The sequence below is a fragment of the Vigna unguiculata genome, chromosome 9 (assembly GCF_037176805.1).
Source record: "Vigna unguiculata cultivar grain cowpea cultivar isolate G323 ecotype 2 chromosome 9, ASM3717680v1, whole genome shotgun sequence".
Taxonomy (NCBI): domain Eukaryota; kingdom Viridiplantae; phylum Streptophyta; class Magnoliopsida; order Fabales; family Fabaceae; genus Vigna; species Vigna unguiculata.
In genome coordinates this window covers 37,759,893-37,831,981 of record NC_140800.1, presented here as the reverse complement: position 1 = coordinate 37,831,981, position 72,089 = coordinate 37,759,893, and the positions used below count along the sequence as shown (strand labels likewise).

General features: G+C 27.6%; 5 protein-coding genes and 2 non-coding genes across 8 annotated transcripts in view; 2 read left to right on the top strand and 5 right to left on the bottom strand.

Annotated features, from left to right (window-relative positions):
- LOC114164843 (sugar transport protein 5-like) overlaps positions 1-4,525 on the bottom strand; it is a 4,648-nt gene extending 123 nt beyond the window's left edge. The window contains exons 1-4 of one of the 2 annotated variants that reach the window (XM_028049614.2): positions 4,344-4,525; positions 1,426-1,745; positions 620-1,252; positions 1-525 (exon numbers count right to left, since the gene is read on the bottom strand). The exon at positions 1-525 is cut by the window's left edge and continues 123 nt beyond it. In XM_028049614.2, the coding sequence (XP_027905415.1) occupies positions 94-525; positions 620-1,252; positions 1,426-1,745; positions 4,344-4,479 (1,521 nt within the window). In that variant the 5' untranslated portion in view covers positions 4,480-4,525 and the 3' untranslated portion in view covers positions 1-93. The remainder of the gene's footprint in view (positions 526-619; positions 1,253-1,425; positions 1,746-4,343) is intronic. The other variant, XM_085667196.1, reaches the window with a different exon arrangement.
- Positions 4,526-12,662: 8,137 nt separating this feature from the next.
- LOC114163689 (uncharacterized) lies at positions 12,663-15,634 on the bottom strand. Its single transcript, XM_028047983.2, has 5 exons — positions 14,136-15,634; positions 13,832-13,994; positions 13,300-13,463; positions 12,915-13,170; positions 12,663-12,829 (listed from the first exon to the last, which is right to left on the bottom strand). The coding sequence occupies exons 1-5, from the start codon at positions 15,476-15,478 to the stop codon at positions 12,725-12,727; spliced, it is 2,031 nt and encodes a 676-aa protein (XP_027903784.1). The 5' UTR covers positions 15,479-15,634; the 3' UTR covers positions 12,663-12,724.
- Positions 15,635-27,704: 12,070 nt separating this feature from the next.
- Positions 27,705-30,675, bottom strand: LOC114164172 (N-lysine methyltransferase). Its single transcript, XM_028048732.2, has 6 exons — positions 30,533-30,675; positions 30,266-30,401; positions 30,109-30,182; positions 29,045-29,171; positions 28,664-28,936; positions 27,705-28,200 (listed from the first exon to the last, which is right to left on the bottom strand). Exons 2-6 carry the CDS (start codon positions 30,383-30,385, stop codon positions 27,931-27,933), a joined length of 864 nt encoding a protein of 287 aa, XP_027904533.1. The 5' UTR covers positions 30,386-30,401; positions 30,533-30,675; the 3' UTR covers positions 27,705-27,930.
- Positions 30,676-37,764: 7,089 nt separating this feature from the next.
- On the top strand, positions 37,765-37,836 carry TRNAK-UUU (transfer RNA lysine (anticodon UUU)). The gene has a single exon. It is a non-coding gene; the product is annotated as a tRNA-Lys (tRNA).
- Positions 37,837-44,136: 6,300 nt separating this feature from the next.
- Positions 44,137-44,209, bottom strand: TRNAK-CUU (transfer RNA lysine (anticodon CUU)). The gene has a single exon. It is a non-coding gene; the product is annotated as a tRNA-Lys (tRNA).
- A 12-nt stretch (positions 44,210-44,221) lies between these two features.
- LOC114162317 (S-adenosyl-L-methionine-dependent methyltransferases superfamily protein) lies at positions 44,222-48,563 on the top strand. Its single transcript, XM_028046163.2, has 8 exons — positions 44,222-44,530; positions 44,625-44,728; positions 44,827-44,967; positions 45,238-45,322; positions 46,644-46,837; positions 46,967-47,078; positions 47,462-47,569; positions 48,116-48,563. Exons 1-8 carry the CDS (start codon positions 44,357-44,359, stop codon positions 48,254-48,256), a joined length of 1,059 nt encoding a protein of 352 aa, XP_027901964.1. The 5' UTR covers positions 44,222-44,356; the 3' UTR covers positions 48,257-48,563.
- A 10,829-nt stretch (positions 48,564-59,392) lies between these two features.
- LOC114162408 (uncharacterized) lies at positions 59,393-61,322 on the bottom strand. The gene has a single exon (XM_028046278.2). It carries the CDS (start codon positions 60,849-60,851, stop codon positions 59,793-59,795), a length of 1,059 nt encoding a protein of 352 aa, XP_027902079.1. The 5' UTR covers positions 60,852-61,322; the 3' UTR covers positions 59,393-59,792.
- Between the last annotated feature and the right edge of the window lie 10,767 nt (positions 61,323-72,089).

The window sequence follows — 72,089 nt, the reverse complement described above, 5'->3', positions numbered from 1 at the left end:
ACTTAATATAATTTTTTCATCTAAAAAATCACAATTGACTGCGGTCCACATAATTTATGTAAGTTCATACATTACTGCTTCTGCCAACAATTTTTATGCTTGGTCAGCTACTCCTGTAACAAACCTCCTCCAAAACCAGTGTTTGCCCCATATGACGTGCATTGACTCGAGAGGAATTCCTTTGGTCTCAGGCAAGAAAAATGTAATGAAGAGGGTCATCACTGCAATCCAAACGGCATAGAACAAGAAGGCGCCGAACTTGAAGTGACACAGCATTGTCAAAAATGTCTGCGATAACGCAAATAGTGTTATGAACTGCACCCCCACTGCTATGCTTTGCCCAGTGGTTCTGATTTTTAAGGGGAAAATTTCACTTGGAATTAGCCAGGTCAGAGGACCCCATGACCAACCAAAACCTGCAGCATAAATGCACAATAACACCAATACCATCACGGCTTTACCCTTTGATATGTCATTTCTACCATCAACACCCGTCACCACAGCTAGCAAACCGGACACCGCAATCTTCAAAGTACAAGTAAGCGAAATTTTATTTATATACTATTCTAATATCCAATTATGACAAAATAATGCTTGATATATATGTTTATTTACTTACCTGACAGACAAGCATGACTATTCCACCAGTAATGAATAAGAACCTTCTACCAAACTCATCAACAAAAAAAGATGAGACGATGATGGAAACAAGGTTGACAAGTCCAAGGACTACGCTAGAAAGTAAAGCTGCACTGTGTCCCAATCCCACGGACTGAAAAAGGTTAGGTGAGTAGAATGCGACGATGTTGATGCCCGTAAGCTGCTGAAAAAGTGGGATAGCAACCGCCATCACCAAGTGAGGTCGATACTTCCTCTCAAATACAGTCATGAAGGGCTCCTCCTGCTCCACAGAATTCACATTATGTGACCGGTTCATGAGCTCCTCCATCTCCGGTTCAACATCAACGTGGGATCCTCTTACTTTGCGCAAGGCTTTTCTAGCTTCGTCTATCTTCCCACGTTCAACTAAACTGCTCGGGGTGTCAGTTATGAGAAAGGCACCAACTGTCATAACTGCTGCAGGCACCACGGCGAGGCCGAGAGAGACTCGCCACCCCCAAGTGTACTTCGCCGTTCTGTAGTTTATGCTGCCGGCGGCAACTACCCCAATCCCGAGAAAAAATTGAAAGCCTGTGTTGAAAGCGCCTCGCCATTTGGGTGGTGCGATTTCGGAAAGGTACAGTGGCGTAGCCTTTTCCAAACACATACGATAATACCATGCATACATGCATACAGTTTATCAATTTTACTCACAAAATATTATTTCACTTTTCCTATTTTTTGAAGTCAAAAATAAAAGTTAAGACTAAATCTACTATTACGAATTTTGGAATTCTATAGACATAAAAAAATTTAAAAGCTAACCTGATTAGTGAAGCCAACTCCCAGGCCAAGAAGAATACGACCAAAAATGAGCATGGCAATACTTTGTGCGGCTCCGTTAAGAACACCACCAACAAGAAAGATGGCCCCACCCAACATGATGGTGTTTCTTCGACCAAACTTTGTTGTAACCCTACCAGCTGCCAGAGATGACACCAACCCAGCAAGATAAAGAGAAGAGGTGAATAATGTCAACACTTCGCTGTCATACACACAATACATGTTTACTTCGGAACCCGATGCATTTCTTAGTATCGATGGAAAGAACTTTTTAAGAAATGGTACCATTGTCGTTACACCTCCTGAAATTAATGTAACATTTTCGTTAAATTCACATTCAGCTTTATGTAAATTTATAGTCAAACTATGTTTTTATCCTTTAAATTTTTTGAAGTTTGATTTAATCATGTAAAAATTGTTTATTTTTTGTTTCTGTAACTTTTTTAAATTCATAATTTTTTATTTATTTTCTCAAGCTATGTAAATCATTTTTTTTAATAAATTGTTATCTGAACCGATTGAAGAACTAACTGAAAGTCGTACATTTCAAAATTAGAGATAAAAAAATTACAATTTTTTTAAAGTGACATATATATTGTACTTCAAACAATTTGAAACAACGATGAGCATATTTTATCCAAATAACTATTTCTTGTCATACAATCCTCCATCTGAAATTTAAAAATAAAAAGTGTGTTGTAACGATATAACTAAACATTACACTGTAAATAACTTTATATAAAAAATAGGTTTATCTAATTTTTATAGCCAAAATAACTAAAATAATCTTCATCAAATAAGAAACATATTTGATTTCTGCATAAACTAATATGTTAATTGAAATTTTATATATATATATATATATATATATATATATATATATATATATATAAGAGATTTTACGCAAAGACCGTGTTAGATTTTTGTTTAGAATCAGAATTTCATCTTAAGTATTTGCGTAAAAATACTTAAAATTATTTACAAGATAAAACATAAATTTAATTACAAATGATACAAAAGTACATAACACATTGGTTTAATTACTAGGATGATATTCACTTTTATTTGGATGTGTCAATTTAGTATCCGTTTTTAAAGAGGTGTCAATTGAGTCACAATTTTTGACAAAATGTCATAATTAGGTCCCTTTTAAAAAAAAATTATAAATGCAGTTAACGGTATTAATATTTAAAATAACTTAAAAAATTATGTATTGATATTTATACTAAAATTTAATGGTAAAAGTCATAAATAAAATTAACAGCATTAATATTTTTTTTCTAAAATGACCTAATCGAAACAATTTTCAAAAATTAGAACTCAATAGACATCTTTTTAGAATCGGATACTAAATTGACACGTATAAATAAAAGTACCAAGTACGACTAATTAAACCTAAAACATTCAACATAAATTTTATCTTATAAATAAGAAATTAATGAATGGGTTAGGCAGACTATCTAGTTCAACATCAATTATTTTGGTCAAACATTTAGGTTTCGTTCATTGATTAAAAAAAAATAACAAACATAGTTAATCTTTTTATGAACGTGTGGTGGGGTGTCATTGGGCAATACAAATTGGTCAACAATTACGTAACAGAAAAAGTGTGCTTGTGCGACTTTTTGGTACCAAATTTAAAACTGGGTTCATTTTTTCTCTTACACTCATAAATCATTGTTTTATTACAATATTTTATGTATATATATTATTATTATTATCTTATTATTTTATTATGAGAAGTAATTTTTAAATGAATGTGTATCAAAAAGTGAGTCTTAAATTATATTTTTCCATTCAAAAATTGGTATAAAAAGTCAAAAGATGAAGAGAATGATTGAAAGAGAACTAGAAAAAAGATGAAATAAAATTGCCCAAGATATAGAAGTTTTATTGATTGCAATAATACATAAGAAATACGGTAAGAAACTGTAGAAGTTACTCAAGAATACTATTGGATAAAATAACAACTTTATCTAAATCTTTTGAACTAAGCAACTTTATAATCTTTATTTTTCTTCTTATTTTTCTTCGATAAGCAAAGATGTATCCTTATCATGTTAGTATATTATATTTTCTCGTATACCTAATCTCTCTCTTACTTCTTATTTTCCTTACTAATTATATTATGACCAAAAATTTATATATTATTTTTATCTCTGAAAATAGGATATTTTTGAAAATTTTCATAACCTTTTTATAAGACTCTTTGCATTTATTTTATATATTAATTATTTTTATCAAAATAGTATTAATCATTTTAGTTCATAAATGATAAATCGTTATTTATTATGTTTTTTTAATGAAGATTGAAATTTTCAAGTTTTCAAAATTAAAAACACTAGTATCCTTCTTTTTTCTTTATATATTAATTTTTCAAAACTATTTCTAAAATATTACAATTTCATATAAATTTCACGTTAGTAATTAAATTACTTCTTCAATAACCGAATTATAAAAGTCTTACACTTCATAACAAATAAAGACTTTTTGAAATTTCACTATTGATTTGACGATTGATAAGATTATTGTCCATACATGCAATTGTTATAAACCTTAATAATCACTTTTCAGAAGTAGAACTATTTTCTTACGGCAAGAGAAAGAAAGGATATAACTATTATATTATATTTTGATAGTCTAAATTTTTTTTTACACCTATTTAACATTATTTTTCATCGTTTTTTTTCACAACTATAAAACTTCACTTTTTAATAGAATAACACAATAACTTGCTATAATTATTCATTCCTACAATTTGAATATATTTGATTATTAATTGAATTTATATGAATAGTCTTGCTATTCAATAGAATAATAATCTAATCTAATAATAGACGATATAAAAAAGAGTAATTCTTTGAGGAATCACATATATTAATAGGGAAAGAAGAAAAAACCCGAAACTCCGACGTCATATCCAAAAATGAGTCCACTGGATGCAGCAACGACGCAAGTTATAAGAACAGAGAGTGTTATCTTGCCGCTGTGGAAGCCACTGGACGGTGCATTCACCGTGAATCCCCCGCCGGTCATTTTCAGCTTTGTTCGTTGATCACCTTCACAGGTTCCAAGTTGTTAAGGTGATTACTCGAGCGTGCCCCTAATTTATAGACCAAGAAGTTTCACGCACTTATCTTTCACAAATCGTAATTGGTCCCACATGTAAGAAATTTTGTTATTTTTATTTTTATAAAGATTAAATTATTTTTTCATATAATATGATAATATATATATATATATATATATATATATATATATATATATATATATATTTATAGTATTGAAAATAATCTGTGTGAGCCAAAAGTCTCACATTGAATGAAGTAGACAAAATTAAACATTATATAAGAATAAAGGTCCATAATACCATTATCTTAAAATTTTTGGATAAGAGTAATATCAAATATTTTATATGTGTATGACTAATGTCATGTACATAAAATCATAATCTTTCAAATAACTATAACCGTATTATATAAAATATATCCCAACATATAGTGACTTAATTAGGAATTTGATCATCTATGTACACTGTTTTGGTTTTTATTAAGTCTTTTTTACTTAATTATTTTTTTAAAAAAATCAATATAACTTGTGTTAAATAGTTAAAAATATCATATGTTAAAATTTCGATCTATCAGGTACTTAATTATTGTGTAAGTTTTTAATAAGAGTGAGTATAAATATGCATAATTGATTTGGTAGGATAAAGTAACTGATGTTAAAGCTCTTGTTAGTCTATCATTCCACATTTCTCCATATGATTTTTTTCGTTTCACTTCGCTATAATTTTCAATCAACTATATTTCACAGAAGAATAAAAACAAACTAATATATATCATCTCCGACAATTAGTCTTTTTCTTTTTATCACGTAGAATCAACATATAAAGGATTTTCTTATGTAACTACAATAAAAACATTTTTTATGTCTATATATATCTAAGTTAATGATCATTTTCCATCAGAATTAAGTGGTTTATAAATAAAAGAACATTTTAATGCCGAAAAGTATATATACATTTATAATAATGGCTTTGGTACTATTTTTTACATCTATTATTTGGAAGTTTCATACTCTCGGACCTTAGTTTTCGTACTTTCGCTGCACGCAATTCGATTTTAGTGGATCAAAATCGGGATGGACTTAAGTGAGTTGAGTTGACCTCTTTTAAATATAATTTTTTTCTCTTCATTTAAAAATAAAATCAGGGTAACTTTAATTCAGTTTTCAATTTTGAATATTTTTTATTTTAGTTTCATTGATTCTTAAATCTACCGTATTCATCTAATGAAAAAAAAAAGCTATTTAATTAATTAAAATATAAAAAAATAAACATAGACAAAATTGAATATCTAACAAAAGAAGGTTATTTTCTTTTATAATGAGAAAACCAAATACCTATATATAAAATGAAAAATAGAGCAACCAAAGTTATATTCAAAAACAATAAATACGTAATATTGTTGATATATATCTAAATTCACTTGAGGTGTAAAGGTATAAAATTAAATATTGGTTTAAACACTGAAACGAAACTCTCCTAATACAATGAAATGACACTTTAAAAAAAATAGAAAATATTTATTTTTCACATGTACTCATTTTTTTAGGAGATCATAAAATATTAAATGATAATATATTTTTTTAATAGAAATTTAAAGTTTGATTACTGTTTGTAGTGAAGGATTGATTTCTCGGTGTTAGAACAAAATCTCATTCATATGTCATAATCATTAAGCTTGGTTAAATTTATAGTAGTTGTTGACTTAAGCATTCATTTAACTAACCTTGACTGTAATAAATATAGATGTGGCATGAGGCAATTTGTTCCTCGTAAATATCTTGATTTAGTGCAAATGCTTGATTGTTACTGTCATATACGTGTAATCATCACATTTTACTTCCTGATAAATCTTTTCAACTTCTTAACATTACAATTACAGAAATTTAAAAACTAAATTATGGGAGTGAAATATTATTTAAGCGATTAATAATATTTCTTTTGGTTAATTGCAGATTTGGATCAATTAAAAGGAAAAAAAAAATATGTATCTAAGTACAACCAACATTGAAGACAAATAAAAAAAGATTATGCTTTTAGTTACACAAAAAACAGAAAGAATTACTTGTGTTTAGCTAAAAGATAACCCTTCTATTGAAAGAAAACAAGTAAATAAAGACACTGTTCTGATTCAATGTATACCTTACGAACGATTTACGTGATGTTATTTATATTAATTGCAAGTTAAAAAAAATTAACATAAATTCTAAGAGTAGTTTATGCATAATACTAACATTAAACTGTGGATAGAGACACTGGAAAAATATCATTGAACTCAAATTTGAAGTATTAAATCAATTTAAAGAAACTGTTTTATTCCATTTGGTGAACAAATTTGAGTAGTAAGGAAAATTAATTCTCAATTATAAAGTTATTTTCCTTATAAAATTTGGTTTTAGATGCATTGGGTTTAGAATACTCTAATTAAACAGAAATTCAAACATGCTCTGACTGAATTAGTGAAAAGAATTTTACAAATTTGATTTGATTTTTTTTTCCTAGATGAAAGGATAGACCTACATATATACAAGTGGACTCGGAAAAGTATTTGGTCAAAGTAGCAAAATGAAGAGCGCCTGATTTTGTGTGGACACTAATAAATATGGGTACACTAACACATTACATAGTCAAGTCAAATACTTATCATTCAATTCCACCATATATATGGTCTATTACTCAGTGATGAGTTTAAAAGAGAAAAAGGGATGGAAAAAACCAAACAACCAAAATGTAACCGCCTAAGTAAAATCAAGGTGTTATGACAAACATAACCAACCAAGGTGTTACGAAAAATAACAAAAGAAAAATGAAAATAATGCACTAAAAATTAAATACATGACTGTAAAATATAGAATAAATACGTGTATAAATATTGCATTAAAATAAATAGTTATTTTGATTTTATAAATACGTATTTTAATTAATGAATATTAAATATGAAAAAATATATGCAGTCAGACAAATATAAAAAAGAATAAAGTAAACGATGATTATTATATTAAAAAATCGATATTAAATAGAAAAAGAAATAATACACGTAATCGTATTCTTAATTAATTCATGATAGATTTAACATAGTGCTACATTCCTATTGTTAAAAGTGCATATCTTAAAACCTATTGTTAAATAGTGCATATCTTAAAAAGGCTGACCAATTACTGATCTTCAATTTAATAAGCTAATATAAGTTAAATATGTTAAAAAAAATTGAAATTAATTCATATTTGAAACTTTGTATTAATATAGTCCTTCATATTTGAGAAACATGAATTTAGTCTTTTTTTAACCAAATTGTGTTCTTTTATCAGTAATAATTAACATATTAGTAGAACAAAAACTGTTTCATTCAAAAGGTCTGTATACAAAAGATAACAGAAATGAATAACAAAACAAAAACTCTACTTTTCTAATCATTATAGCAGGTTAAGTTAATTTGACATTTCAAATGTATTTCAAATACATTTATCAATCAACTACCATTAAAACAGGAATGTGTTAATCTGAGTAAGCAATTCACATGTTTTTAAAGTTTGAGAACTAAATTGAAATAAAGTGTTAAAAAGAGACTAATTCAATTTTTTAGTAAAATTTAATAGACCAAAAACATATTTAACCCAAGAGCATAGCCTAAAAGAACTAATTACATGCTTACGGTTAAAGGAAATTATATTCATTGATAAAAATTATTTATAACAACTGCAAGCTATTAAATGATTGAGGAAAGCAAGGAAAGAAATGTCAGGTCAGCTATCCTCTTAGACTATGTTTGGATGGAGAGATGAATTTGAGGAAATAGATTTAGAGGTGAATATGAGGTTATTTGAATTAAAAGAAAGATAGTTTAATTTGAATATATTTGAGAGAAAAGTTTGTAAGAATTTGTATATGATATGATGGATAAGTTAGATAAAGAAATGTTATAATTAAAAAATATTTCATAAGTATAAATTAAAATTAAAATTTACTTAAAGAAAAAATATTATAATTTTTTATTAAAAAATAATATTTATAATCACAAACTAAAATATAATCAATAAATATCAAAATTTAAATTATTTTATTATTTTAATTGTATATTTATAATAATATAAAATATACATAAACATTATTCAAGAAGGAAAAAGAAACAAAGTTGAAGAAAGTTTAAGGAAGAAGAAGGAAGTTGAAGTTGCAAATCAAAACGCCATTGATTGCTCGTAGAAGAAAAAAAAAACTGAGTGGTGAAAATTCAAACGTCATGTGAAAGTGAAAATGACTAGGGGTGCACGTATATAGCAGAGGCATATAAGAGTAGTAAATTTGTTTGATAAGCAGTAATTACTGGTTACCTGATAAAATTCTTATTTAAAATATATATTGGTTTGGACATATTCGGTATCACAGAAAAATTTGGAGGTACCGAAGAAATACTTAGAGCTGCATGGAGAAGTTCCTTTAAACATTGAAAACAAATAGGGCCTGTGGAATTTTGGGCCCCAAACCCTAAATCGACCCATCAAACAAGGGTTTCATCTTCCTGCATCCCAATTTTTCTTCCTGCACCTCTAAGTTTGACTGTGAAGACCATTATATTCTTAAAAAAAATAAAAATAAATTATAAATTAAATATTTCTGCAACCCGCACTCCCAAGAATGAAATTCGGTACCCTGTTTCTGAAAGCCGGTAAAAACGATTTCTGAAAGTCGGTAATACTGGTTTTTGAAAGTCAGTAATACCGGTTTCTGAAAGCCGGTAACACCGGTTTTTGAAAGTCGGTAACACCGGTTTCTAAAAGCCGGTAACACTGGTTTCTAAAAGTCGGTAACACCGGTTTCTAAAAGTCGGTAACACCGGTTTTTGAAACCTGGTAACACCAGTTTCTGAAACCCGGTGACACCGGATTCTGAAAGCTGGTAATACCGGTTTCTGAAAATCGGTAACCCCAATTTTTGTTTTTAATTTTTTTATATATATCTTTATGTATTATAAAATTATATTTATATATAATTATATTATTTATATTAAGTTTAAGAAAATTTCTAATAATTCTATTTATATATTTTTTAGTTGTATATCTTTATTGTTTAAAAATAAAAATTAATTTGATGGATGTTGGTTGATAAAAGCGATTAAGGTTCTATCTCTGGTCATAATAAAATTATTTTTCAATAAGTCATCAAGAAATTACTAAAGTAAAAAGGAAAAGTAAGGAGATAAATGATTATCATAAATCATTAATATTTTATTATGATTTATGTATCTTAAATTTATGATTCTCTTATGATGTTTTTTCCAAATTAAGTTTTACTCAAATTAGTATGAACCATAATTATGATTTTAGGAATTCTTTTATCAAATTGGCATGAACCTTAATTATATTTTTACCCAAATTAGTACAACCTTAAATTATAAAATTTAAAGGTTGTTGTGTTTTCTGCTGAAATGGTAAAATTTATGGATATATCTTGGGTTGCATTACAAATTCTGCTACACATAATGAATTAGTTGGATAACCTTGATTTGAAATAGAAATTAGAATACCTCTGTTGTGTGAATTCAATGATTTGGAAATATTAGAAATTGAAAAGTGCATACGTCTATAAAAATGGTTTAAGTAAAGAAAATGAAGAACTTTTTATTTAACTAGAAAATTAATTTATATATAAAAAAATTAAAGTTGGCACCCCTAAAATTTTTATTCATGTTTCGTCACTGTTCGTATCTTGAAAATCGATAAAACCGAATTCTGAAAGCCGATAATACTGGGTTCTGAAAGCCGGTAACTCCGACTTCTGAAAGCCGATAATTCTAACTTTTGTTAGCCGGTAATTTCGGTTTCTGAAAGCCGGTAACTATAAACCAAAAGAGTAACAATGGAATTATAAAAAAGTTGGGGGTGTAGAAAGAAAAATTGGGGGTGCAAGAAGAAAAACCCTTAAACAATGTGATCATACCTACCTTCAAATCGTTGCAGGATGCCATACAAAATTACAGAGTGGTTTATTAAGTATGTATTACTCACTCTTTATAGCTTTGGTTCAATATACTTTTAGACTTAAAAACAAATTGGAAACGGCTCAGCATAATTTTGGATATCAAACAAACACTTGAAACACATGTACATTAGGATCACTACAATATTTTATGTCATGTTTTTTTGAAATGAATTTACCATTCGAAGGTAATTGTGAGCAGTGATTCAATAAATTTATTATGTTCTTTTCTATTGAATGAAGAGCGGTGAAAGACGCTGATTTGTAAGAGCATCTGTTTTGTAGATGAGATTTGAGAGTGATGGTGCTTCTTTTATTAAAATATACTCCTTTTTTTTATTAGAATAAATGAATAGAATAGAAGAAGATGCACTCTCTCGTGCTCGAAGTTTGTCCTCCTTTTCACCATTGTTGTTGGTGGAGGCCATGCATGGCTTGAGACAACACAACTTGGAACTGGATTTGTTTTGGAACCATATCTGTGAGTGAATGGAACTAGTTCCATTTTAATTGGAACCTATTCTATTTTGACGCAATACTCATGGAAACTGTTATGTTGGAGTTGTAACATGTTCCATTTTTATGCATTTTTGTAACATGTTACATTTTCATGGAACTTGTTCCAAATATTAAATTTTTCAAATCAAAAATATTATAATATTAATTTTTTTTCAATTAATAAATATTATTAACAATTTTATTTATGATAAAAAAATATCAAAAATTAAATACAACTAATCTAAATATCATTTTATATTACTTTTTTAACACCAAGGACAATTAGATAATCTTACATTTTTATCTATAAAATTTAATTGTTTTTAGTTACATTAATCAAATCCTTCACAAATTTTCACACAACTTACTCTCAAATCCACTTCATTATCACCTCCAAATCCATAAAAAAACAACAACATACACATCACCTTCTAATCAACCAAAATCAAGACAAACATTATAACCTTAAGATAACTTTTGTATGAATTCTATAAGTGTTATTATAGTTTTGTTTTTCTTAATGGAATGTAAAAGGAAAAGAACTCTCACATAAATTAGTTTTATTGATACTAACATAATAAATTCAACTATGTAGATCCTTTTTTTTCTTTTTTTTGTTAAAGTAAAAATTGGATTTGATTTATCATTTTTTTTTTCGTCTAATCCATCAAAACGTTGAAGTGGGATGCTGACCCGTATATATTTTTCAAAAATAAAAAATTTAATAAAGTAAATTATAATATTTTAAATTTAAAATTAAGTGTCTTATAAAAAATTTAAGTACCTTATATATAATAATTACAAAAAGAAAAATACATATTAATAATTTGTTAGTTACTAGAAATAAATGAAGAAGTATATTATGAAAAAAAATGTTAAAATGATCATAAAATAATAAAATCTATATTTATACTCTAAATATATTATATTATATTAATAAAATAATAAATAAAAATGTTTAATCATATTCAATATAAACATTAATGCAAATTACAAGAATGAATCTAATTTATACTCACTTAAATCTAATTCACACACTAAGTTTTTTAAAAGAATAATTTTTTAACCTTCTTATCAACACACACCACATAACCTTCTTATCTATATTTTTTCGTGCGTAAAACATGAATCAGTATCAAATTATTTAAGATTAAATAAACAAAAACTTATATGTAACGTAGTCATTAAAACTGCAATAATTAATTATTTTCTGTAAAATCTAATGTTAATATCCTTATTCAAATTATCTGCAAATCAATATTATATACAAATAAAAATATATAAAAAAATATCACCTCTTAAAAAATTTTGATAAATCATAATAATGAAGAATATTTATTTTAAAATATGAGAATATAAAAATTAAAATTTTGATTATTTGTGCATACTGTAACCAATGTTGGTAAAATCGAATAAAAAATTGAACTGCATACAAACATTTAAACAAACTATTTAAAAAAATATATATTTCAGCAGCTTTAAAATTAAAAAATAATAATAATTGATTTAGAAATATAACAAAACATAAACATACGAAAATGCAAAACCAATAATTCATCCTTAAAATATTTATTAAACACAGCGTAGAACCTGACCTGAAATTCCAGGAAATGTGCCATAAATCACACAACAACAAGGAAATAATACACGACAATGGCTTTAGTTTGAGGACCGACATACTTAAACAGACTTAGATAAAGAGTAAAAAGACTATTCAAAACAACAACATATGACCGTGAAGCATCACTTCCTCAGCAAATTTCCCGAGAAAATCCTCTTGCAAAAAGGACTGGAGCGCAACATTTTGTAATTGCGAATTGCATCAACCAAAGAAGCATGCAGAAGGCCCTGTCAAACATAATCTTTAAGTACTTAACAAGAATTCTCACAATTATTTGTTTTTATATATGTTGTGCAAGTAATTTTTTCAAACCTTGGTGAAGGTGAGAGCAGATTGAATGACATAATTGGCATAAGGATCTTGCAGAAGTCGTTCAAAATTAGGGGCAGCCAGCAATTCTCGAACTATCCTGGACCTCGTATCTCCAACATTTCTGAGACATTTTTCAACCACATGACTGCTGAATTTCTGAGTAGACAAATGTACATAATTCCCTTTAAACTGACCAAGCATTTTGGCTACGGCAGTTGGAGTATCAGTCTCTATAATATATTGAACAACATAGTTTCTGCAAAAAATAGTTTATGACTGTAACTTAGTGTATCAAAACAATGGACAGATTAGGCAATTTCTAATATATATGAATAATATACTGATGTCCAAATAAAAAATTATCATATCAAATGGATTCAATTACCCAAATGGATCCTGGGCGAGGAGAAGTCCATGCTTGCATATTTCTGAGATCAGCCTATCTCGATTTTTACCCATAGAGTAATAAATACAGCGTTGCAGTACACAGCATCCATGCTGATGAGTAGCTATTTCAACACAAAACTTCACAGAAGCATCAAAGATAAACTGAAAGAGAAAGGCTATGTGTTTAAATATCAAACATTGAGTAATATATACATACTACCACTGTTTTGGGTACTCAACTACCATATCAATAGAAAGAATACTGTCTTCATATATTGTTAAGAATCCACGTTCTGAGTATTTGACATCTTCATATAAAAATAATTCCCATTTCCATTTTAGACAATGCCCAGGATAATATTATGATGATATGACGGTTCTAAGTATACTTTTTTATACTGCATTGTAATATAATTTCATCACAATGTTTAATAAATTCAAAACGTATTCAATTTTTACAAAGAACATGCACAACATGTATGATGTAACAGTTTAGACAGTAGAAGAGTTAAAGTAGGAGGGAGTTATACCTGGTTATCTTGAGAGCTGAAGCATTGCAAGCAGCGTTGAATGACGTGATTTCCATTCAAATCCTTAATAAGATCAAGAAAACCCGGTTGAATGGCAGACTTGACCAATGAAATCTGATCATCGGAATCGAGGGTCTCAATCAACTTCTGCACCACGCGCGTGCTGTTTACAGTGACAGTGTAAGCTCAGTGGCCAAACCACGCAACAAAACAAAACGCATGCTTCTTTTTATTTTATTTTATTTTTTCTACTCATGTATAGAAGAAGAAACTTTTTTTATAAAATAGGGAGAAACAAATATACCCGTGAGTATTCAAAGAGATTCTAACGAGCTGGCCTGGTCGATTAGTCAACATGAGCACAATCTGCAGACGTTGATGATCGGTGCAAACATCGAGCAACTTCTGCACCAGATAATTCCCGAAAGAATCCACCATAAGTTCAACAACACTCCCGATGATTCCCTCAAATACAATACACATATCTTCGAAGCTTCCCTCGTCAACCTTCCGCTGCAGAAAACGACAACCATTCTGATCCTTTGCCAGGTTGTAAATGTAACGCTGAGAGTCCGGCACAGAATAATAATCCAGTGGCATGGGAAGAGAGAATTCCCCAGCGTTTTGACCAGAGGGACCACCAGGTAAAAAGTTCTTGGAAACACCGCCACTCACACAAAACTCGTCACGGGGAGGACCCCTTCTATAAGAAGAGCCATACCCATTCTCAAAGCAGTGCCTTGAATCTCTCCCTTGCAAGATAATGCTATTGTCACACCTAAAAGCCGCAGGGTCTCCCCCCACTCTCCTCGGAGGCAGAAAGTGAGGAGGTTCAGTCTTGATCTCTTTCGCTGCTGCAACATAATAATGCGAAGGGTTATTAACATTGCAATTCATAGCCGCAATAGGAGATAACCTGACGTGGCTGTTGAACCCTCCGGAAGAATGTGGAGCCATATAACGATCACGAAAAGTGGGATAGTTGCCACTACTCGTGGCCTGTAACTGATTCCTCCTCTGCTCCACGGGGTGATGATACACATGGTTAACGTGATCATCTGGGGTGTCAAAAGTGTGACCTTTATCGAACAGCCCGGCGTTGTTAACATGGTGGTGATAGGGGAGGAGGGTTCCGGTTTCAGTGAACAACCCGGCGTTGTTAACATGGTGGTGATAAGGAAGGTTCTCCGTCCCGTTGAACAAACCAGCATTGTTAACATGATAGGGGAGAGTTCCTTGTTCACTGAACAAACGGGCATTTTCGACATGGTGATGGTATGGGAGGTTTCCTGTTTCATTGAAACAAGATTCATAAGGGTTTGGAAGGGTTCCTGTTTGATTAAAATAAGGACAGGGGTCCACATCGGTTTGGGTTTGATCGAGGAGATTCATTTTGGAGAAATCGGAAATGAGTGAGGAATCATGGTCCACCCAGAATTTGGGAGATGGAGGTGGTGCTGAATATGGAGGAACCCTGGTAATGGGGGACCCAACGGCCACGTGGTCAGGGTGAAGGACGCGGAGACAGGGTAGGGGTGTGGGATTGGGTGCATTGGGAATCCCAACAAACCTGGTTTCTCCTCCTTCCTCTGCTGCTGCGGTACGCTTGTTGTCCTCTGACATCTTCAGACTGATGTGTGCGTCCATGATTCAGGTTTTTTTTAGGTGAAGAAGAGTGAAACGGAATTAGAAAGTATAGGTGAGTGCAGCAATGAGTGTGCCTATGAATCCGGTGGATTTGATTCCATAGGGATTTGTGAGTGTGAGAGGGATTTTGATTGCTAATTGCTACACCACTGCCACTGAGTGACTGATACAGGTTTAGCAAAGCACCCACCAGCTCTATTAAGCCTTCTATTACCCTAATCCTACTTATATATCTCCCTCCTCACATCAACCAAAACTTCTCCTATTTTCTCCTATCAATATATTTTTATCTTTCTTATTATTTTCTTTTATTAACACAATCTAATCAAATATATTTGAGTTTTTCAATCTCATTTATTCTGTTAACATTTATCAATAATTCAAATTTTCTTTCTATTATTTAATATAAAAGGCAAATTTAACATCAATTCTGTTATTTGAAGCTAAAACAAGTTTAGTTGGTTATCTGTAAATATTACACGAATCTTAATAACTAGTTTTTAAATATATAATATATTAATGTGTATGTTAAAATTTGACAAAATAAAATAATAATAATAATAAAGAATTTGGATTATTTAAATAATAATAAACACTAAAACTGACAATATCACTGGGAAAACAAACAAAATAATACTAGCTAGTAACATGTTTACTATAATAAGTTTGGTTAAAATTAGGATGGATTAGCTTTGAAAATCATATCGTTGGTAAGTTTGAAAAGATTCAAAGATCATCCTTGCACGTGACTCGTGGAGATATATACTTCATCATATAAAGTTGTTTAATAAGTTTTATGTGATACATAAATTGAAAGAAGATATATAGAAAAGCTTGTAGATTAAATTTATCGTAATAACTTTATGATGATTTTGGATAAGAGAATTATATTTTAATTAATTATTTAACATTATTGTAACTTTTTTTAAGCACAATATTAACCTATTTAAATACCTTAATATGAAATATGCCTTGAATAGACTAATTATTAGTTAAATCTGATTATATAAAAAAAAAAAAAACTAATCATGGCTAAAAAGAACTGTAACAGTAACATCTAGGTCAAAGAAATTATATAAAAGTTATATTGTTTAGTATAATTATTTTATTTAATTAAAAATGGTAAAAAAATTAAGTAAATAATTTAATGATGCAAAAATGATATATATATATATATATATATATATATATATATATAATCCTTCAAATTCTTGAAAATAAATATTATGTTGAAACATATATTTGCTAAAGATTTTGGTAAATTTGATAAGAGAAGTTAAAGCAATAAAACAGGAATAAAAATAGCTATAAATGCGAGAATTCTAATTTCAAATTTTAAATAGTAAATGTAAGCTTGAATCCAGCCATATGGGAAGTGATTTGGTAATGGGTACAATTCATAAAAGTGATAACAATTTTATCTAAATTACTGTTTTACCCAATTTACATTAAATTAGTTAAATATCAAGTATTCCATTATATCCTTGATATAAGATACTATTAATAGAATTTATAAACCAATAAAACTAATTTATTCAGTTTAGTTGACTATTTAAGAAAAGGTTACCGCATTTATTCTTAATTATTTATAATTTTACCTAAAAATATATAATTACTCAAAATATTTAATAGAGATAGGTAAAAGAATTAATATTACACATAAAATGTAAAATACTTTATAACATTCACCATTGATCTCTTATAGAATATGAAGAATAAGCCAAAGAAATATATCATTAAATAGAGTTAAAGAAAAAAATGTTATATATAATGTAGTATCTAATGTTTAAAATTATTTTACAATAATAAATAACCACATCCTAAATTGTTTTTATAATACTTTTATATATACTTATAAGAAAGGACATAAATTGTTACTAAAATTATTTAAAAGTTGTCATTATAACTTTTTCATGTCTTTAAAGGAATTATAATTTTGTTTAGAAAAGTTATATAAGATTTACCTCTTTTATATAAAAAGAAACAAAATTATACGAAACCGTGCACCTTTTGCAAAGAATCACCGCCAACCTTTATAGTCCTCTAATCCTACTTATATTATTTTTCAGTTTAATCGAAACTCACCCAATTTCTACCCATCAATATATCTTCTTTATTATTTTATTTTATTTAACCAAATCTAATAAAATAAATTTGAGTTTTTTATAGTTTTATTTATTCTATTAAGACTGTATGAATAATTCTAATTATTGTTTATTATTTAATATAATGAAAATTTTGACTTCAATTATGTTAATTTAAGCGAAAACAAATTTATTTAGTTCTCTTAAAAAAGAGAGTAAACATTACAGAAATCTAATCTCATTAATATTTTTACATACATAATATAATATATATATATATATATATATATATATATATATATATATATATATATATATATAATATGTAAAAGTTTTTAACAAAAGTAAACTAGTCAAAATTTATCTTACCATAGTTGAAAAAAAGTGGCGATCTATACCAATATTATTTTGATAATAAGAAAAAAATCACATGTGTTTAAAGATTGTAATTCGTTACTTGAGATCTTAAACTTATTAATAATTAAATTAGAACTAAAATTTTTAGTTATTTCTTGTTTTAATGTAAATAATCATATTGTGTGCAACATCTTCCATTTAATTCAGTAATCTTATTTTGATAATCTTTTCATAAATGATTTTTTATTGGAGCTGCAGAAACAAGAATAGTTAAAACAAAATAAATCAAACTATCAATCAAGTAGAATGTTTTTTACTAAAAAATTGATGATAGTCAAATGACAATTAAAATTCCGGTTATAAAAAAATAAACAATACAATATTTTTTCTTCTATATTCATAAAACAAAGAATGTTCTTCTATAAAAGAACATTCTTTTTTACAGTTATTTCTTTTTAATGTAAATAATCATATTGTGTGCAACATCTTCCATTTAATTTCGCAATCTTATTTTGATAATTTTCATCATATTAAATGATTTTTCTATTGTAGCTACAGAATCAAGAAGAGTTAAAATAAAACTAATCAAACTATCAATCAAGTAGAATGTTTTTGACTAAAAAATTGATGATAGTCAAATCACAATTAAAATCCCGATTATAAAAAAAAATAATACAATATTTTTTCTTCTATATTCATAAAATAAAGAATGAATATACAAGAAGCTCACGAGATAAATTATTAAACTAATCTTTCCACTATAAGAAAAATGCATCATTAATAACCAATTTTAGTGACCAAAAGTTATCGGTCACTATAGTGACCAATTTACAAAATAAAAAATTATTAATTACTAAAATAGTCACTATTATGAATAAAAATTTATAATTGGTCGTTAAATTGACCACTAATTAAATAGATTAATTTAGAAACTAATACCTTTAGTAGCGAAAACCTTGGTAGCTAATGTTTAATATAAATTTCCTTTGTAAATCAAACCTTAGTAACTAAAATATATAAACCAATTTAGAGACCAATTAAATTTTTTTTTATAATAGTGACTATTTTAGAAACCAATAAATTTTTATTTTATAAATTGATATCTAAAATAATCTATAATAACTAACAATTTTTTATCACTAAAATTAAATGTCAATGATACATTTCATTGTAGTGTTCACTATCAAGTGAGACGAGAAATAATTATCTTTTTTTTTTCTTTAAAAATGGAAGAGAAGATATAAAAAATTTGAGAAAAATCAATGAAGAAACTCAAAAGAAATGAATGAAAAAATAAAAAATATCTTAATAAATCTTTTATTATATTTGATTTTTTATTTTATTATTTATTAACGTTAAATATTATAATTTATGAATGATATAAAAATATTTAATTTAATTATTGTTAATTTTTATTATATTACATATAAAAATAAATAAAAATTCAAAATTTTTGGAGCCATAGCCACCAGTCCCTTGCAAGCTCGGCCACTGGTTGGAAAAATCTTTTATTGTGAGGTTCAACTTTTGACAAAATAAAATAATAATAAAGAAATATCCCATAGAATAAATTTGTAACAGTAACAACTTTTTAATTATTTAAGATGGTAATAAGCACTAAAACTATATATCATTGGAAAACAAAATAAAGTAATACTAGTAACATGATGATTTTACTAATAAGTTTGATTTAAATCAAAATAGATTAGCTTTGAAAATGATATTGTGATGGTTTAAAAAAAATAAAAAATAATCTGTCATTATTATTCCACATGACACACCATACTACTTTGTTATACAAAGTTGTTTTACAAGTTAGATTTGATATATATATTGAAAGAAGATATTAAAAGAAGATATAGAAACGTTTGTAAATTTATCGCAAAACTAAATTTATGATGATTTTAGGTAAGAAATCTATATTTGAATTTTATCACGATTTTTTTGTGTGATTATTTGAAATATATTGATTTAATATTTTAAAAAATATTAATTTTTTTAAGAACACAGCTAATAAATAATACTAAAAATCTAATAGAAATTATCAACTTGTTAAATTTAGTTTTGGCATGACTATAATTTAAAAATAAAATTAGAAACTTTTATTTTTATTAGTATTTTATAAATATGTTTTAAGTAGTTTCCTATAACAAATTATTTTCTTATTTTAATGGAGGATATAAAAAATTAAAAGTTACCGAGAATATTTGAAGTCTTTTGGCACTTAACATGTTTTAGTTGATATTATTTTTAGATTAGTTGAAGTGTAAGGCTTAAGTGTATTTTAATTTGGTTGTGTTTGTTTATAATTTTCAGTGAGTCTATTTTAATTTGATTGATTGTGTATTTAAAAATGCTCTTTGTGAAAGGAAATAAGTAAGTAGAACCCTTGTTGTACATACTCAAATTGGTCATTATTTTGTACAGAATCAATAATATGTTGCAATCTTATATCTATATTTTGAGCATGAACAAGAGTCTTTATTTGGTTAATGTATCACATGGAAAAATTATGGCTTTTCTTTATTTGTCTAACTCTTTAACATGAATCTCTTATTTTACTTTTAGAAAGAGATGTGAACTTATTTTAATATTTTATTATTTTTATATTTCAATAAACAACTTAATTCTTTAATATTATTGTACCATGTTTAAGTCCAATGGCCAATAATTTTTAGGGGTCAGAATAATACATTCAAAATTTATATATTTAATTATTGTCACTAATACAATATAATAGAAAATTATAAATTAATACATAATTTAGTATAACGGTACATTCTATCTAAAAAAAAATCACACATTGAATATTCCTATGTTTGAACACGTCTTGTCGGATCACGTTCCAAATAATAAATACAAAACTTTTCACTTATAATTATTCTTTAAACCTTATAAAATAATTCATCTAATTGAACAATTAAATTATTAGTATCATGTTTCCTGATATGTAAAATAGTTTGAATTTATTCTTTTAAAAAATAAATTTATTCTTTTATTTTTCATCAAATATATATATATATATATATATATATATATATATATATATATATATATATATATATATTATAGCCACAATTCAAATTTGGTTATGAAAAAACACAACACATTATTTTTTTCATTATATTCATAAAATTTAAATATACAAAGGCTGAAGAGATTTAAATGATAACACTAATTCTTAAACTAGTATTTTATGGTAAAGTGAGACAAAAGAGAGTTTTTTTTTTATTATTCAAGAATATTTAGAATAGTTTGAATTTATTTTTTTAAAAAATAAATTTATTCTTTTATTTTTCATCAAATAAATAAATATATATATATATATATATATATATATATATTATAGTCGCAATTAAAATTTGGTTATAAAAAAATACAACACATTATTTTTTTTCATTATATTCATAAAATTTAAATATACAAAGGCTCATGAGATTTAAATGATAACACTAACTCTTAAATTAGTATTTTATGGTACAAAAGAAAGTTATTTTTTTTATTCAAGAATGAAAGAAAATATATGTAAAAATAAGAATAAAGAAAGTTACTTTGTGTCTAAGTTACTTTTTTCTTCCTAGATAAACAAGAGAACATATGAGAATAGAAGAAGGGTATAATATGTGGTAAATTCAAAAAATAATGAAAAAGAAAATACAAAATATTTTAATTATTTATTATATTATATTTTATGTTTTATTATTTATTAACATTAAATGTTAAATGTTGTGTTATAAAAGGAATAAATATATATTTAATTTAATTTTCATTAATTCTTAATATGTACATTAACATATAATTTGAAATTTTGAAAGAACTTTAAAAGATGTCAAAAAAATTTTGCGAAGTCATGACTTTCTCCGGTCTCTTAAAACATCCATGGCTTCCATCAGTCTTTTAGAACATCCGGTAATGTTTAAGCCCAATATTAACCTATTTAAATACCTTAATATGAAGTATATGCCTTGAATAGATTAGTTATTAGTCAAATCAGATTATAAAAAGAAACAAAAAAAACTAATTCATGGCTAAACAAATATGTAACTAGTGGCGGCCTTTATAGGGACTAAGGATTATGGCTCTCTCAAATTTTTTTTATATATATATATTTTAATGTATAATTTTAAATTTATTTTTTAGAATTATAATTTATATATTTAATATTTTAATGAATTTGTATCCATAGAAAAAGTTTACTTTGGATTATTCACATTTATTTTTCAATTTTATATTTTAAATATTTTTTAAATAAAAATAATTATTTTATTAATATTATGATAAATTAAAATTAATTCAACCAAAATTTTGACACTATAGTATTAACCGATAGTCTGCCAATATATGTAACAGTAACATCCAACATAGGTCAAAGAAATTATAAAAATTAACATGTTTAATATAATTATTTTATTTAACTAAAGATGTAAAAAATAATTAAATAACATGTTTACAAGAATGATATTTTTAGCTATATATCCTTATAAATTCTTGAAAAAGAAAATGATGTCAAAACAAATATTTGCTAAACATGTTGGTAATGTCTGGTAAGAGAAGTTAAAATCATAAAATAGAAATAAAAAGGCTATAAATGCAGAATTCCAAATTCAAATGTTACATATTAAATGTTAGAGTTGAATGCAATTATTTACGAAATGATTTCGTAACTGCTAAAATCCATAAAAATGTTTTACCTCCAACGTGAATTAAATTAGTTAAATATTAACTATTCCATTAACTCCTTGATATAAGATACCATTAAGGAAATGTATAAATGAATAAAACTAATTAATTCAGTTTACTTTGTTGACTATTTAAAAAATGTTACCATTAATGATTTATAACTTTTTCATTGATAAAAAATATTTATACTCAAAATATCTAATAGAGATCAGTAAAAAAGAAAATATTAATACTATACATAATTTGTAAAATACTTTATAAAATTGACCATTGATCTTTGTAACTACAACATTAAATACTGGTAAAGAAAGAAATGGCATACAATTCAATTGGTAACTACTGATTCCGTATGTTTAAATTTATTTTACAATAATATATAACCACTTTTTAGCTACTTTATAGCTGCTCAAGATCAATGAAAGATCAAGGTTAGCGAAGATCTGATATATAGTAATTATCTCAAGCGTCATTCACATACAGTATATAAATGCAAAACAAGTGAGAAAGGCAAAAATAAAGAGGGATTGATTAAAGATACACCTTATATATAACTCAATATATTTAAGTATAAATCTAAAAACAGTGCATATATACACTATAAAAATGGTTCGGAACTTGCAAGTTAACTAAGTCCATCATGGATTAAGATCGGGTTAGGTTGAAAATATTTTACAAATTTAAATTCGAGTTAAATTTTATCCGTTTCATCTAGAACCGGGTTCACCCGAGTCAAACCTATGGTGAGTCAGGTTGGTTTATCAACCTGCAAATAAAAGGTCACATAAGTGTTTTTTGTTAAGTTGAATTTTTCATTTGGGTAATGTTAGATTATTTTTTTTAGCAAACACATAAATAATTTGTATTTTTGTGATTTTAGTTTGTATTTGAATTATATTAAAATTTACTTAGATTTTAATTTAAATTATAATTTAGTTTTGACGGCAAAAAAAATTAAAAAATTGTATGTTTTTTAATTAAGTGATCCCGTGAGCCAAAGCGTTTAATCCATTAACCTGTGATGAGTGAGTCGAATCGGGTTTAAATTTTTTTGACTCGTTAATAAGTGAGTCGAATTGGATTGACTTGATCAACCCGTAGTAGATCGAGCCAAATCGGACCAGGTTACCCGCTTTTATAGCTCTAATATATACACTACATTCTCCATAATATTTATCAAATTTCTTTGGATTAATTCTACATGTGTTATTCAAGATCCGATCCAATTTATGCTGTTGTATTATTTATGCATTTTACTTATTCTATATGACTGCTAATTCCTCTGTCTCAGCCTATTATGCTGCTTAACTTGTTTATATACGTTCTCAGTATATAAATGAATTTTTAGATGGTTAAAATTGTAATCAATGTAGGATAGATAGAGTATAATATTTCTTAAACGTGATAAATTTATTTATTTTTATTAAAATATGTATATTATAATTTGTGATTGATTATGTAAAATTAATTTATAAAATAAGTGATTATTAAGTTCTAAATGTAAGTAGGTAATAAGAATACACCTTACAGAAAAAAAACATAATAAAAAAATTATATAAATTTAATAAGAATGTACTTACATGACTTCCAATTCCATAAAAAATGAACTCTCATATTAAGAAAATTTATTAAAAATAAAGATTCAAACATATTTTAACTCTTTTTGATAAGTTTACCTATGTTTACTGTTCATCATGGGTTTAATAAGACTTTATTAATATTTGGTTTAATATATGGAGCAATTGAATTAGCTTTTATACCTTTCCCTAAAATAAAACTGAAAACTCCATTGTAAATTTGTAATGGTCTAAGTGAAGCAACAATACTTGGAGAGTTTATAACCTTTTAAGGTATGTCATGTTTGTTAATCTAACAAGGATTTTATTCATCTTCCTTCTTACAAGGGTTTATGTTTGAAAGAATTGATTTTGATCTCTAAAATGTATCTAATTTTCTCTAAATTTTTTGTACCAAAAAATTTCATCTTAAAGTTATACGTCGTTATACTCTTTATTTAATTGTTTTTGTAATCTAATGAGATTTGCAATTTTCCTTTTCCCTTTAAGACTTTTAGAATTCCTCTGATTCTAGATGTAGTTTATTAAAACTGAAGAACATTTTTGTTCACAATTGAGAGAGTTTCTCACACCTTAATACTTCTCTTGCTCCAACCAATCCGCACCAGTTCCTCATTGTTGTGAGTGACACAAGCGTTTTAATTCACTATAATTCAGATTCATCCTACATGACCCTATGTCTAAGACTTTATTTCCAAAATCGTAATGAGTTTTCAAAGGAATAACAATGGAGATTTTATATACACTCAATAATTCTTTAGCTTCTTCTTCTACTATGGCTTTAATTGCCGCGCGTATCTTCCATTGAGATTTTTTCATCTTTTTTGAAGTTGTGAATGGTCATATATCATCCAAGGACCAATTAATGAACTTTTCTCCGTCTTCTTTGAAATTCAAATTCACCATTAAATATTCATTATTGATTCAATATGCTCAAACTCTAAAAAGAGTTTTCATAATCCTTTAAAATTTTCGCATATTTTTTCCTTAAAAAATTGCAATTAAACACTTTTTTTAGGGTGCAAAGTCTTTCACCCATCTAACCATTTTAGCTTTTTGATTTATGTTTGCTTTCCTATATCTTTATCTCCAAAAGATTATATAATGTATAATGTCACGTTCCTATATATATATATATATATATATATATATATATATATATATATATATATATATATATATATATATATATATATATATATATATATATATATATATATGTGTGTGTGTCTTCTATATATAATCTATATATCTTTTATATATAAGGAAATTCCTTTTTTGAGTGTCCATATTTGTTTTCCAAATTTACCCTTTTAAATATATTTTTTAATTAAAATAATTATTTTTATCAATTTCTCTATTTCTTTAAAACTAACCTTTTTTATTTTGAAAAAAATAATAATTTAACCATTTTTTAATTCTAAAATTACCAATAAAATAAATAAAAATAATTTACAATAAAATTAAAAAAAATTATTTATATTTAATTTCATAATAATAATAATCTTATTATTTTTCACTATCGTAAAAAGTGTGTGCGCGTAGTATGTATTTTTACTAGTCCATATATAATGTGAATTTCTTCTTGACCTTCGTTTAGATAACAAATTATATTAAAATAATGTTTGTGAAAATATTATTAATATTAGTGTCTATCGACTGGACTATTTTTATGGAATGTTTGATACATAAAAAAATATTTTTTCAATAATTTATGTAAAATTTGTTTGTGAACTGTCATTAACTCTTTTATATACTGTCTATTTGTCTAATTTAAATAAAAAAATACCATCACTTTTAAGAAAAAAAAACTACATGAACATTGAATAAATGTAGAAAGGTAAGTCCATAACCATTTCTTATATTATACAATCTATCATGTCCACCAAAAAATTTCTTAATTAATATTCATTTTATTTTATTATATATATATATATACATGCATATATATATATATATATATATATATATATATATATATATATATATGTATGTATGTGTGTGTAAAAATATTACCATTTTATTATAACTAAATAAAATTTTAAAAATAATCATTTATAATATATTTTAGCCTTTTAAAAATAATTTGCTTTTGAATTATAAAAACGTATTTAATATTTGTTCTCATATCCAGTATGATACTTTGTTCTTAAAATTGTAAAAGCTATATAAAAAAATATTAACTGGATATTGAGTTTCTTATTTTTCAAAAGTAATTTGGTTTAGTGCTAATTGGTCATTCCGTGGTTAACATCAAATATTACGCGTTCTTTGGTTACATAACAAGATGTAACAAAAGCGTATATCGTCCAATTATATATTAAGGATAAACCAAAATGACATAAAAATTGGAAGGCAATTAATTACATTTATATAAGAACATAAAATGTACAATTACAAAAACTATAAGTTCTAAAAGTGATTTAAACTAAAACCATTCTACCTGGATTGGAATTAGATTCATTTCGGTCATCGAGGCTTTTCATTTTAATAATCCGATATTGGTAGCTTGGAAGATTAAAAATATATGGTTTAGTTGTGTACAAATTACAAAAAATATGAACTTCTAAGGCAAGTTGTTGATAAAATTTGCCTTACATGAGACAAAAGAAGGGTCTGGTGGAATTCAATTCCTAATTTTAGTGTGAAAGATTTCTTCCGCAATAGGTTTCAAAAACCCTAATTCTAGATAGATTCTCTGAATGAGGGTCCTGGGCCTCAGTGTTGGACATATGTGTTTTTTGTTTCATGGGTTTGGTTTATGTCTCCTGTGATTTTTATGGCTAAAAGATCTTTGGTATGCTGATGCTTTTGCACACCAATTTCATAGAGAAAAGTTATATATGCGCTAAATGTTTAAACTCTTTTAATTATTTATCGTTTTTTTTGTATAACAATAATATTTCAACGCAAAACATGTTATTGTGGAAAGTCGAATTCTGAAAACTTTATTCTTTTAGTTCGTTACAAAATAAATGAAAACTAACTTTATTTATTTCTAATTTTTTTTATATTGTGTAATAAAACATTATTTTTCAAGAAAAGGAATTACATGAAAAAATACCAACATTGTAAACAAATGTTAATTGCGAATTAAAAAAAAAAACAATGTTAACTAAAATGATCAGAAAATATCACGGAAGATTACATTTCCAAATCATGGCCGAGGATATTCCGGGTTATTTTACTCTAAATCGCATAACTTACTCTAAAACCTATCTAACAATAAAACAACAAAAGAAATTTGAAATTTTATAAACAAGAAAAGTTTGTTATCTGACTGATATTTTTAAATAACGTTAACCTGTCATTAATTAATAGTTACAACAAAATTATTCAATTTCCGAATTAAAAGAGTTAGTGATAAAACAATGTTTGGCAATGGAAAAAATATCACGAGAGATATTATTGCATACTGTACCGTTGGCATATTCAAACCCGTCTAGCAGCCAAAGTGCGTTTTTGCACGCATTCACAGTTCTGAATGCAGACCAATCGGGACTATAAAAAGCGACTTAAGGAATCACAGAATCAATTAAACAGTTCAAATCACTTCAATAAAAGCAAACACAGGGAAGCACAGGATTATGGACATACAACCAATTAGCATATGGTTCTTTTGTTCAAGACATCAAGAAACCTAAAACACCAATTCCCAAAACCCAGAATACAAGGTCAAATAATATAATAACACATCCCCACTAAAAATTAATTAAAACAAAACAAGACAGTATGAAGATAAGTTAGACCTAATAAATTATACCAAGGCAATGCTGCTCTCACCACCGGGTGGCTTCCGTACGCCACCTAGGTAGTCTCTTGCTTCCACCTTTCCATCAGCAAAGATGTTGCTGCCACTCATCTCTCGTAGTTTAGCCCCACTCAATGATTTCTCAGCAGATGAAGGTGGCACATCACCTTTGAATATGTCATTCCCAGAAAGTTCTGCATATTTCTTGTCATAGATCTTCTTTGCTGTTTTCATTGGTTCCCCAGCAGCGTTGGTTTCGCTTTGATCTCCATCGGCCTGTACACCAACATCACATCACAAGCCACTTATTTAAAGATGCCCAATGATAAATGCTAAACAAAAACATCATTCTATGCACTATGCATGAAGAACATCAGCTCCACTTCCTTGTAAGATCATTGCACAAATGACATGTTTGTCTAAAAAATGTTCAATATAAATATTTTTTTGCCCCACCAAGCATAAGACGTAATCTCCTACACTGAAGGCAAACGGTGGTGAGTTCCCCCCACCAAACCAAGTTTTCTTCGCTCACTAGAGATGGATAAGGAACCCAATCTCTAGCTAAGGGGGAAGAGCGCTTGCCCCACTCATGCCAACCAGAGTTGATTAACAGATGCACTCTTTGCACTTATATGTTATTGAAGTATCTAATTTTTAAATTTCTCGGGAGAGTGATAAAAATATGAAAAATATTCATCCAAATAATTTAAGGTTAGCAACTTAGAGTGGTGCATACATGACGTTCTCCAATGCCTATGCTCCCTTTTAACTCAAGTATGCGAGGAGTTATTGGACTGGGTTTGATTTCTGGTGGTGGAGCAAATATGTCATGACCGCTGAGCTCCTTGCACTTCGCATCAGAAAGTTGCTTTTTCAATATAGAGTCTTCACTTTCCAAAGTTCCACTTAGTTCACGCTGCTTTGCCACCTCAGGCAAGGAAGTTGGTTTTTTTGGAGAAATACTCTCTTCATCACCAAAGGAGATATGGCTGATTCCAGCAGTCACTTGCTTTAATTCAACAGTGAACAATAAAGCTCCAAGTTAGCCAAATTTAATAACTGACACAATATGTAAAAGCATCTGTGTTCTTGCATGTAAACACACATATATAAGTACCTGGTACATACGTACTCCAGTCTTATTTGGGTTCGTACTGCCAGCTTCTGAGGGATCGTCTTCTCCATTGGCTACAAATATTCCACTACCAGTTATCTCCTTCATCTTATACTCCGAACAAGGCTTTCTGGAAATTCCACAACTAGATAATTTCAGGCGCAACACAGCAAAGTTGATCTAGGATTCATAATACTGCCTCCCGTCCTTTTAATAAGGACAGGAAGAAATATGATTAAAAATTTAAATTCATATTCATTTCAATGAAGTCTAGAATCATAATAAAGTAGGTACAAGAAAATAAAGAACACATAAATATAAGAAGAGGTAAGCAATGTTCTGTATTATACTTCTCAATTTCCAGGCAATCTCCAAGACTGGAACAAAGAAAGAGAAAGAGGGATAAAAAAAATAGACGAATATTGGAACTTTCAGTGATATGACCCGTTTCCACAAAAAGATTAATAATGGTAGCTCACAAAGTGAGTGAGGGATTAGAACACAGAATATGAATGTGCTGGAGTCGTGGGTTTTCCAGGGATAAGAGTGAAGAGTGAGAATGAACACATCTTGAATTTAATTTCTCGTCACTATTTAAAACCAGCCTGATGTTGTACATGTGACTTCCCCACACTAATGGTAGAAAATATATGAAGCCAAGCTGAACCCCAAACTAGCTCAAATCATCAGTTCATTTTCCAAAACAGAGAACAAGACGTGGTGAAAATCAGGAAGGAGCAAGAAAGCAAGGTTAAAAGATAGATCCGATCATCCAAATCCAACAAAATCAGTCAATCTCATTCGCCCCTTTTTCAAACAGCCGCTTCAATTAAGGGGTCAATAAGTAAAATAAGGAGATACTCCATAGAAAGATTGGGACCAAAAACAGAAACAAATTATTGATCATACATCAATGACAGAAACAAAGGGTAAAAATATACAAATTGTGTATATCTTGGAGAAAAAAGAAACAGCCCCTTTTGAAATTTCAAAACAAGACCAAACGGGTTAAAAAGTTTTAATAATAAAAAAAACTGATGAGAGAGAGAGAATGGACTAGATCTCACCGTTTGTTTAAGCTCTCGACTTCCTCATCGGTGACCTGACCCCCAAATACGACCTTCCTGATCCCATCGGACGGCTGAAATTCCCCGATAGAAGATAAATAAATAAAGAAGTTTTAAAAGAAGCGAAAGAAGAAAGAAAGAAAGAAAGAGAGTATACCTGGTGAGAACGAGAGGCGGAGGAAGGAGGAGGTGGGGAATCAGAAATAGGAGTTTCCGACCAAGTAAGCAGATCTGCTGTTGAAGTGTGTGGCTTCCTCACCGGAGTGCTTCTCTCCATATTGCTGACTAATGCCCTGCTCGACCAATTAATCAAACCTTATTAGCTATCACTCATTCCTCGCTCCCTCCCACTCCGGTCTACAAAATCTCCCAATAAAACAAAACACAAAAAATGACAACATAAAAATGGAAGGGGGGACCGTGCCTGTTCCTGGGTGCCCGAGGTCGTTATGTCAATCTTCAGCCAACAAATGACGACGATGACCTCCCGATCTCCAAGATTCTTTTTGTTTGCTCAATGGTAGAGAGGAACACACCAGAAAGTGAATTTATTTATATATATATATATATATATATATATATATATATATATATATATATATATATATAAGGGCAGGTAATCTTAATGGGTAGAAAAAGAGACTGGTGTGTAGAGTAGTACAAACAAAGTAGAAGCTACTCCTCTTCTGTTTCAAAACAAAGCAAACGCCAACCACGCACACAGACAAACACTTTCTTATATAACCCTTCCGTTATCTTTCTTTCAATTTTTTTTTTTTCAAATTATGTTGTTAATTACTGTTTACTCTCTCTCTCCTTATTTTTGAATCTCAAACAACCCTTGTACATTTGTATTTTGTAACTAGGGACTGTAAGCATGTGCGCCGCATGTACCGCCACATGTCGGTTGTTACAAGGGAGCACAGTAATATTACTTCTTTGCCCTTAACCCAAATGCTACCCCTTTTTTTTCTTTCGTTTCCCTTCTTTAGCAAATCACCCACCCACTTTGTGATGATGATGATGAACTCGATCGATCTTACCTTTTTTTTTTTAATTTCCTACTAAATTTAGTCAAAGATTAACCACATAAGCCAACAGATATGAAAAGCATTGATGTAAAAGGGAAATAATATAACATTTGTGAACTTTGATTTACCAAAAGATCATGTCATAAACATGAACTTTTGCTATAAAAGAAATAGAAGTGAAAATTAATCAACTTTATTCCAAAATGGTAGGTACTGTTTTGAGAATAATAAGAGTTTATGTATGTGGGTGGGTGAATGGTATTCCTCTTTGGCAGGAAACAGAAATGTGGGTGGTCTTAGGGTTGTGGGCAAATTGGCAACTAGTAGGTTCTACAAAGAAGCAATACACATTCCATGGGATCAGATATCTCGTGATGTTCATGTGCAAAAAGTCAAGGCCTGCCAACTAATTTGTGACTTTATAAAATTTTTATTCTTCGGAACAATGGAGGGGGAGCCATTCAATTAAGTGAGCTTTTTCCAGAATTGTGAGATTTAGCTCCAATTCTCTTTTATTATATTTCACTGAATCATAAACCATTCGTGGGACAGAAGCAAAAAACATGAAAAGGTTTCACGTGTGGCAAATGCCCATCTCTCATCAGCGTTGTGATTCATAATGATGGACTCCGTTCTGTCAAAGATCAAAATCCCCTCCTCACATGCTCCCAACACAAGCTTTACCTTTTCAGCTTTTCTCTTCCTTCTGTGGAAAATTTTCAGTACAGAATAAAAGTAATAAATATAGTAAATTACAATGCTGAGGGTATTTTCGTCTCTCGCCATAATTTAGGTGATTGTGGGAATGTAACGGTATCAACTTAACGATAAAGTTATCCGTTAGAAAGCAAACTCGTGCCTCTAGCACTTATTTCCCCCAATATTTCAAATTTTAAAATTCTTTTGCAACTCAATTACACAAATCTCCTTTCCCACGCTTCTCTTTTATGTTTCAAAACGTTATTTAGGATGCGGGTGAAAGTGATGTGTATTTTTTTTTTTCAGTATAATATTAATGACATAAGACTGTTTTTTATAAATTTAAATTAAGTAAAATATTTTTAATTCTCTCTGTGTATCTTGAAATCTGATTTTATCCTATTTAAAATTTTAATATGTCTTGGGAAGTGTTATGTGCACCTCTTTTTACTCTTAAGCTCAGCTATAAAAATAAATGAGGGAAAATTACTATTGTATCCCTTATTCCTTTTTTTCCTTCCAATTCCATATTCTTGCGAGTACCAATAAAATACAATCCGAACCTTTTGTATAATTATTTTATTTTATCTTCTAAATAAATTGAAAACTATGTTTTTTTTTTCAAATTAAAATGTGGTACAAAATTAAAAGTATTTTTATATGAACTACTAGTTTTAAAGTGTATACCAAGAATCATTATCTATTAAATCTAAAGCGTTTTGTATTCTTTACAAGATAAGAAAGATAAATAAAAACTTAAACTATAAAAAAATTATTCATAAAGACTAAAAACGTGCTAATAAATATTTTTTAAATATTACGTTGATTGAAACCGCAACTATTTTTCACATTACAAAATCCGATGAAAATAATTATAAATATAGTATAACACACACACACACACATATATATATATATATATATATATATATATATATATATATATATATATATATATATATATATATATATAACTGTAACACTAACAAATAATAAATTTTAATATGTTTTAGTCATTAACTTTTATTATTATTTTCATTTGTTGTTATCGTTAGGGATGTGGGTGCGGGTAGGGTACAATAATAATTCCTCTCTACCTTACTTACTAAATAAATATATGTCCCGTATTCATATTCATCGTATAGATATCTGTTATGCGAGTATCAATATATTTTTTTAATATTCATGAATATCCACAGGTATTCGTAGATATTAACAAAAAGAAAAATTTAATATTTAACAACAAATTTTAATTATAAGTTTAAATAAAAATACAATGTATAACATTGTTAAATTTTAAATAAAGTGCAAATAACTCATATAAATAATGTTGAATGACAGTTTATAAATAAATAAAGATTTTTTTTTTAAAATCAATTGATAAAAAATAACTCATTCAAAATCAATGTGTTAATATTTTAATATTTTTTAATTTAAATTAAAGTATAGCAGGTACGGGTATCCACGAGTCTGAATACTCGTACCCGTCCTGTTAACATGCGGGTATAAAAATACTCGTACTTGTTATCTGTGGGTATCCATTTTCAATATTCACTTCTTACCTATTGCGGGTTTTATTCGCGGACACTGGCAGACCATAGTGTTGACATAGGGGAGCCATGGCTCCCCAACACTTTTTTTTCTTCTAATTTTTTATATATTTTTAAAGAATATTTTATATATTATTAATTTATTTATATTAATTTAATTTAAAAAAATATTTTTTAAATTTAAAAATTATCTTTTTCTTCTTTATTATAATTTTTTTACTTCTTTATTTGGTTTTTCTTTTTTTCGTGTTTCTATCTCTTTCTCTTCTTTTATTTTTATCTCAATTTTCATCATCAATTTCTTATTATTTTCAAAATCAAATTGCACCAGAAAAAAATTGATGAGTTAAGGAACATTTTGGATTGAACAATTTCTTCTTTTGGATTGAACAATTTCTTCTTTTGAGTAAATTTATTTTTTACTCTTTTTCTTCAAAGCAATATGTGCCTTTTTTTTATGCTCTAGGCATATCTCTATCGGTTAAAGATCATAAAAAATCATCCTCTAATTGTTCATCAAACTCTTCTTTGTGTAGATATAGCTATTTTAGGCTTTTAAGTCGTGTAAGGGAAAAACACGATTAAGAATATATAAGGTAAGGGAATGTAATAATCTAGAAGTTATTATTTTTCTTAGAATATTGAGTCTTGGTTTTAAGATTTAATTTAGAATATTCCTAATTTAATATTTTTCTAGATAGGTGAGAAGTGACAAATTTATATTAGAAAAATTATGGTAAAGAGTAAAATAATTGATTTTTTTTTTCAAGTGGAAGGCTTGTGATGAAGATGAAAAAAGTACATCTATGTCATATAAACTTGAGAAACTTTATGAGAATTCAAATATTGAAGAAAATGAAAAACAACTCTCTAAGGTTCCTAAACTTATATATAATAAATTTTGAAATGCTTTAGAACGTGATCCCGAAAAGGTAACTTTTGCTTTTTTTTAATATATTATTGTTGATGATAAATTTTATACTACTTTTATATATATATATATATATATATATATATATATATATATATATATATATATATATATTATTGTCATATTTTTTGAATTCAATCGTTATGAGTGCTTGTTTTGAATAGAGAAAATGAAACCTTTTTTTAACTAGAAAAAATAATTTATATATAACAAATATAATTTGGTCCCCTTAAAATTTTGGTTGAAGTTCCGCCACTGTCTGCGGATACCCACGAGTACGAATTTTTAATTTTTTTTTACATCCCTGGTTATCATAGTAATTAATATATTTTTGTCCGGTCTCTCTAACATTAATTTGCATAATCTATGAATATTTTATTTTGTGAAATAGTATATTTGTGGTTATAAAGTGATTTAGTAGTAAAATTAAAAAGAAAAATGAGAGATGTTGTGGGTTTAATTTCCCAACTAGCAAAATATTAACAACTAGCATTAATAAAAAAAATAAAAAGCAATATATATATATATATATATATATATATATATATATATATATTCCTCCTTTCTTTTCAATTTTGGTTTGTTCTATATATTAACAAAATTCACACATATATCCTGTGTATTTTACCTCTAATCATAACCTTGATTGTACTTATTTCTTTTTATGTGGTTATGTTCAAATGGTGTATTATCAATTTCAGTTAATAAAATAGATTTTAGGTTTCACATTTCATTATTTTTATTCTCCTTTAATATTTTATCTTGTTTATCTTTTTCACATAAAAAGGTTTGACTCTTAATCTTAAGTGTTCAATCGTATAAATCATTCATTTACTAGATTATATAAAAACTTATCATTCATTTTTTTTTATTTGAAAAACTTTTGTTCTTGTAAAACAATTTTCATTATCTCTCAACGGTTTGACTATTTTTTATATTTGAAAAGTTTTATCAAATTTTCAAGGTATTTTTCATTTTATCATACTTTTAATTATATTTTTTTATTGTGCGATTTTATTCAATGATGTATCAAATCCTTTATCCTTTTCACTTTTTAAATGTTTTAGTTTATTTTTATTATGTAAAATATTGTTTTGATGATTTTTAAATAATTTTTTTATTTTCTAATTCTTTCTTAAAATTTTAACATCACAATTGTATTAACACATTTCATTTATTATAATATAATAAGTTAATGTTAATGTCATAAAAAATATTTTATACCTTTCAACATATATTGAAGTTAAAAAATGAAATATTTATGTCAAAATGTGAATTATTATTAGTTTAATATTTTTCCTCTATATAATTTTGTTCAATATAATATTCATGAGTCTATAGAAAAAGAGATTAGTTAAGAGACATTTGAAACATTTTTAAACTTTAATATTCATTTTACTTTTATAATTTTATAACTTTATCAACTTTGTTTCATTAATGTATACAAAATTTATAGATGCTTTGATTGTGAAATTTTATTTATATCAATTGCGAAATATTTTATATATTTTATATTCTGATTTGAAATTTATATCATTATAATTTTGTTTAAAAATATTTCATTTTTAAGATATAAGAATATATTTTTTTTATATTGAATATTTGATAATATCATATTTTTTTATGTGATTTTTACTTTTCATAAAGATGTAATTTTCAATTTTTTTATAAAAAATAATTAATTAATATTAAAACAAAAAAAAAACAATAATGAGCGAGAATATATAATCATTATCCAATGAAAATAAGGTGGAATAAATATCTTATACCCTACACTCTCCTCTTCAGTTTCAATAATAATAGGATTAGGGATGGCAAAACGGGCCAGTCCAGCCCGCCTGTGGCCCAGCAAAAATGGGTCGGGCGGGGCTGACCCACCACCAATAAACGAGTTGGATATTGTAACCCCTCCCGTCTTAGGGTGGGCTAGCGGGCTAACCCGCCTTTTTTTTAATTTTTAATTTTTTTAACATTTTTTGAATTTTTGTTTATAAATCTATTATATATATAAAAATTTATTTATATAATATAAAAAAAGTATTATTTTTTAATTATTTTTAATTTTAAACATAAAAAAATAAAAAAAAGGTTGGCGGGTCAGGACAGACTGACCCGTTTTGGCCCGCTAAACTGGCGGATTAGGCAGACCGGGTTACGTCGGATTGACGGTTTAGAAATTCTAACCCGACCCACCCTTTTCTTGACGGACTGGCGAACCGATCCGGCCGGTCTGACCCGCTTTGATATCCCTAAATAAGATTTAAACTTTGTGATTATTTCTTACTGAATTTAGCCTCTTTTTCCTTTATACCATTTCTATCCTTATATTTAACGGTTAACCTTTTAAGTTTCCATCATCTAAACATTTATTAATAATAATAATATTAATAATAATAATAATAGTAAAAAAAAAATTTGAGTTTAAACATTTAAACATAATAATAATAATAATAAAGTTTGAGTTTTGTAACATTTGTGTTGTGTATATAATTTTTTAACTTTTTTTTATCCTTATATTTTTTACTAACTTTTAAGTTCTATGATCTAAAAAAAACCCATAAGTATTAAAAGTGTTTATATTACATGGTCATAACAATTAATAAAAACTAAAATATTTTATAACTATTTTTCGACATATTTTGTTATACATTTATTTTTATTTGGATGGAAAATTATAATTACTTTTATTATATATGTTCCTGCAGAGAACAAACAAGAGGTTAGACACAAGCGTCACCTTATCATGTAGCTCGTTATCTCTTCAGTTGGCCTCTTCCCGGTCGATACATGTCAGCTTGGACCTAGGAGGGGTTACCTGCATAAGAATCTCCGAAGCTCAAGTAAGTCAAAGCTCTCAGAGAGTCAAATCAGTGATTAATGAATGCGTACCTTTAAATGATGGGGTCCACGTGTATTTATAGGGCATTAATGACGTTTTGACCATTTCATGGGCTGGGTTTTGTCATGGGCTGTAGTTTGGGCCATGAATGGGCCTGGGCCCCAAACCAGGCCCTTGAGACCTATTGAACGCGGGACATCGATGTTAGTTAAAGTTCATTGGAGTAGTCGGTCTCGACCGGCTACTTGCCTAGATGGCTTGTGTTGGTGATGTCCGGGTACTAGGTGGTTTCGATGTGCACACTGTTTACTTGGTTGAGTTTGGCTAGGTACGGTACAATATACTTATACAATTATAAGACTAATTTTGTCACAACATATTTTAAAGTTATTAACATTTTAAACATTTATTCGAACTATCTAAGACAATTATTATGAAAGTAAACTTTTATTTTAAAGTTACCACTTTTTTATATTGTGATCATATGAAAGTGATGATAGTTGTAACTAAGGTTGGCGAATATGATGTTTTAACATGTATGTGTAAATAGTTTAAAGCCAATTTTAACTAAAAATATAGTAAGTTCAATTTTATCAAATGTGGTATGCCGTCTTAGCTCAGTGGTAGAGCGCATGGCTTTTAACCATGTGGTCGTGGGTTCGATCCCCACAGACGGCGTCAAATGTGAATGGAATGTATACTCTACATATACTATCTTTTTTGATCAAAACCAAGAGGGCGACAAGAGTGTCTTTTGCAGATATGCCAATTCCCACAGATGGCGTTAAAGGTGAATGGAAATATGTGGAGGAATTTATACTCTACATATACTTTTTTTTAATATTTTTATGTCTTTAAGTATAATTTATTATTATTTATCTATATAGGTCTAGGTACCCCATGTTGAGGAGATAGATTCCCTAAAAGAGGAAAATGTTAGACTGAAAGAGGAGGATCAAAACCAAGAGGGCGACGAAGGGGAAGGAGAAAGAAGTTCTTAACCTCGTGAATTGTAGGCATCCCTTCATTGACAGAATCACTTAACCTCCTTCCAAGGCAGTGGAAAGCCCCTATGGTATGCTATGATGGTAGCACGAACCCAGATGAACATGTGTAAGTCAGCCTTTACTCAACACATGACTCTGTCTTGTACAAAACAGAAGTCGTCATAACATGATACAATTTTAGTTCACTTCATTCAAAAATGAAATCTTCAAAGCATGGTACGATTTTAGTTCATTTCATTCATAACTGGAGTCATCTCATGTTGTGATGATTTCACTTTATATATTTTTAACAAAAGTCGTCATTACCTTACATGACTCTAGTTCATCTATAGTGGAATCAATTCAACTTAACACGACTCCTTAGTTATGAAGTCGTGACAACTTGACACAACTTATCCATGTGCGATTTTTTTTTTTTAACTTGCATCATTATGGTTATTTCAACATGAAATTAAACTAGATTGGTGAAAATGATAAAAATTGATATAAGAAAAGTTTAGAAAATACAAAAAGAATAGAAAGATTGTAGAAAAATAGTGAATTTATTTGAATTTAACCTTTTTCTTTTAGATTTAACCATTTTTTTAAATTTAACCCTTTTTAATTATAAAAATATCTTAAAAATGGATAAAGATAATTAAAAAATTTATTGATAAAGATAAAATGGATAGTGATATATTCATTTAAAAAAAGTTACTTAATAGTTATTAAAAACAATATCCTTTATTAATAGTTATAGATAATAATAATAATAATAATAATAATAATAATAATAATAATAATAATAATAATAATAATAATAACGAAATACATAAATAAATAATATTAAACTTTGAGATTTCACTTAAAAAAATATAAGGTCCAATTCCAAGTTCTAATGTCTCATTGAAAAATTATTTTGGAATTGAATATCTGGTAAATAAGAATACCTAAAGCGATGTTGTCAATTTTCCCACTTTTTCAAATTTTTAATAGCTTATATATTCTCTCCTTTAGAAATATATTTAACATTACTATTCTTTAAAACATATAATAATATTTATTTCCTGAATCCGAGCAACCATATATGTGGCCAGAACTTGGGTTATTTCCAACTAATAACACCAAACCGAATGATTATATATCAATCCTTTGACCTCCATCCATTTATGAGGTGTATATAATTTGGTGCCATCTAAGAAAAATAGGAAAAACAATATTCACAAAAAAATTAAACCAACCAAAATCCAATTTCTTAGACTTAATTTTAAAATTGACACAAAATTATGTATTACACATTGAAAGCATTAGTAGTAGTATCATTTTAGGGCGAAGGAAAGATGGAACAGAAAGAAACCATGCGTGAAAAAATATGGCATCATGTCCCACACTTTAGTGCAAACCTAACTTGAAGCACACCTAACCAACACAATGGAAAGGACGATTCCTTAAAGAGGCCATAAGGTGAGTCTTCTACTAGGTTTTTATCACTCTTCATTTCCCTCCACCATCTACCCCAATTAAAATAATACTTAAAATTCTCATTTATATGTTACCATATTGTGATGATATTCGATAAGCAATTAAGAAAAGAACACGAGCACGAGTCTTAAAATAAAGTAAAGATGTCATCAATATAGTATTGTAGCATGTGAAGTTATGGTCAACTCGAAGCAATAGTTGGAATTTCCTATGACCAGGGAGCATAGAAATTCTATTTAATTTGTTACTCTGACTTCAAAATTTGAATTTTTACTAGTATTGTCAACCCGATTCACCATATTTAAATATAGGATTAAATATGTTGGTTCTCCCTTAATTTTAAGTAAATTTTAGAACTAGTTAATCTTGAAATTTTGGACCAATTTAGTCTTTAATATTTTAAAATATGTAGATTTAGTCATTTTAATCAAAATTTGGTAGATTTATTTGATGTTTCGTACACAATTCATGGTTGTATTTAAGTTGTTTATACTGTTTGACACATTTTTGCTTTAATGTTAAGTCAAATACTATTATGAAACGCGTTTGAAATGTCAAATAAACTTAACAAAATTTGATTAAAATGATTAAATCTACACATTTTAAAAAATGAATGACTAAATTAATTCAAAATTTTGAAATAAATTAATTATAAAATATACTAAAGTGACAAAAACATATTTAATGTTTAAATCTACATGAGAGGAAAGTGTGCAAATCGTATATTTAAATCCACCGCATACAACTATATCAAAATGAAGTTGAATTATCGAACTTAAATATTAAAACAGTTAGATATTGCTAGTTGCTTGTGGTCCTCGATGCTTTAATTCATAGGAGTATCATCCTAATCTATAATTCAATTTTCGTTTTTAATATATAGTATTGCTTAATTGTCATGCATGGGTTGCACTCATCTCAATCGTAGTACAGCGAAGAGACTGAGATGGGGGTAGGTTTAATATAATAAGGCAACAGACGGATAAAAGTATACAACTAGTTGAGTTTTTGTTGCTAATTTGTTTATTGGGAATTGTACGTATTTTTAATTTATATGCATATTTATATAATATAAGCAAAATAGAAAAGTTATTAGTTAATAAATTAATAAAAGAATATCTAGAAAACAGAACATGTATTTTATGAGTTAACGTGAGAATATCATAAAAATTCAATAGTTTTGTTTGTTAATTATCTCAACATTCATTCTTGATTTTGAAATTACAAATTTTGATTTTTTTTTTTTGTAAAGTATTCAAATATTAGTGTATTTGACTCTTTATTTTCGAGTATGTTAACTTATGTTTTTGTTTAAAATTTTATCTCAACAATGTTTATTTTTTACTACGAAATACTGAATCATTAATAATTGGAATTGGGGTTTGGTGTTGTGGATAAAAATTTGATATAATCCTTTTGAAATGGCATTATATTATTTTGATGTATTAATCCATGTTTCATATTTATATCGAGTGTACGAAGATATTATAAACAATTTAAATTTTACTTTAAAATACATTTAAAATACTAAAAATATTTAAAAAAATAGATTAAAATGATTATATATATATTTTTTATTTTAAAATTTTAAAACAAAATTATTCTAATTTAAAAACTAAAAACATAATTAATGTTTAATTCTCTCGCAACTAACATAATTGTTTTGGAAGTAATTCTATTTTTTTTATAATTCTCATAAAAATAGCTTAAAGTATTTTTTGTTGTGATATTTTTATCTGAACCACTCTTAAGTATATAAGTAACAAAAAAAACATTATATTCTTGCCTCCCAAATATATAATATTTTAATGACAGAAATTACTCTTGAATAGAGATGGCAAATAAACCCGTCCCCGTGGGTATTGTCCGAACCCGTCCCCGTTTTGACGGAGAATCCCCGCATTGACTGGGTATGGGTATGGGTATGGGGAATCCCCGACTTTTTCAGTTGGGTATGGGGATGGGTATGGGGATGTACATATACCCGCCATAATACCCGTCCCCGCCATATCTCCATTCTCGTTTAAATTATTAAAATATTCACAATTAATCAAGTAACTCCTATATATATATATATATATTTTTTTTCTATTGTTTTTTCTTTTAATTATTTCATTTGTCATGAAAGTCATTCTCATCTCCAATATATTTTTTATCTTATCATAACCTTTATGTAATTATGTTAAAATGATGTATGTTAATAAAAAAAAATATTATGCCTCACATTTGAATATTTATATTATTTTTTAATATTTTTATTTATTATAAATTTTCCTTTCACATGAGAATGTTTATACTCTCAATTTAAGGTAATATAAAAAAAATTCTTTACTTATTATTATTATTATTATTAATTTTTATTTAATTTGAAGAACTCTTTTGTTTCATTAAAATAATTTTTGTTATTTTTCAACCATTAAGTATACATGTTGATATTTGAAAAGTTTTCTTAGTTCTCTAAGATATTTTTCGTCTTATCATACCTTAGTTATACATTTGATTTTCTTTGTGTGATTTTTTTCGATAGTCTCTCAAATTATTTCTAAAACACACATTTGTTAGTTTTTTAATATTTTTATTTATTGTTTTTATTTTTATCATGTAGAATAATATTTCGATATATTCTATCTAATTATTTTTTATTTTATAACTCATTATTAATCATAATGTAATTTTTTCACTTTAAATTCTGTTTGAAGTGGTTAAAATTATATATATATATATATATATATAATGATATTTAGGAATAATATATGATAATTCACTACAAAAAAAACATGAAATGGTGACTGATTTAGTTAGTAACCCATATCAGTCATTATTTTTCGTCATTGGTGGTAGTAGTTGATTTATTGTCTGAATCAATGACTAAATTAGTGACTGATTCAATGATCGAATCGATACTTGATTTAGTGACCAATTTAATTACTAATTTATTTGTAATTTAATGACAAATTTTTTGGTCACTAATGATATTTCTATTTAATTTTAACCACTTCAAACGTAATTTAATAATTAGTTCTCTAAGGTATTTTTCATTTTATCATACCTTAATTATACATTTGATTTCCTTTGTGCGATTTCTTTCGATAGTCTCTCAAATTATTTCTAAAACACACATTTGTTAGTTTTTTAATATTTTTATTTATTGTTTATTTTCATCATGTAGAATAATATTTCGATATATTCTATCTAATTATTTGTTATTTTATAACTCACTATTAATCATACTGTAATTTTTTTCACTTTAATTGTATAAATAACTTTTATTTACTACAATATAAAAATTTAATGTAATTGCTATGAATATTTTTTCGTCACTATCCAACATATATTGAAGTTCAAAAGATACAAAATCTATGTCAAAATTTTATTATTATGTTTATTATTTGTTCTTTGTGTCATTTTGATCAAGTGATGTATTATAACTTTTATTAATGTATAAAAAAGAGATTTATTATAATTTAAAAAAATTGAAGTAAACAAACATTTAAAATATATTTTAATTTGAATATTTGTTTTTCTTTTATTATTATGTTTTTAATTTGTTCTTTGTGTCATTTTGATCAAGTAATATATTATAACTTTTATTAGTGTATAAAAAAGAGATTCATTAGAATTTAAAAAAATTGAAGTAAACAAACATTTAAAATATATTTTAATTTGAATATTTGTTTTCCTTTTATATTTTTTTTGAAATATTTTTTAATTTTATCAACTAAGTTCATCAATGTTGTAGTTTGCAAATTTAATAAATGTTTTGGTTCACATGAAATTTTATATGGTATTCTAATATAAAATGTAAACAATTATAATTTATTTTAAGGTATTTGGCATCGAAGAAAATCCTCCTAATATTGAATATTTCATAATATTATGTTTTCTTTACCGTAATTTTTTTTCTTTTATAAAAATTAATATTGAAGTAGTTAGAACACGGGTATGGGTATGGGTACGAGATTATACCCGTTACCCAGTGGGGATGGGGATGAGAAAAAAGTTTGATACCCGTTGGGTTTGGGTATGGGATGGGGATGAATTTTTTATGCGGGGATGGGTATGGGATAGCGAAACCCGTCCCCGCCCCGCCCCGTTGCCATCCCTACTCTTGAATCCCATAATATGTATTCAGCATCAAGAATTGATGATAAAGCAATTATATATGTATTTGCTTTTATTATTTTTCTCTCAAATAATATATTCTGAATAAAAAAATGTTTTGGTACCAGTTTATTTGATAAAAAATTGATGATAAACCAATTATATATGTATTCTTTTTATTATTATTCTCTCAAATAAGATATTATGAAAAAGAAAATTCGGTACCAGTTTATTTGTTATTTTTAATAAAACCAGTTTTATTTATATATAAACTAACGTATTTATAAAATAAGGAAAACAAAAATTATCAATTAATAAATTGAGAAAGATAATGTGTAAAAAAAGGTTACATTAAAAATTGCATGAAGAAAAGAAACAAATAAAATAAAAATTGTATGAAAAAAAAATACGCCCACCGTGGGGCTCGAACCCACGACCACAAGGTTAAGAGCCTTGCGCTCTACCAACTGAGCTAGACGGGCAACTTGTTATAAATATGAACTCACGACCACAGATTGAAGAACCTTGCGCTCTACCAACGGTTAACTTGTTACAAAACTGAACATAAAATTCCTACACTCTGTATTGTTCTACACAATCCATTTTTTTCTGATTGCTGGTGCTGCCTAATGGCAATAGGCGGAACAGTTGCCGGTATATACACGCTTTCTCCACCACTCTCTTCCTTCATCCCCACGCGCCTGTTCTCACGCTCTCATTTCGCTGCAAAGCTTCGATGTCCTCCTTCCATTCGACTTCGAGCTTCTTCTACTGCCGTCATCGACACCGAAACCAATCCAACGGTAACGCTTCTTCTCCCTCCGATTGAATTTCCTTTTGATGCACATATTAATTTTCGTCAAAAACTTGCATGAGGAACGTAATTTTTGTGTTTAGGAATCCGTCGTAGTTGAAAAGGAAGTGAGCAATAGCAGCAACCCGTTGGCTTGTCCTGTGTGTTATGATTCCTTGACATGGACTGGTGGTTCTGGTTTGTCCGTGTGAGTTAATTTAATAATCAATTATTTGCTTCCGCTATATGTGTGAATTTGGTCGCTTCTGCTCTTTTGTATTCGTTGTGATAATTTTTTTGATGCAGAGATACAATCAGCGGGTCTAGTTTTCGATGTGGCACATGTCAGAAAAAATATGTTGGTAACCAAACGCACATTGATCTCACCGCAACAGGTGGAGCTAAGAGCTACGGTGAAACGATGCCTGCTTCCACAGAGCTTTTCAGGCATTCTAGTTCTCTGTCTTCTTTTTTTCATATGAAGTGTTTTTTTATTGTTCATGATCAATGTAGTTGTATTTGATGATCTTAGAGAATGGTTTTGTTTGCCTTTAAGTTATATTCCTACTATCTGAAGATATATATCATATGCATATGAAGATTAGTTTGTTGATAATGGCACTCTGCGACTTAAGTTAACAGTATAGTTGTTTTGCTGTCTAAATGTTGTGGAATCGATTTGCCACTTACATGCATACTGATTGTTTGTTGAATCAGGGTGCCATTGATATCATTTCTCTATGAGAGGGGCTGGCGTCAAACCTTTTCTGTGTGGGGTGGTTTTCCAGGTCCTGAGAAAGAGGTTAACTAAATGTCCCAGTTCTCAATAACAATTCCTTCTTAATGAAACCATATTATTTATTTTATTTTGTTAGAAAATATGAAAAATATCAGATGATATCTTCTTAGATTATCTAAGATGATCTCTTAAAATTTATTCTTCTTTTATATTTTATTAATTTTTTTCTTATTTAATTAAGATAATTTTAATTGTATGTATATTTGATTAGAATTAGATTTATTGGAATTTATTTTGTAGGCATATCATATCATGTATATAAAAATATCCTATAATCATGAGTGTTCAATTTATATAAAATCAACTTTGTTGTCTAATTCATACACATGCTTCCATTTGTAAGTGGTATACACAAGGTTTAAACTTAATTATTTGTGAATGGAAGCTGCACATCCTTTTCTGTAATAAAAATAAGGATTATTTAGTTTGTAAACCTTGGGTCGTTTACTTGCTTCAATGAGGAAGCAAATATATTGAGCTAAGACATTGGGCCTAATGGAGGTGCCAACAATGATAATAATGCCTTCTGTCATGTTTGGTATTGTGTTCTTGAGAACATCAATGTTAACATCATCACTGGTTTTAATCTCCTTGGAAGAGGGTGCAAAGCCTCCGTAACTTGTACAGAACTCCACAAAAGCCTTGAACTATTCAAATCCATAATGCCATCTGATTAAATGCTTCTTTTAGGGACTCTTGCTCAAGGTACACAATGAAAGTTTTGCACCATCTTCTAAAGAGGAGACTAAAACCAGTCAGAAGGCATTCGCTTCCTCATGGAGGTGAGTAAGAAATCTGATGTTCACCAGCTACACAATCCTGATTTTTTTTTTATTAGATATGTTGCTTTTATTTGCAAATTATTAAGTCAATACCTTGCATTTACAGAATTATAAATAGTCGTTATTTCTCTTGCAGCGAGATGTTCTTTCAATAGTTCTAAATAGGTCATCCCACTAGCATGTTGCAGCTTTATATTTATAAGCTAAAAGTTTGAACATATCAAACTAGGCAGAAATAATTTATCCGGATTCAATTAGCTATCCATATTCATATTAGCCAATGTGCTCACTCTTAGCTCGTGGATGTCCAGAGAGCTATATCAATCAATTTGTTTTTGTTTACCTTTGGGTGATTGGTGGAAAGAATATTAATTTAGATATGGTGCTGCAAAATATAAGATAAAATTATATGAAATACTAATGAATCTGTCTTCTATTGTCTTATGTACTTTTATATTGGAATTATCTTGTTAATGTATGACTTCTTTATGCTTGTGTGTTCTTCAACAGTTAATCACGCCTTCTACTTAATTTGTCTGCAGTTTGAATTGATGAAGGGTTTCCTAAAACCAGTATTGGAAGGAAATATAGTTGATGCTAGTTGTGCAAGTGGATTGTTTTCAAGATTATTTGCAAAAAGTCAACTGTTTTCTTTTGTTGTTGCTCTAGACTACTCAGAAAACATGTTACAGCAATGTTATGAATTCATTCAGCAGGAAGAGAACTTCCCAAAAGAGTACTCTGTTTATATTTCTAAACATAGAAATTATTATATCTAACTTTTGATTTCATAGTTCTAAGAGAACTATTTAAGCCATCTTTTATTCATATTACAATTATATTTAGTTAATATTTATTTTTTTAGGAACTTAATCTTGGTTAGAGCAGACATATCTAGGCTTCCCTTTGTTTCTAATTCTGTTGACGCTGTGCATGCTGGCGCTGCTCTACACTGTTGGCCTTCACCATTGGCAGCTGTAAGTGAATAATTATTCTCTGATTGGATTTTGCAGAAAATGTTTCATTTGTTTCAAATACCTGTGACAGTGGCTTGAGAAAAATTATAAATTCTTTAGCCATGGTTTTTGAGATGTTTACAACGTTTTTATATTAATCTGTAGTAAATGGAATCCCTTAACGTGTATGTAGTGTTGTGTCAACAACTACAAAAACATGTTTCAAAATTTTAATCATGCTAGCAGATTTAAAATATAAGCAATTTTTTCAAGGGTTACCTTAATATTATGGATAAATTACTTCTGCCGATTTATCACACAGTAGTATGCCTAGTTTAGTCAGATGGTCATGCCTTGCATCACTCTGTGACTTCACTTTCTTTCTGTGTGATCTATTTTAACAGGTGGCTGAAATAAGTCGAGTTTTACGACCTGGAGGTGTATTTGTTGCAACCACCTACATACTTGATGGTCCTTTTTCTATTATCCCATTTCGAAGTACATTACGGCAGGTATTAATTTTGAATAATGTTTTTTATACAACATTTTTTTAGACGCTTACTAATTTTCTTATCTGTGCCTCCATTATATCAACCATTTTATTCCACACTTCTTTTTCTTCTCTTTTCTGTAAAACCAATTGCATAAATCTGTTCTATGATGATAATTTCTCTAAAATTTTTTAGCTTGAGTTTTTCTCTGTAAGTGTTGGCGGGCTCCGTCTGTATTGATAAAATCAGTAAGAGTAACCAGATTTACTTTGCTTAATTGTTTTTGTTGTTTTTTTTTCCTTAATTTGAATCTGCTAGCTTCAATTCAGTTTCTCAATTATAAGAAGTCGGTGGTAATTTAGTTCCTTAATGATATGAGAAGATATCAATCTAGAGTATTACGATTGTGCGTGGAATAGTGATTTTTATTTCAGATTCCATGTCAGGGTTAAAATTTTCGTCGACTCAATCTTTTCAGGCACTAAAATGAATGTTTATTGTGTTAACTTTTACCATTTATTTTTATTTCTATAAGTTGAGTAGTGGAATATTTTTTTATCGTTTTAGAATATAAGGCAAGCATCTGGGAGCTACATCTTCCTCTCTGAACGTGAACTTGAAGATCTCTGCAGGACGTGCGGGCTGGTTGGGTTTAAATGCATTAGAAATGGGCTTTTTGTGATGATCTCTGCTAGAAAGCCCAGTTAAAAAAGTTTGAGTTTCGGGTGCTCTGTTTGCTGCCTTGAACACATTTTTGCTGAAGCCTACATATTCTTTCCATAGGCTAAGTTTTCAATCTTAAGCAGACAAAATGGTGCATGTTGATCTGATTAAATTTGTGGTTTGACTTGGTAATAAATTAGGCTTCATAATAATCAAACCATATTACACCAGATGGATTATCTGGTAAATAAAGCAAAAAGAAATATTTTTGCTGGATTAATCTCATATGTAGAGTAGGTTTACCAGTACTGTAAAAACTGTACGAATAAATTTTGGCCACCAAATTATTTTATCATAGGTTGCAGTTTTAAAATACAAAATTATAATTCAATATCATCTAAATAACTTTGTCAATAATTTTTCTTAAGGTGCCTGTAAAAAGTGAAATTTATTTAATTCTTTAGTGAAACGGAATTAGTTTTAATAAAATAAAACAATACTTAGGAGATGGAAATAAACATTCACAGAACTCCAGAGTCAATAGTCAAAAAGTAAAAGGTGTAGAACGTTTTCTAGACTGTGACGAAGTGTTTGTAAAAGATCAGTATTGAAAAAAAAAATTAAAAGTTCTCAATGTTTATAGGAAAAAACAATAAAATAAATTAATGTTTGAATAAACTTTGTTTTGAAGGAATGATTATTTATTGCCACGTGTTTTTTTCGGGCTTGTGGGCCTATCCGCGTGGTCCGCCTCACTTTCTCATCTCTACAAATTATAAAGTTTACAAAAATTATCATCTATTACATATACGACAATAAATACAAAAAATAGTAAAGATAAATTATCTATCAACGTGACTAAACATTGTTAGCCACAATACACTTATTCTTCATATTTAGGAGAAAATATAGTATTTAGTTACGAAAAGGAAATTTTGTATTTTTGTTGAAAGTTTTGAATAAGTTGTCGAGTTGGTGGAATCTGTAATTGTTGAAGTTGAATATTTAAATGAACTTTTGGTTTTATATTGATATGACTTGAATTCGTAATACAGAAAGTTTGATTTTATGTATAGTATTTTTTGATAACTTGAAGAGTTCAATTGGAATTTGAATGCATAAAGGTGAATTGAAGAAAATTTAGAAGTGGTATGAGGACAAGAAATATTTTAAATTGCTGCCAGAAAACAATTGTATTTGATCTAATTGTATTTGATATAAGTGGAAAATATATAGGTATGGGATTTGCTATATGATTAAAGTACTTAAATTTAACAATTTGATAATGTTTTATGGTGTGATTGATCTGAATATATCGTTTAGGAAAGTTAATATTAAGTTAAATAAAATTTCAATAATAATCATTGGTGCAAAGTTTCTTGGTTTAAGCATCTGGTCACTCAGGTGATGAATATGTTGTTCAAACGATAATTAACATATGAAATGTCACACCAATTATCGTTTTTGTAAGGAGTGCGAATGAGAGATGAAAATCAATATATTTTCTTCAGGAGTATTACTAAGTGCTCTCAATCTTGAAAATTTTATAAATATTTCAAATTTTATAGAAATAAAGAAAAAAAAAATCTTATGTAGCAATCAAAATCAAAATTCACTGGTTTTACACATCTAAAAATATTTTTTTTAAAAGTTATAAATGTTTTTCCTATGACTTTTTAATAATGAAATAAATTACTAAACGGCGAATGTTAAGGACTTTCGTTTAAATCCTCTTTTGGTTGATAGACTTTAACTTGTATTTATGTAATTGAAGTGGTTTGGTCCAACATCTGTCTTCGTATTGCATTATCAATTAATGACAGACTTAGCATGTGACAAGGAGCCACAGAAATGGTTGATAATTACTTAGGGGAAAGTTTAGGAAAGAATTAACATATCAAGTTTTTTTTTATAATATTATTTTAAATATAATTATTAATTAAGTTTATCAATTAACACTCATAAATTTCATAGACACTATTTATTTGTTAGTGTAATTAATTTATAATTTTTTAATACATTTCAACTATAAATAAAAATTATATTAATCTCTATAAATAAATTAATTACTTCCAAAATACCGTAAAAACATAAAATTATGATATTTTATTAAGATATTTAAATTATCTTTAATAATATTAAAGAGTGTCTCTACTAATAAATACCAAAAACTTAGATAATAAATATAAAATATTCACATAGGAATAATCTCCTAACACTAAGTTAAATAAGAGGAATAATGAAAAAAAATAATAATATACTAAATGATCTAATATAGAGGTCTTCATATTTTTTGGTATTTTCTGGTTAGAACCCATTTTGATATCCACAATGAAACAGGGTAAAATTGGTGTTGCGTCACACTTATTATTTTTGCTTATTAATTTTTTTAATATATGGATGACATTCTTTTATGAATGAGGACAACGAGGAAGACAATGTTACAAGATGGATGAAATTAAGTAAATTCGATGATTCAAAAGGTTATCATTAAGATGGACAAACTCTTATTGAGTATGTGAAGTTTTTGAAAGGAAGACTTATCAATTAGAGTTGCTTAGTGGATGAGTCATCTAAATTTTTTTTAACATGAAATATTTTCAATTTCCATTTCTATTAGTGTGTTTTTTTCCGAAGGATTTCTGATGAGGCATAATAAGGTTGCAAATAAAGGTGTATTTTGAAGTTGAAAGTCGACAATGGTAATTGTATAGTCACACATTTAATCATTGATCGAAGTAGAAAAAATTCAAAATCGACAAGAAACGATCATAATAGCCTGATCACAATATTAATCACTGATCGAAGTAAATGAAATTCATAATCAACAAGAGATAATCATAATCATTTGGTCATGATCTTAGTTGTTGATCAATGTAGTTGAAATCATCAATAGACAGTCATGATCTTCCAATCAGTCTTAATTGTTTAAAGAGGTAGTTGAAAATCGATAAGAGACAATCATAATTGCTCAATCACAATCTTTATTATTAACCGAAGTAGCTGAAAATCGACAAGAAACGATTATAATCATTCAATCATGATCTTATTTGTTAATTGAAGTAATTGAAAATCGATAAGAAACGATTATAATCATTCAATCATGATCTTATTCATTAATTGAAGTAATTGAAAATCGATAAGAAGCGATCATAATCAGATGATCACGATTTTAATTGTTGAGTGAAAATAGATGAAAATTGACAAGAGACTATCAAATTGTCTCATCATAATATTAATTATTGATCAAAGTAGAAAGAGGTGGTTAAAATCAACAAGAGACAATCTTATTTCAAAGAATTTAAATTGATTTTACAATTATGAAAAAAAAAGTTATTAAGTGCCAATAAACTATTAGAAAATTTGAATATTTTTTTTGCATACGTCTATACTAAATTAAATGAGCATTGATCCCAAAGTAAAAACAAAAGAGTAATTGTTAGAGTTAGAGACGTTTTCAACTTGCATACTTGATCGTATGGGAAATCATGTTTGAAGTACACAGATTGTTAAAAGTTTGTCTTAAACCCTAAACATATATATTACCTTAAAGTAAAATTTGGAAAAAAGCTTGATGTCCTCTCCTAGGTTCAAAAGTTATTTTATCTTCTTGTCTGTCTCCACATAATCCGTACTTTATTCACCTCTTATTAATTTATATTTAATGAGTAATTATGATATTTTCATCAAGATATTTATATTACTTTTTCTCTATTAATAAATACAATGAATCTAAATAATAAATATAAAATATTTATATAAAAATAATCCATAAACATTAGATTAAATAAGAGGATAATAAAGAAAAAATATAACACATTAAATATTCTATTTTATTTTAGATGTCCCAATATTTATTAATTAGAATAAATTTACAATCAATACTGAGTGTTGGTCGATTAACATTTGTTTCGATACATTACCCTTCTTTTAGGCCGGCCACTTTTATATGGTTATAGAACGCTTTTGAATTTTATTGATCTAAGTAGATCACAAGGAAATTTCTTTCCCGAACTAGGTTCTTTTACTCTTCAAGCACAATTATCATCATCTTTTTCTGATCTTTCATGTTGTTTGATGTAAGAATCCAATTTTTTTAAGAATTAATACTTAATAATTGTTTTCTTGTTTTTCAGATTTGTATATTTATTTATAATAAATAACTTTATTAAAAATTTATATTTTTTTATAAACTCATGTCAATATAAATTTAAAAAATATATTTAATTTAATATTTATAAATTAATCAAGAATAAAAGATTTGAAGAGTAATTATAATAAATAAGATAATTTAAATATTTTTTAATTATGGTAATAGAAAAATGATCATAATAAAATATTGTAATTATTGTTATTTTGTGTAAAATTAATTTTGATAAATGTATATTAATTTGGTTAAAATAATTTATGTTATTTTTTTTAGATAATAAGTTAGAAAAATAAAATAAAATAATATTATGATTGTAGTGAAAATATTTGAAAATAAATTTAATGTGAAGTTAAAAGTTAGTAATATGAATGTAAAATATTTATGTTTATTTTCCGATCCTCTCTCTCTCATATATATATATATATATATATATATATATATATATATATATATATATATATATATATATATATATATATATATATATATGTTTATGGGAGATATAAGACAAATTACATTTCTTATGACTTCAGTTTACTGTTTTAGTTTAATTATGATAATAATGTAAAAATATAATTTTTAAAATTATGTTTACAAAAATAATTAATACTGAAATTTTTTTAAATTGTTATAAAAAATTTAAAAAGTAATTATTAATTTTAAATATTTTTATTAAATGTTTCTATAAATATTTTTGATTAAAATATGTTATTTTAATTTATTCATTTTAATATTTTTTCTAAAATAAATCTAACTCATCTAATTATAATTTAAATTATTTTTAAAATCAAGAACAATTTGACAATCTTGTTTTTATTTTCATTAAACTTAATTTTTAATCCATCACATCCTTAAATCATTCACAAACTTTCATACAAACTTTACTTCTAAATCCACTTAAATCCCTTACATTGTGTTCTTTTGGGTGGATGTGTACTATTCACAAGGAATGGGAAGCGATGATTAGGAGTGAGTAGTGTGTTCTTTTGGAGGTGATACAAGGTGATGAAAGGAGATGATTAGGAGAATTCACTGAAAATTTAATCTCATGATCTAGGATGAGATTAGACGGTGACACATTTGGATTTACCAAATTACCCTTCATTACTTAATTTTTGCTACATGTGATTTAGTTGTTAAAATCAACACACATGATTTCAATTCACTTTTTTAATTACATGTTAACTATAATAATAATAATTTATTATGGTTATAATAAAAATTTATTACTTCTAAAATTACTATTAAAAAGAAAAATGTAGTTTCTATGTAAATAAATTATTTTTCATCTTATATATTAAATTTATTTTTCATACAAAATATATTGTATTATTCATTTCTTTATAAATAATTTTTTTATATTTTCAATCATTCAATACAATTTATAAAATAATTTTAAATTATTTATATGTAATTTTATATTACGTATAACAATAGAGACATTTTTTGTAATCTAGTTTTTTTTTTCTATTAAATTTTTTTTTAATATGTCATATCAGTCAATTCAGTTACAAACTCTTAAAAATTTCACTCTCTAATCCACTCTAAAATTACCTAAGGGTATGTTCACTTGGTAGAATAGATTTAAGAAAGTGTGAAGATGAATTTGTGTTGATTTGAGTGGATGAATATATGTGTTTTTTTTGAGTGAATTTAGAGGATGAAAAGAGTGGATTTGAAGATGAATTTTGTGAAAATTACTGAGTGATTTGATTGATATAATAGATTAAAAAAAGTTTTAATAGATAAAAATTTAAAAATTACTAAAATATCCTTGATGGTAAAAATAAAATAAAATGATAATTAGATGAATTAAAAATATTAAAATTTAACAATATAGTAATTAGCATTAATTATTATACATATTTATATATATTTATATTATTATTAATTAATTATAAAAATTATTATACATATTATTATATACAAATATATTATTAGTTACTACATATATTATTAATTATTATATATATATATACATAAATATATTATTAATTATTATTATATATATTATTATTTATTATTATATATAATAAATTAATAATAATAAATAATATAATAGTAAAAAATAAATAATAGTAATAATAATTAATAATAGTATATTATGATTAATAATTATATAAATATAGAAAAGGCATAAAAGTAAAGTGGGTTTAAATTTGTTTAAATCTTCATATATACGAGTGGATGGATTTTAATAACAGAGAACGCGCAAATTCATCTTTGCTTTTCTGCTTGAATCATTCAATGAGAACGTGCAAAACTTTTTACATCCATTTTCGTAATTCAGTGCCTTGTTATTATCTGTTCAAACGAACATAACCTAAATCTCTTAAAAGAAACAACACCAACTTCACCATTTAATCCTTCCGATCTTTCCCTCTCCTTTTCCCTCTAATCCTTCCGTTTACTTAAAATGAAGAACACAAACTTCACCCTCTAATATGTTCAAATTCATCTTCTTCATCTCCTTAAATCAATTTTTACAAGTGAACACACCCTAAAACTTTTAATTTTGAAAAAAAAAAGGTTAGTAATAAAGGTCTAGTAAACAAAGAATGAAGAATAAGATGAATTAAGAGAATTGATTTCAATTAAATTTGGCAAATGTTGATTTATATAGTTAAAATTTTATTTATTTATTTTAACTTATTGCACACAAAAAATATTAAATTAAATTATTTTAGCCAAATAAATATACATTTATCAAATATTAATTTTACAAAAAACAACCATAATAATTGCAATGTTTTATTATGATAATTTTTCAATTATCACAATTACAATAAATTTAAATTATCTTATTTATTATATTCATTCTTCAAATTTTTATTCTCAATTAATTTATAAATATTAAATTATCTTATTTATTATATTCAATTTTCAATTTTTTATTCTCAATTAATTTATAATTATTAAATTAAATATATTTATTAAATTTGTATTAAAAAAATATGAATTTTTAATAAAGTAATTTATCATAAATAAATATATAAATCTGTAAAACTATAAAAAGATGTTGCTAATAATTCGTTCATTCAAAAACATAATTTCATATATAATCTGCAAAATTAGAAGAAGTACGATGAGAATTTAATCTTTCGAAAAAAAATATTGTACTTGAACAGTGGAAGGGTCTTGAGGAAAAAATTTCATAAGTTCTACCCTGGTCAATAAAATTTAAAAGAGGTTTATAAGAATAATAAAGTTCCTTTTACCATCTCAAGGACATACACGTACTATACCAACACTACTAATCTTGTGTTCTTTTACACATATTTACTGTACATAGGAGTGTGAATGTGGGCCAGTCCAACATGTTTAGGTCAAGTCCACATAATGTAGGCTGGTTTGTCCCACATTTTAAATGTAGACTGAAATGTTTGGTCCGTCTCGCGTAACTGCAGACCTGCAGGTCAAGTCGTTTTATTTTTATTTTTTAATTTTTAAGATAAAACTTTCAATGTTCACAAAATTGGATAACTTTAAGAAATTCACAAAATTAAGCAAAGACTTTGGGAAAGTTTGATGATAAATTGATAATTTAACATTTTAATCATGTTCTTACTATGACATACACAATTTATTCTTTAAATTTTAGCACAGTAAAAAATACATAATACTTGTCTTTCTTAGTCATATAAGATTTATTTTGAAACGTTAATGGAAGAGTCTATAAAAAAAGTAACTGATATACTGTAAATTTTTATTATTTATTTATTCTTATTATTATTTTTGTTTATGCGGACTTGCAAATTCACTATCCTGGCCCGCCCCGCGTTATTTTTACAGGTCTGCGAGTTGGCCCGATGGGCCAAACTCATATTACCACCCCTAATTGTACAAATAAATTAAGAAGCAACGATTAGAGTGTAATAATCGTGTTCCTTTGCGTGCAAAGAGGAAGAGTTTGGAAGTGATGGATAACAAGATTGTTATGAAATCCCATCGCGCTATATGTGTGATGATTTGAGGGTGATCAATGATCATTTATTAAATTACCCTCATACGAATTAATATTTCATGCACAAGTATGTGCCGTGGTGTGTTGAGGAAAAAAGCACTGGGTCGATTCAACAATATTGTAGAAGGAGTGGAATCGTTATAGAGAGGATGAAATCGATTCCATATTCTTGTATAGTGTGGTTTGGAACGATTTCCTCCATCATGGATCGATTCCATGATTATGTAACATGGTTTGGAACGATTCCCTCCATCATGGATTTATTCCATGCTTCTATAATGTGGTTTGGAACGATTTTCTTGGTTTGGATCTGATTGCATGTAATTGCTTTTTTACTTCTTTTTTTATTTGTAGGAACGTGTAAATATTTAATTTATTTTCATACCAAATATATTGTATTATTTATTTATTTTTAAATAATATTTTTAAAAAAGTGTAATTGATTGAATAAAAATTGAAAAAATAATTCTAACTAATCTAAATATAATTTTATATTACTTTCAACATAAGGACAATCTAATAATCTTATTTTTATATTTATTAAATTTTTTTAATATATCACATTAGTCAAATTTTCACAAAGTTTCATAAAGTTCACTTTCAAAATCATCTCACAATCACCTTTAAATCCTTTAAAAAGAAAACAACAACTTTACCTTTAATCCACTGAATCACTTCCTATTCTTCTCCCTCAAATCAATGTTTAAAAAATAACACATCCCACAAATCTTTTCATTATAATGTATTAGTGTCGATCAGTTCACGCTACTATTCTGTTTCCCCCTTTTTATAATTAAAAATTTAGTATAGACGGGTAGAACAACACCGGTTATAAATTAACTAAAAAAAATCACTAATTCTATTAGGAAGATGTTAATTTTTAATTTGAATATAAAAGGAAAACTCTCCATGACCCAATTATGACGGACTGACTGACCACCTTCTCTGGTTCTACCAACTCAGTCATGTAAGTTAAATAGAACATTCTTTTCTATTTTGCAGTTAAAAAAGTGAAGGGTAATTGTTCTAATTAAAGATATTAATTAAGAAACCAGTGGACATTTACTCCATTATTTATAAATATTTTAAGATAAGATAAAACAAAGTAGAACTTATTTCTTTAAATGGATTTCATGTCTATTATCAAGATCCGAATATAAATTTTTAAAAATCACCCTCTGACTGAGACTGTTATTTCTAACGGATCAATAATGAAAAGAGAAAAAGAAAGACGAACACTCATTTGGACCACAGTGACGAAGAGAGTCTTACAGTGAATCACACTATTTGCAACCTGCTACCGCCGCAACAATAGCTTTCACACAAATGCTAACATGCAAATACATTTTTTAATACACTTTTTCATTAAAGTGTACGAAACTATAAATTATAAACAAATATGGAAGTCAAATTATTTTAAGGTTTTAATGAATTTTGCTCATTATTAATTATATATTGTTAATAATCGTACGTTAGAATATTTGTTAGTTTCTTTTATAAGTACCATTATCATTCTCATGACAGGTGCTTCGTATTGTTGCTCATTAAAAGACAAGGCAGAACTCAGTCCAACATCAATTTCTTTGTTTACAAACAAAGTAGGCTTTTTAAATTTTTATAAGCAATAAGTAGAAAATAGTTCAAGATGTATACGATAAGATTTTATAATATATCCATATCCCTTTATGTGAGTTCTTATTTTCTTTTATCAAAATTATTTTCTTTACGTTGTCTTCATTCATTTCATCTCGCTCGTACTAAGAAATATGTGAATGGATTCACGTTATACGATTTCAGCCTAGTAATATCAGACTTTGAATTTTTTTGAGTTTTGAATATGCAAATATGCAACCGTTCAATTTTGGCGAAAGAATTTCATGATACATAATAGTTTTATTCAATTTGAACATAATTGCCTCTAACAAACTTGGGATATGTAAAGATAATTTAAGGTCTTATACTTTTAAAATATTTAATTATAGTTTTTCCAGTGTATAGTTATTTCTTTCTTTCAATGCTGTTTTTTAAATTTAAAGTTTATGTTTAATCTTAATACTTTTTGTCCTTGTTTCTAAAGAAACTAAAATTTAATAAATCTTATAGCCACTAATAAATCCTAATTTGAATTTAATTTTGATGTTTTGATTTTGATATAAAAATGACGTGTCTTGATTCAATAAACTTTATTTTCATGATTCTTTTGTTATTATACTTTAATCTATTTAAATTGGTATTGATAGTAACGATGAATATTCTATTTATATTATCCTCTATTCTTTATTTTTAATTTGTTTAAAACTAAAAGTATTCATGTAATTTCCTAACATCTTATTAACATCATGCAAATGTTCGGAAGTTGAACTAAATCCAATCTATTTTTAATCTTTTATATATATATATATATATATATATATATATATATATATATATATATATATATATATATATATATATATATATATATATATATTCAAATTTGATGTTATGTTAAATACAAATATTTATAACATATACTTTATGCCTACACCACTTCAACTTAAAAAGTCATTTATCCTTACAATATACAATTTTCTCCAGTTGAAGTAACTTAGTTTGAAATTTAAACCAAATTTAGTCGTTTCTAATGAATGTGACCATATATAACAACAACTGAACTCTATATCACATGTATATTATAAATCAGACATTCTACGTTGGACTTTAGCACACCCTGTACTAGCTAGGGTTTTTCTATTTTTTATGATAAAATCTACTTGTTAAAAAAGAAATGATTAGCTATATATTTTTATGACATATCATACAGTAATTACTTCATATAATAGTTACCATTGGAAAGCATAAATAATTTCATATTATTATCTAAAATTTACTAAGCTGGACATTTTTTCCTCATCATTAATATTTTTAGTTATCAGTTCTCTTTGCAACCCCATTAAAAAATTATCATCACCATTATCATTATTATTCATAATAAGATTATCATTATGTATAATTACTTTCAGTATAGGGACATTATTAAATAATCGAATCTAATCATGCGACTACGATCATGTGGGCGAAACTAATATTCCTGTAATAATATTAGTTTTAGATCCCAACACTAAAGAAAAGATATATCACGAGCATCAAGTACAAATAACAGGAGTATGTATATATAAATATATACATATATATATATATATATATATATATATATATATATATATATATATATAAATATAATACTCCTTATACTATGAAATAAAATTAATCTCACCCTATCTACCTATACTTTAAAAAATATAAAAAAATTAAAGCAAAAAAGAAAGAAAGAAAAAAAATGATAGCTGCAAATGCTAACCACCAACACTACAGCACTAGGATCAACATCATCATGATGACGCTCTTAATTCATTGCAGTGTATGAAATTCCACGCTGCAATGATTCACCTGTTGAGTATACTGTTTACTCTCACACACGCGAGATCCTATTGATCAGAAGAACAAATCCACGCTTCCACGGCACCTTCCCTAGGGGAATTACCATTCTCCAAGTTCTTCTCATGGTTCACGCTGCTAGAAGCAGAAACCGAGATGTTGAGCTTGCACCCACCATAGTTGTTCCCATCCAAGCACCTAAACGACTCTCTTCTCCCTCCTCCAACCATGCCTCCATCTCTACAATCACCGTCACCGCCACTCCTCAGAAGCATGCCCTCAGATACCACGTGTTCATGACCCTGTGCAACCACCAGATCATGCGCATCAAGCGCGGGCATGAATAGAGACTTTGCACCAAACCCTGCAGGGACAAGAGGTTGAAGAGAATAAGAGGGGTGGAATGCGGGAATAGGGTGATGTTGCATGATATTCTGTGGGGGCTGATAGGGTAACGACAGATCAGGAAGTAGATGGTAGTTGATGGAGTTATTAGTAGGAGAAAGATTGATGGTGGCGTTGTTGTGCAACGAGGTCCTTGAAGAAGCTGAAAGCAAAGGGTTCGAGCGGAGAGGGAGGCGGCGAGAGAAGGAAGGTGAAAAGGGCGGTGCTGGGATTCCGGTGAACTCTTGAACCATGGATCTGAAATTGGTGGTGTCGGTGGTGAGAACGGTGGTGGGTGCACGCCTTGAAGCTCTGCTTCGTTTCTTGGGGTTGCGTACGAGGTTGGTGGTTTGTGGCGGTGACGAGAGTTGTCTTGCACTAGTGTTGTCGTGGGCAAGGGGTTGAGGAGCCGAGAAGCATTGGTTTATTGGTGGTGTGGGTGATGAAGAAGATGGTAGGCTTTGAGGGAGAGTGCAATTGGATTGAGATCTTTGGCCAAGGGAGTCCATGTTTAAGAAGGAATTGTGGGGGTTTTGGTTTGGGTTGGATTGTGAGAGAGCATGGAGGTAGGTTGAGGAGAGATCAAACATTGAGGGGTGAGAAGGAACAAGGGATGGTTGGGGGTGGGAGATGGAACCAAAATGATTGAGGAAGGATGGATCAGCGTGTGATGAATCGTATTCTTCATCGCTGGAAGAGATGCTTCCACTGTTACCAGAATCCATAGGTTGAGCAAAAAAGAAAGACTGAAGAAGAAATGATTTGAAATAGTGAGCAGTGAATTACGTGTATGGTGATAAAGTTTCCACGAAATCCAATTGGGAAATCGGGGTTCTGAGAAAAGGAAAAGGAAAAAAGAAAGTATGCATATAGATGTTAATGATGATGCATAATATTAGGGTGGAGAGTGGGAGGAGAAGGAGCGTAAATTAGGAGGAGGAGTGGATTAGGGTTTGAGGGAAGGAAAAGAAGGAAATGAAAGAAGAAGAAAGGTTATTTAAGCTTTTTGAAGTGAGAAAAAGAGGGTTTGAGAAGATGAAGATGATGATGGATGAAGAGAGTGAAAGGGTGGGGTCGGCATTGGAGTAGAGATAAAAGAGATGCCGGTGGCTGGCCACAGGTCAAAGTCGATGTGAATGTGAGAGGGACAGTGAGAGAAAGAGAGGTGTAAAAAAGCCAAAACAATGTGGACATGTGGTGTGAAATGTTTGCAAGCTTTTACTTAACAAGATACCTCTTATTAATCCTCTTATTACTTGGAACCATTAATAAAATAAGTCATATATATCTAATCTTTGAAAATACTATCCTTACTTCAACTTATATTCATATCCAATATCAAATATTATCCCCGTGTAATTCTTAAATATTATATTTAAAAAAACATGTTGATGGAGTAAAAGAAAGTATTTATAATATTTTTTTTCCTATTTTGATGGCTAAAATAATGTGACATTTATTGTATACTAAAATAGTAGGCTAGTTGAGGTTAAGGGATTAGAGATGAAAAGATTAGGTAGCCCTCTCTAGTGAAGTCTGTGACTTTTTTCCAACACTTACATTTTTATCATAAATTCTGTTGCATCACTTGGAAAATATTGAATCTTTTCTCAATAGTTTTTTCATTTAAAAAAAATATTTATATATATATTACTGTTTACCCTAATTCTTAAGTAATGCAGGACACCTTTTTACCGGTTAAAATGTATTAAAAGTTTAAAATTACCGTGAGATGTATTTAACAAGGAGTAACACATAATTATGTGTTTTCGAATCCTTTTTATTGAACAGCTAACAATGTATTACAGAAATCATGTTGAGAAAATGAATACTTAAGATTTTGTATGAAATATAGTTTGTTTTTATACACTCTTAACCATCTAATTAGAAATTGTTGCATACTTTTAAATTATTTATTATAAAAGTAAAAAAAAAAATCATAAGTAAAATTCTAATTTTAGGAGCACGTAGCAATTGATGTGCATTGAATGATAGTGTAAAATTCAATCAAAATCAACAAAATATCAAATTTATTTCTCTTATTTTATTACTGCCTCTGGTTATATATAAGCCCAAAAGAATGCAAAACTATCTCTCTCTATTCATGAAGCAAAGAAAACATATCATTTAAGACCCCATTAATTGAGGAGCATTAATCACTTAATAAAGAGTCACAGAAAGAAAAAAATAAAACAATAGATGGCATATATAAGAGGAAGAAACATTACCAGAAAAAGGGAAAGACAAGGGAAGCTAGTATAAAATGGATGTATCAAAATAAATAACTGGTTTGTTTTATAAGAAAATAGAAGGAACAAAAAGTTGTGAAAGAGAAAGTTGAACAAAAAGAACCATAAGACAAAGCAGGGTTAGATATATAGGAAGCTCTGCAGGGGTAAGCTCCTTTGCCTTTTCAAATTGTGTTTCATTTTCAGCATGTAGCAATGAACAGCTTTTTTAAAACCCCAAAAATGGTTTCATACCTTTAAGATTTTCTGTACTTATTTATGATGTAACTTTAAATAGAGTAATAGTTTTTATATTATTTTTCTTAAATTCAAACAAGTCAGGCAATTTAGATATATATACTTGTTAAAATCTATATGAGTTTTACATTCTTGTAATATTTTAATATAAAAAAAATCTCAATATAGTTTCATTGGGAAGATTAATCCATTCAAAATAATATATTTAGTTATTTATCATTTTGTAAATATCTTTTAGATAAATTACCCTGAAACCTCCTGCAGTTTGATAAAACTACAACTAATATTTCTCTCTTTTAACATTTTTTCTCCCGTAATCGATATAATATATATAGGATAATAATACTTTAACTCACTTTTTTTAATCCACTTTTAACCCATCACTCTCATCACCCTTACATCATTACATCATATCACATCACTACAAACAATTAAAAGAGATAATCTAAGAATAATAAGAATGATGGATTAAAAGTGAATCAAAAAAAGTAAATTAAAATATCGTTATCCTTATATATAATATATAAGAAATTAGGAGAGATTATTAATGAACACTATTTCGGTTTGAAAAATATTTTTTTAATAACTAAATTTTGTTAATTTCTTTTTATAATTTGAGATCATTTTTTTTAAGTGATTTGTAATTTTTTTAATTTTTTAATTCTTTTATTTTAAAATTACTTAGAAAATATAACTTCAAAAATATTGTTAAAATATTATTATATTTTAAATTTATATATAAATCACATGAGGAAAGGGAAGGTAACGAGATATTTAATTAAATAAAAAGAAATACAAGCATTGTCCTGTTATTGTATATTTAAGTCGTGTTTATGGAATTATGTTATTCTTTTTTATTGTGGGTGTTACATGTGACGATTAAAAGTTCTCTGAACTAATAATTTTATTCTGCATGATAATCTCTGAAGGTTTGAAATATGATAGAAAAAATCATAATTTAAAAACTAGTTATCAAATGTTGAATCAAAGTTATAAATTAAACATCACATAAAGAAGTTTGATTAAATATTTAATAAATAATAAAATGGTGAGCAACATGAAAAATAAACTAGTACCAACCCTATCCCAAAGTCAAGATTATCAATAATGAGGACAACTCATGGTTTTCAATAATTGGTCCACAAGATTACCCATAAAACCCCAGCCATAGTTCGTACTACTTTTGCCTCAGTTGTCAGTACTTTTTTTTTCTCCCTTCTTTAAAACAATTGTAGGTTATAATTATTTAATTATTTCATATCTTTTATTAAGCTTTTTTTTTTTTGCTTTAACCCTCTTGATTTTAATTTCCATTCAAATAATTCAGATGGGTCTTTTAAAAGAAAAATAAGCTTCAAACGGTTGTGTTTATTTGATATATTTGAATTTAATATCTTACAGAAAACTAAATTTATTGTCACATAAATCAACAAAATTTGATAAGTAGTTTAGGAAATGAATGTTACCAATAATTGGTATCAAAAACTAGTTTATGGTTCAATTTAGTGTTTTTTAATTTGATTAATTTATATAAGATCTCATGTTCAAACTTCCTTGTCCTAATTGTTCAACAGAAAATATAAGTTATTTATTGTAATTTTCTTATATCTTGCTCCCTGCAAATATCTACCATAAAACAACAAGGCCTGAGAGGGAGCTTTTGCTACAAGAATTTCGTGGGTTTGATTTGTGTTCTTGGTCAGCCCATAATTCAATCTTTTCGTTGACCAGGTTAACATGCTTTCTTGATTAATTTCAGGGCCTGAAAGCCCGCATCATTTTTTCTCATTTGGGCTTCCAGAATAACAATAAATGTAGACACACCTTTTGGTTAAGATTTTGTGATATCGGTCTTGTTGTCAGGGTAAATTTGATAAATTTGACAAAGTTTTTATAAATAGAATTAAAATAGATTATTATTTTTTTTTATTTTTTAATCAAAATAAAGTAATAAAGTAGTGTTTTTTTTACTTAAATAGATATAAACAGATAGTTTATCAAAATTTGTAAAAAATCCCTTGTTAACTTGTCATTTTTCTATTGCCAACACAAAGAGCATACTTGTTTTTTTTTCTATTGTTATTTGACTTAAATACCATCCTCGTCAATGTAAAATGTTGGTCTGTATAAAAGTTAAGCATCACGTTTAGTTCTCTAAATTTCTAAACTTAAATAATGTGAATTCATCACAATATATTATTTAATTACTAACATATCTTTGGTGTGATAACAATAAATAAAACTTTTAACTAAGCATTGCTATTAATATTGTGTATAAACAATTAATGAACATTCAACTTTGGCAACACACCATAAAGATCCAGCTAAGAAAAGATTTCATATGAGCCACAGTATTACCTCAGTTAATGAGAAAAAATAAATAAAAATAAAAACCACTATAGTCTACCTCAATCATCGTTGTCTGTTATTCCAAAACAGAGTCACCAAGGTTTGTTTGTTCCTCTCCCACTTGTCTTTCTCTTTATAAATATCATTATTTCAGGCAGTTTTCATCTTCCATCATCTTGACCATTGCTTATTTATTTATTCATGTTACTTTTTCTTCTTAAAATATATTTCCTTTTGAAAGGATTTCTCACAATCTTCCACAGTGATCTAATGGTATCGAAAATAACGCAATGAATATTGCGATATTTGGTCAATGTACTAGTACGCAGAGAAAGTAAATTATACTCGTTCCAAATTCAAATTATGATAAAAACGCTAACAAGTGACGAAGACCGTAAAGCACAGAGTGGTGTCAATTTATTATACCTGGGTTGAGTCATGTTTTATTGGTGTTGTATTTTGTTAATGATTCTCTTCGAAAGATCTAACCCATTCTTAATAAGAAAGAGAGTGCAGGTAACCACAGAAAATACACTGATACATACTTTTAATGGCAGAACAAGTTATCTGATAACATTGTTGTGATGTCTGCATTATAAGAAATCAATTTCATTTGACTATATATAGAAGTTTATTAATGTGTAACCTAATCTAATGTTTATTTGAAAATTGAAATGTTTACCAAAATATGAAACATTGACGTAGCTACCTTATTAAGCAGCAGCAAAAGCTTAAACTGAAAGTATGCATGGAAGGTATTGCAGCTTTGCAGTGACCTTGGATCACGTGACTAGGTAGCAGGGTTTACTTTACGTAAAATATTGCATGTGCGTCTCTGCAAACCGTAAACTATGTTATAAAGTTAGGAGACTTGAGTCGCAAGCCTTACCTTGCTTCTTTTTATACCCTCTTCTCACTCCAAGCCTTCACTTCAACCCTAACTTGGATCTCAAGCCTAAGATTATGCAATGCCACACCAATGTAACCATCTTCTTCCCTTTTGCGATTCCAACGTGGATCGCAAAGAAATCCAATTCTCATGATTCATTACCCAAAATTTTAGGCTTTAACATCTACAACTCATCATATCTTTTAGTTTACAAACACAACATCCTTGTACCATTCATATTGCTTGGATTAATTATTGCATGATAAATTGTATTTTTTTTCTTAATTTACTTTTGTTGCATAAATAATTTTATTTATGATTTCTACATTAATATTCTTTTTCTCTATTTCTAATTAAGTGTTGAAGATTGTTGGACTTTGAGACATGTCTCAAACTAATTTTTAAATTGATTTTATGATTAAAGTACTGTAATTTCGTGACGGCTATTTTAAAATTTATTTAATTATATGTTGGCTTAATCGACATTAAAGATAATAAATTAAAAAAAAATCCACAAACTCCATACTAAGAAAAATATAATGGATGAAAAAAATAAATGCGTATAAGTAAGATTATGGATGGAAGAAATGAGTATGAGGGAATAGTAGATGAGAAAAAAATGTGGATGAATGAGAAATAGGAGAAGAATATGGATGAAAAAGATGAGAATAAAAATGTAGATGAATGTATATAGATAAAAAAAAGATGAGTATGAATATAAGGAATATAAAAGTGAAAATGACGAGGCAGACAAAAAGATATGAGTGTGAGCAGATTTACAAATATAAATGAATAAAATAAATATGACGAGATTTATATAAAAAGCAAGAAAAAAAATTATAAATAAAGATATTTATTTATTTTAAATTTGGGTTATTAAATTAAAACTAATTTATAGTCCATATTTAATACGAAAAACACATTTAAATTCAGAATATGTGACTTAGCATCAACTTGATCCATGTTACAAAATATTAAAAATAAAAGAGGTTAATGTCCAATGAGTCTAGGACAATCTTATTTATTTTAGATTTTTTTTTATAATAAGCTCATTAAATGAATGCGTATAAGTAAAATATTAAGATTATTTTTTATTTTTTATTATTATTTAGTGTGAGTTTAGTCGATACTAACTTATTAAAAAACTTTAAATACTTCTCTATTATATATATATATATATATATATATATATATTTTTTTTTTTTGTTGATAAAAAAAAAATCGAACAGAGAGAACCGATAACTTCTTTCTCTTAAACTATCATTTTGAAGTATAAACATTGAAAATATTTTTTAAAAGCGACTAAATAGGAAGTATGAGTCATAAGCATCTACTCTAACATTATTCTCATCACTTAAGTGACCAACACACCACTTAAGTGAAATGTGTTTAAAAGAATAACTCAAAAATTGCAAACAATTGAAACAAAGCTAACATTTTTATCAATAATTCTTTACTTCGATTTCAACCAAAAAGTAAACTTGTTTTGATCAAATTAAGTCAAATTATCTTACTACACTCAAACTTAACATTCAAAATTCATAAACAGCCAAATATTTCAATAATCAATCTATATCAAACTAATAGCACATAAACCCAAATTATTCACCTTGTTGTTCAATATTTTGTCAACTTAGAACAAAAACAACGACGATAATTCTTACTTATCTAACTAAGGTTTACACCATCAGCACTATATTATAATAATTTCCTCTACCTTGAAACACTTCACTCGAGTACAATACTTTCAACAAAAAGAATAGTCAGAAATGTCGAAACTTGTTTCCAAAAGTTTGAATAATAAAAAAAACAAACACATACACAAATTTAGATCTAGAGGGATCCAAGCGACAGAAAATCCCTTCCACGAAGACATAATAAAAAGAAATCATTTAAATTATGTGAAAGAAAAACTTACTTATACTAAAGTTTTGATAAGCTCACAATGACATTTTAAAGTTCTATATTTTGAAAGGGAAAACAATTGTCTTAAAACCTGCTGTGAATATGTTTCTTAAGTTTAAAGAAAAAAAAATTAAATAAATAAAGAATGAATTCATTATATCATATATATATATATATATATATATATATATATATATATATATATAATGTTATAAGTTTTAATAACTAAAATATCCATTTTCCCGCTGTTTGAAATATTCTCATCTATATATTTATAAAGAAACACAACCAGTTTATCTGTATTCATTTAATCAGTTCCTTATCAGTTTATACCATGCCAATGACATAAATAACTAAAGCGGAACAGTAATATAATTTGTGTGTGGAGTTCCAAAGTTAGGCAATTCTATATTCACAAAGATTTATCATTCGATAGGTGTATCATAATAATTAAGATTATTTAACGTATACTGCTACGAATAACAACATATTGCGAACAGGGAATTCATGTGTAAAATATGTGGAATTTGATGAAAACACACATGATTATAATATCAGCTATGTATGTAGCTAGTCCACAGAATAAACCCAAGTGTCAAAACATTAACATATCTATTTACCATAAACACAAGGAGTTTTTAATTCAACAGTGATTTTTAATGGAGACACTTAGTGACGTCTTGATGAGTCAGGTCTTGATTAATTAGTTAGTTAAGTGAATATTGACACGTGTATTATTTGATTTGTAATTATATATGATAATGGAAAGGAGAGAGAAGATGGTTCAGAGATCGATATCGAGTTTTTATGATTATATTGCAATTCAGAGTTTTAATTTGTGATAATACCTTCTAACTCTCTGATTAATGGGACTTTGGTGTTGGACACGTCACTGGAATTGATTTATGGAAAGAGATAGGAAGAAGAATTAAGAGGTTTAGAGGGAGGTGGGAAATGCATTAAGTGAGTTGATTGGTTGAATGACTGTGTGTATGAGAGTAAACAAATGGCTACAAAACCTTCAGCTTCAAATATTCTAATCACTCGTGTCTTTTCCTCCTCTGCCCCACCTCTTTTTGTTCACGAACAGACCCACCACAATTATTATCATGCCCACCGACGACACTGCAATATTCCTGTGTCGTTTTGTTGCTTACCCTCGATGTTAGGTTAGAACAAAGAAAAAACCTAAATTATCCACAAAAAAACTTCTCACTTTGTTTTTCTGTATCATCGTCGTATCTGGGCCTATTACACTTTTTTTTTTCCTTTTCTCTATTTATACATTTCAACACTCATACTATAAAATTTATGCATAGAGCTTTTAATTTTTTTTTTTCATCAAGTCAAATTTTACATATTACACCGACTTTTTATCGTACAATCACCATATGATAAAGTTAGCTAAGGAACCGTTAATTCTATAATTTATTTTGAAATATAACAGACTTAATAATTAATATTCCATGTATATATACACATGCTGACCAACATAAAAAATCATGTTAAAATAAAAATATAGAACTTCTGTTGTCTATTTTTTATAAATCACAAAGCGTACATTTCCCTTCAAACAAATGACAAAATCTTGAAGGTGAACATGTATGTATGATTGTCGTAGAACTTTGACTACGTGTTGTGTTGAAGCGGTCGGATTGTATGCACACGTGATCCTTGTTTGGATACGTATAGTTCATTTTTCCACTTCACTGAATCAGAGGGAATCAGTTTGTCTCCTTCTGTTTCTATATTTTTTTTTTCTTTTTCCAAATAGCAGAAGAACTAACTGAGAAATAAGATTATGTGAAGCGTAAGTTTTTCTAGCATTCAATTCTGACTTTCATCTTTGCTTTGCATGAATGGTGTCAATCAAAAACTAAATTCAAGCCGCGTTATAAATGAGTACCAGATTCCGACACCTTGTATTAATGAATAATACTTTCAAACTTTTAAATATTGCTTTTTTCATATAAATTTGCTGAATGTAAAATTGAAAATTTTCATATATTTGATTGTAATTTTAGAGAATTGAGAGGACCATCCATCTCAATTGGTGTAGTTGACTGTAATATAGAAGCACACACGAAATTTAAAATAGAATTACTTAACATGTAATTTTTATGAAAAATTGCAAATCTTCACTGCTATTCAATTTCTCACATACTCAAGTAGCATTATGATGACAATTTTAAAAACAACTATCTATAATCGTTCTGATCTTCATATTACTGGCTCCAAAGAGAGAGTTCCGTGAATACCGATTGAAAAATCAAGAAATTCAACATTGGATATAATTTGGTTTTAACCCGTCACAATGATTACAGTCTGAAATTTGGTGAACCTAAAAAATAATGCAGTGTTGGAATTTAGCTATAGTGCATGTAGAATGTTGAATTATATGGCGTGCCGTCTGGCGCGGGGTGGTGCCAAGCATTTAGAAGCCGGCACCGACGAACAGTGAACGAGACAGGATGTGGGTAAACTGTATGACAAATTGCTTCAGATAAGATCTGAATTGTCTCTAATTGGATGGCCCCAAATGCTTTCTAACTAATGAAAACGAATGAACTTCTCCGCGCCTAAATCTCGCACAAAAACAATAGGCAACAAGAATCCTCACCAACCACCAAAATAGAATAGTTAGGAGCAAAAGTAACCAAAATGGTTTATGTGGACGCACCTTCTTCGGACCCTCTTCCCATATATTTTGGTGGGGTCTTCAGGCCAAACAAAAATTATTTGTTGCTTGCCAAATTCAATGAAAGGAAAACAAAAGAAAACTTATTATGCAATAAATTAAACAAGAAATAATGTATGTAAAAGTTGAATTTGGAAAAGAGCTCTGTAGTTGTGCCTTGGCAACAAATCAAAATAGTCATCATATTCACCGATGTTACCAAACCTAAAGCCTTTTTTTTTCTTTTCGATAGGGGAAGTTGTTACCAGCTATTATAACAAAGTTTGTGATCGATTCTTACCCTCCGGGGAAAGATACAAATGTGCAATCATATTTGATTGTTTCGCCAACGTGTCCATTATATGAATTAAATATTGTTCCCACAACTAACCCAGATTTTCAAATGGATGGTTCAGTTATTTTTATCTCAACAATTTGAAAAGGGTCACTTTAGTATGCTAACAAATTAATTGTTTTCCGTGATTAGGAGAATCATATATTTGCTTTTCAATGCCTTTATTTCTGGTCAAAAAGGTTTGTCCCCCAACTTACATGTAAACCCATTTTTAATTTAATTTCGTGGATTAGTATATACAATACATGATTACATACTTGTTCTAAGTAAGACTATACTGAGAAAAGAAAACAAAGATATGTCAATTGCACACAATTGCGTAATAGTTTACACCCAAGTTTTTCATGCTTCAAATTTAAGTTTCACAGCTACCAGCATCTACACTATGACTGTTTCAAAGTCAGTGTATATAAATATACCTACCAACCGTAAACCACACATAAGTTTTCTACAATTTACTTTATTTTAATCAATTTAATAGAGGATTAAAAAGAGATGACTAATTAAGCCTTCAATATTGTACTTTTGATGTTAATTTCTTTTGAAATTACTTTTTTAGATGATTTATACTGTAAGATCATTCTGAGATTTGAATTCTCTGTTGGATCGTGTTATCATTTCTTTAAAATACAATGATATATACTAGTTTAGATGTTTTAAAAAATACATGAAAAAGGTAACATATTTATCCAATTTTTATTTCAATGTAAGAGTTTGTGATACCCATTATTTAATTAATGTTTTATTAAAGTTTTTTGCAGCGATATATATTTTTAAGAAAGAACAACAATTTTTTTATCCTCATGGCCAACAAAGTTATTTAAAACATTTAATAAATAAATCTAATATGATTTAAGTATTAATTTTGTCAAGACTGTATCATTTTTAAATTCTAATATTAAATAGGAAAATGTTGAGAAAAGAGATTTCATGTTAAGTGTTTAAAAAAACAGTTATAAAATTAATTATTAGAAAAACACATGTGGAGACACAACTGACTATTCTTCCATTAAAGTATTCGTGTATTTAGATTGATGTGTGAGTTTTATATTGAAGTCACACATGAAAAATGTAATAGTTGTTTATGAGAGTTTTAGTTTGATATGGATAAATTGTTTTACAAACTTTGAACCAAACACGCATTTAGTCCTTAAGAAGCTATTATAGATATAATTTTTTATGGGACATTCTTTTAATATGTTTATTAAAGTAAGGCACTTTCTATTTCAACGTTAGGACAAATCCTTAATCATTAACCATTTTTTTAAACATCAGCATGGTTCCGGCATAACTAAAAGGAAA

What these genes read in the sequence shown, in the direction of transcription:
- LOC114162317 (XM_028046163.2), top strand. Translation starts at nt 44,357, where the DNA reads ATGGCAATAGGCGGAACAGTTGCCGGTATATACACGCTTTCTCCACCA. An exon ending in GGTGGTTCTGGTTTGTCCGT is followed by an intron (nt 44,729 to 44,826) that starts GTGAGTTAATTT and finishes TTTTTGATGCAG; the next exon opens with AGATACAATCAGCGGGTCTA. An exon ending in TTCCAGGTCCTGAGAAAGAG is followed by an intron (nt 45,323 to 46,643) that starts GTTAACTAAATG and finishes ATTTGTCTGCAG; the next exon opens with TTTGAATTGATGAAGGGTTT.
- LOC114162408 (XM_028046278.2), bottom strand. Translation starts at nt 60,851, where the DNA reads ATGGATTCTGGTAACAGTGGAAGCATCTCTTCCAGCGATGAAGAATAC.
- LOC114163689 (XM_028047983.2), bottom strand. Translation starts at nt 15,478, where the DNA reads ATGGACGCACACATCAGTCTGAAGATGTCAGAGGACAACAAGCGTACC. An exon ending in TCAGCTCTCAAGATAACCAG is followed by an intron (nt 13,464 to 13,831) that starts GTATAACTCCCT and finishes TTTCTCTTTCAG; the next exon opens with TTTATCTTTGATGCTTCTGT. An exon ending in CTGCTCTCACCTTCACCAAG is followed by an intron (nt 12,830 to 12,914) that starts GTTTGAAAAAAT and finishes TATGTTTGACAG; the next exon opens with GGCCTTCTGCATGCTTCTTT.
- LOC114164172 (XM_028048732.2), bottom strand. Translation starts at nt 30,385, where the DNA reads ATGGAGAGAAGCACTCCGGTGAGGAAGCCACACACTTCAACAGCAGAT. An exon ending in CTGGAGTACGTATGTACCAG is followed by an intron (nt 28,937 to 29,044) that starts GTACTTATATAT and finishes GTTGAATTAAAG; the next exon opens with CAAGTGACTGCTGGAATCAG. An exon ending in TAGGCATTGGAGAACGTCAT is followed by an intron (nt 28,201 to 28,663) that starts GTATGCACCACT and finishes GTTGGTGTACAG; the next exon opens with GCCGATGGAGATCAAAGCGA.